The sequence below is a fragment of the Monodelphis domestica genome, chromosome X (assembly GCF_027887165.1).
Source record: "Monodelphis domestica isolate mMonDom1 chromosome X, mMonDom1.pri, whole genome shotgun sequence".
Lineage (NCBI taxonomy): Eukaryota > Metazoa > Chordata > Mammalia > Didelphimorphia > Didelphidae > Monodelphis > Monodelphis domestica.
This window is the reverse complement of record NC_077235.1, coordinates 73438656-73506208: the sequence shown is the minus strand read 5'-3', so window position 1 is coordinate 73506208 and position 67553 is coordinate 73438656. Positions and strand designations below refer to the sequence as shown.

The window sequence follows — 67553 nt, the reverse complement described above, 5'->3', positions numbered from 1 at the left end:
GTAGCAGACAGGGAAGAGCTGGCTGACAGGCTTTTTTCCCTTGGTGTTTTTAGGGTTAGAGTAGACTTCGAATTCAATATGTCTGCGATAATATGCTCCTGGGCTCCAGTGAGGTGCAGAAGGTCCAGAATGTGGCGGGCCTGGCCTGTTTGAATTATTTTTAGAATCGCATGCTCCCTTTTGGGTGCCGCCCATCTAATGGACATCAGTAAACTGAAAACTTCCCAAAAGAAGATAAGCCGAATAGTGCCGGGATTCCAAGGCTGAAATAGACAAGATGGACGGGAGGAGATGGCGAGCATGTGACAGACATCTCCTCATCCATTAGAGCTGTCATCTTGAAGAAAAATTCAACTGATTCTGTGTTGCTCCAGAGGGCAGAGCTAAGGCCAAGGGTATAAGTCAAAGGGAGGCAGATTTCAACCCATTATTAGAAAGAGGTAGCTAGTCATTAGAGCGAGCCAGCAATGGAGTAGATTACCCTGCCTGCCTATTGAGATAGTGAGCTCCTGGTTGCTAAGGGGCAGTGAAAAGAGCTCTGGCTTGGCTTTTGCTCCAAGAACCTGGGCTCTTTGGGCCTCTGGCCAAGGCATTTCATCTCTCCAGGCCCGAGTTTCCTTATTGGTAAAAAATAAGCCATAATTTGCCTCACTTCATTCACAGCATCATTGGGAGGAGAGCATTTTGTGAACTTTAAAGCGCTCCACACCTGTGTGAATAGCCATTATTCCAACACGGTTGCATGTCCATTTGTTGGACATTGTAAAGGGATCTCATGCTGGGTGAGCTGACTTCCAAAGCCCCCGAGGGAGATCCCAGGAGTCCAAAGCTTAGAAAGTGTTGATACCTTTTCCCCATGATCCTTCACATTGAGAACATCTCTAGTAGCTATCATTTGGACCAGAAAGCGCGCACCGCCACATACCCTCTTAATATCAGCCCCATTCAGGGCCCAACATTTCATCTGTACTGCTTTGGTCTGGGGCTCGCAGGAATTAATTTTCCTGCCATCTTCTTTGTCTAATGTTGTTGCTTTGATTTCAGAATGAAGTTGAAAGTGGCCAGTTTATGAAGGGAGTAATTCCCTGTCACTACCAGCCTATCTCTGTGTGACTTGCAGGCCCAGAACAGACACAGACTTGGTTTAGTCTTGGTGAATTCTCGCTGATATTTCTGTGGTTCATGTTCTCACCCATGTTTTCCTCTGGAAATATTAGAAGTTGGCTTCTTTTGCACCTTTGTTTGGGTTTTTTCCTAACCTGTTCCCTTCCGTCCTAGAATCAACACTAAGTGTTGGTTTTGAGGCACAAGAGTGGTAAGGGCTAGCCAATTGGAGTTAAGTGACTTGCCCAGGGTCACCCGGATAGAAAGTGCCCACCTAGTTGCCGCTGGGATTTTTCTCAAAGATAGTTTATTTTCCCAATACATGTAATAACAGCTTTCAACATACGTTTTTGGAAAGGATATGATCCACATTGTCTCCCTCCCTCCCTTCCTCACACTCTCTTGGGCTGGTAAGTAATTTGATGTGTATGATCATGCAAAACATACTTCCACACTGGTCACGGTTGTCAGACAGTCCTCCTAGAGAACCAAAAAGGGGGTTTTCTTGAGGCCGGTTTGGGGCTCCTGCCTAAAAGGGTTCTCAGTTCTCCGGCTAACACCAGGGCAGGGTGGGTTTCACCTCAGAAAACGCAAAACACTATTGTCTGAACTCACGTAGTCCAGGCACCGGCTGGGGGCAGTCGGGCAAGGGGAGAGCAGGATTGCCAGAGTAACTCCCCCCTGTCTAGTGGGCTTCTGCCTCTCAGGTGCCTAGAAAGTCTTCTAGTCTTCTAGCACTACTGTCTCTCCCCCGACCCCCAGGAGGGGCAAGTTCCTTGGGGTGCCACAGTACACCCCCCATGGGCCCCTGCCTCTCAGGTGCCTAGAAAGTCTTCTAGTCTTCTAGCACTACTGTCTCTCCCCCGACCCCCAGGAGGGGCAAGTTCCTTGGGGTGCCACAGTACACCCCCCATGGGCCCCTGCCTCTCAGGTGCCTAGAAAGTCTTCTAGTCTTCTAGCACTACTGTCTCTCCCCCGACCCCCAGGAGGGGCAAGTTCCTTGGGGTGCCACAGTACACCCCCCATGGGCCCCTGCCTCTCAGGTGCCTAGAAAGTCTTCTAGTCTTCTAGCACTACTGTCTTTCCCCCGACCCCCAGGAGGGGCAAGTTCCTTGGGGTGCCACAGTACGCCCCCCATGGGCCCCTGCCTCTCAGGGACCTCTATAGTCCTCCAGGCTTCGAATACTGCCCCTGCAAGGCGAAAGACATCTCTTGGGATCACTAGAAACTTCTTTTCCCGAGGCTGCAGAGTCCAGGTTTTCTCCTTCTCATCACGGCTCATGTACTGTGGCTTCTTGGGTTGATGGCTCAGTCCAAAACCTCTTCCACTTGATTAGGAATTCCTTTGTTGCCCCTCCACTGCTACTGTCTTTCCTCCAGGCTCCCCACCTCTAGTCTTCTTGAGTCAGTATGGTCAGCCCCTTTTTAAAGGCCCAGCCCAAAGATGTAGTCTTGTGTCAGCATCATAGATTTAGAGATAGAAAGGATCTTAGACACCATGAAGTCCAACATTTCCTCCCACTGCCAGTTCTACAGATAAATAAACTGAAGCATATAGAAATTACATGACTTGCCCAAGGTCACACAGCTAGTGTCTGAGGCAGAATTCAAACTCGAGTCCTCCTGTTCATGTCCAGTTCTAGCCATTGTACCATTTAGCTACTTAGGTACAGAAGTTGGAGTTAGTACCAGAACCAAGGCCTCCTGGGGGGGGGGGGGGAAGGAGGACTTTTACCTCTTCTTAGGAAGGGTCTCAGCCTGGGGGCTGCCAACTTGATTTTTAAAAAATGGATAACTATTTCAATATAATGGGTTTCCTTTATAATCTTGTATATTTTATTGACTTAAAACGAGGATTCTGAGAGGGGGTCCACGCGCTTCCCCAGGCTGACTGGCAAAGGGGTCTTGTACACAAAGAATGTTCCCAAGGAAGGAGGAGCTCCTTCTGGGGCTCATCTGGCCCTGATGGATCCATCTCTATTTGATGGCCCCCTGCCTTTCCTGTGGTCTCCAGCCCTGTCTTCTAGCCCAGAGGTTCTTAACTTCTTCTGTGGCATGGAGCCCTTTCCAAGGCAGTCTGGGGAAGCCTCAGAATGTGGCTTAGTGCCTCCATTTATACCAGAAGGAAATGCTCGTTTGCTATTATAAGATGTCCCTTTCTTCCCACCCAAGTTTAAGGACTCCTCCAATTGCCCCGTGGATCCTTGCAAATCCCAGAGAGGAGGAATATCCAAGTGTGTAAGAGGTGAGAAAAGGGGGAGCAGGTGTGTTTTATCATGGCGATGTGGTAGATGGATCTAACGGGATGAGACTATGGAGGGGTAAGTGAGAATTCTTAGGGCGCATTAATAACACGGGATTTGGCAGGAGAAAGAGAACCTCTGAGGACCCTTCCAACTCTCAGATTCGAAGGTCTGTGGTTTCTTTACTCTGCCCTAAATGCCTAAATATGCGCTTGGAGGGTAAAGCCTTCTATTTGGGGGAGCCTACAGATCATGGTCCCCCCCAGCCACACCCTCCACCCGAGGCCCATCTGGTCTTGACTGACACGCTTGCTGAGATCCCAAAGAACTTGGTTCTCATCTAGCCTTTGGAGACTACTCCAGCCACCTTCCAGGACGGGACTGTTGGTGCATTTGTGTTCCTGTGGGCTTGACAGGTGGTTCCCAGAGGCCAGTGAGACTTTTCCTTATCTCTTCTCCCTTCTCAAAGGCGGGCCCATTTCCATTTCTAGGAATGGAAAGATCAGACTAGTTGAGGCACTGTTTGACAAGGACTCTGACTTCTTTGGCTCCGCATCGTGAGCGGTTTTTGTTTTTTTAATGATTAATGTCGTTTGGTCCTTTCCGCATGTGTGCTGCCCTACATCCCCATGCCAACTGAATGAGCTTCCCTCCTGGAACAAAGGAAGTCAGTTAAGCAAAAGCAGCCAGTATAAATAATGTCCACTTCTGACATCATCTGCAGTATTTCAAGTCTGGAGGTACATTGTCTGGGCACTGGGCGATTTTCCAAATGAAATTTTATGTCTATTTTTTAAGCGAGGCTGCATTTCCCAATGTATTTCTCTCCTTCCCAGAGAGGCAAAGCCCTCCCTTATAATAAAGAATTAAACCCCAGTTCATCCCCCAAATCTGTCCCCCAGATGTCAGACACTCCAAGATAGAGGAGCACCCACTGGCACCTGCCATGCCATGCCTTGTGGCAAGATATGCCAGTACGTCACCCAAGTCATTTCTCTTAGAGGTGGGCATTTGTTTTTATTGGTGAGATTTTTCTTATTTAATTCTTTAGTTAAAAGCCTCAGAGTAGAAGGATTTGGGGGGGATTAATGAGTTGCTAGCTAAAAAGAATTCCCACTTGTGAATATGCCGAAGTCTGTATTGAAGGGCTTTCCATAGAGCCCTTTTTCTTTGGTTGCTGAGATCTAGAAGAGAGAATTCAGGTTAATCTTCCTTAATAAATGTCACTCATTTTCCTGTACTCCTTTGAAGCTTTCAAAGCATTTTCCTCACAATAAGCCTGTGAGGGAGATAGCGGATGGATTATGATTTCCATTTTCTGGATGAAGAGGGAGGTTGGAGCTTAGAGTTGCCAGAGTCACAGAGATAGCAAGTGGTGGATCTGAAATTAGAACCCAGGCCTTGTGACCCCAAGTCTAGTGTTCTTGGCACTATTACCCTGCACCATATGTAGCTCTCGTGCTCTTTGCCCCGGCTAGAGCAAGGGCTTTTGGGGGAGACACAGGAATATGTATGTGAGCGTTAGGGTGACAGATTTTTGTGAGTTCCTTACAGCTTACAGCAGCTGATGACATGATCAAATAATGCAGGCAGGTTTCACAGGAAGCCAGGAGGTGCCCGTCTCTGAAATTTAGGATTCCTGTTCCCTTGGACAAGAATCATTTTGATTAGACTTCCTCGAGAGAGCGAGCTTAGGCTCTCAGGAGAATTTGAGCAGAGTTGAGTTGCTCTTACAAAGCCTTTCAGGATTCTGAGAGAAGCAGAGGGTTAAAAACTGGGCGCCACAAAGCATGGGAAATCGTGAACGTGTGGAGTGCTTTGCAGGATTGGAATCATTTTTGCCTACATTCATCCTCACTTGATCGTCTCAACAGCTCCACAGTAGGTATAATGTCCAGACAGTACCATTGGCCCATTAGATAGGTGGGGAAACTGAGGCCCAAAGAAGGTCTAGGATTTGTTCAAGATCACATGACTAGTAAGTGGTAGAACTGGGTCCCAGTGACATTTGCGATGTGATGAACATCATCAGCTCAATGTCCAACATTAGACTCAGCCACTAATGTCTCAGGAGAGCAAACCATGGGGAAATGATTTCCCTCAAAGACCAGTAAGAAAGACATTCAGTTACAGAAATGAAGGTGTGTTCATACCTGCTGTGCATTTGCTGCACAGACGGGGAGAAATCTCGAGACCATGTGTAAATGGTAAAGGTTCAAAACCTCTCCGACCCCCCTCTGGCTTTCTGGGGAAGCAGCTAATAAGCCATCTTCCCTCTACTCCCAGAGCCTCCCTCCCCTGGATAATGCCTTTTGGTGCTTTAAGATGCTGCCATGGGGAGTGATGGGTAAAGAGGATCCTTATGTTTATCACAAGGAGTGGACGGTGCCATTAGCTCAGCTGGGTTAGCTCTGAGCTGGGTGAAAGGAAACATAGTTAATTAGTGGTAAATGGTACCAAGAAAATTGTGGGCATTAGATTGCTGATTGATGCTGGGGAGAAACAAAATGTATTCCTGAGATTTTCATGTGGCTTCTGTTTTGTTCCTCTGCATGTGACAGAATCACAGTTCTGCTCTTAAAGCAGAACTTCAAAGATGCCTCAGCAGCACTGCCAATCAGACTTTCCTCTTGCCCTTCCAGTTCTGGCAGATGTTGTCACAAATGGGGTTTCCAGTCTGAGAAAAAAAGCCTTCTCATTTTATAACAGAAGGGCCTGTGGATGGATCATGATTTCCATTTTACAGATGAAGACTTGGTTGAGACTTAGAGTTGCCAGACACAGAGATAGTGACTCTGCCATGATCTAAGTCAAGCAATAAGCTTGTTTCTTTCTTTCTTTCTTTCTTTCTTTCTTTCTTTCTTTCTTTCTTTCTTTCTTTCTTTCTTTCTTTCTTTCTTTCTTTCTTTCTTTCTTTCTTTCTTTCTTTCTTTCTTTCTTTCTTTCTTTCTTTCTTTCTTTCTTTCTTTCTTCTCTCTTTCTCTCTTTCTCTCTTTCTCTCTTTCTCTCTTTCTCTCTTTCTCTCTTTCTCTCTTTCTCTCTTTCTCCCTTTCTCCCTTTCTCCCTTTCTCCCTTTCTCCCTTTCTCCCTTTCTCCCTTCCTTCCTTCCTTCCTTCCTTCCTTCCTTCCTTCCTTCCTTCCTTCCTTTCTTTCTTTCTTTCTTTCTTTCTTTCTTTCTTTCTTTCTTTCTTTCTTTCTTTCTTTCTTTCTTTCTTTCTTTCTGTCTTTCTGTCTTTCTTTCTTTCTGTCTGTCTTTCTTTCTGTCTGTCTGTCTTTCTTTCTTTCTGTCTTTCTTTCTTTCTTTCTTTCTGCCTTCCTTTCTTTCTTTCTGTCTTCCTTCCTTTCTTTCTTTCTTTCTTTCTTTCTTTCTTTCTTTCTTTCTGTCTGTCTTTCTTTCTTTCTGTCTGTCTTTCTTTCTGTCTTTCTTTCTGTCTGTCTGTCTTTCTTTCTTTCTGTCTTTCTTTCTTTCTTTCTTTCTTTCTTTCTTTCTTTCTTTCTTTCTTTCTTTCTTTCTTTCTTTCTGCCTTCCTTTCTTTCTTTCTGTCTTCCTTCCTTCCTTTCTTTCTTTCTTTCTTTCTTTCTTTCTTTCTTTCTTTCTTTCTTTCTTTCTCTCTTTCTCTCTTTCTCCCTTTCTCCCTTTCTCCCTTCCTTCCTTCTTTCCTTCCTTCCTTCCTTCCTTCCTTCCTTCCTTCCTTCCTTCCTTCCTTCCTTCCTTCTTTCCTCTTTCTCTCTCTCCCTCTCCTTTTCTCTCTTACCTTGTGTCTTAGAATCAATACTTTAAGGCTGAAGAGCTGTAAAGGCTAGGTAATGTGGGTTAAGTGACTTGCCCAGGATCCCAGAGCTAGGAAGTGTTTGAGCCCAGGACCTCCCAGTCCCTAGGTGTGGCTCTCAATCCACTAAACCATATAGCTGACCCCAAGCCATAAGTTCTCTAAATACTGCCTCCTCCAGCCCATTGGCCCTCTGCTTTCCTTTCCTAATCCCCTTAAAGACTTATCACTAGAGATATGAGCTGATCTCACTTGGTAAACTCTCAACAAAGGGTGTTTGTGAGCATGGTGGAGAAACACTTGGCTAAAGATAAGGCTGTTAGTAAGGAGGCAGTCTCTAAAAGTAAAAGAATTCTCCCCTCTTTCACTTTTCCCTTTGGCTTTTGGTTGGCAGAGGTGATTGGCACAGAGTCATCCACATAGTGCAGCCTGCCAAGGTAGACTGGGTTGGAAGCTCAATGAGGGCCCATGGGTGCTGGGCCAAGTGGAAGTGGAGGGGGAATGGAATTGGGGGGCTGCCAAATCCATGACAAGGTGCTTAAAATGAATTAGGAGGTTATATGGTTTAATTGAATAAGTTGAGGGCATAGATTCAGCCCTCCTTAGATTAGGGCTTTCTGCCTCCTTCTGGGCCTCATCCTTCTCCTTTGAAGTTCATTTAGCCCAGTGGAAATAGCTCTTTCAGTAGCTTGGCTCAGTCGAGGAGGAGGCTGGGAATGCAGATGAGTAGGAGACTGGCCTCTTGGGTTGTGGCTGCTGGTTGTAATGTGGATCGTCCAGCAGCAGGCCAGTGTTCAAAGACAAGGCAAATGGGTTGGATCGTTGTCCCCTGCATTAGAACGTGAAACTAAGCACCATTCTTGGCCAGCTCGAGATGGCAGGCCCCTGGAGCCATCTGGTTGAATTTCTACATTTTATGGGTGGGTGCAGAGAAAGAGAATGAGTGGTGCCAGGCCACACCCTGACTTGGTAGCAGGAGCCCCAGAGCTCCTAGCTCCTTCTCTTGGGCCTGCCTCACCTGTCAGAATTTGCAAAGGAAATGAGATCCTTGGGGAGTGAAGAACAATATTTCTTAGGAAGAATGATGGGAATGAACTTGAAATGGGGCCTGGGGGAGGATTGGAGACCCTGGCATGAGGTCTGTGGCCTGCCCTCCCCACCTCCCTTCTTTTCCCTATTGCCCCAGCCGCTGGCTCAGGGGGAAGCAGCAGGCTCCTCCAGGCAGGTCAGCCCTGCTGGGCAGTTTGCCAGGATGGGCTTGGGCTATTGAGGCACAGGTAGCATCTTCCTGGTGGGGAGCTGGCCCAGGCCACTTCTCCCATAGGAGAGGACCCACAGGCCAGGCCCCAGAGCCCGAGTCTCTTCCTAGACTCCTGGGCTCTCCTCCCATCTCGCTGAGAGTGGGAATGGGGAAAGAACTGAAATGTAGCCCCACCAGCACAAGCCAACACCCCACCTGGGCAGGCCTGCACCCAAGCCCCCAGTCTCAGGTCCCAGGCTCTCTGTAGGCCCAGCAGACCTGCACAAAGGATGTGGGCATGCGCAGGCTGCAGTGGGACAGGGCTGTGCATTCTAAGCTGCGGAGGCTGCATCCTCCCGGCTGCTGCTGCTGCGGCTGCTGCGGCTGCTGCGGCGGCTTGGCGGCGGCTGCTGCTGCTCCCACGACGCCTCTTTGTCTGCCTGCTGTCTGCCCGCCCGCCCTCCCACAGCCTGCCAAGCCCTTTATCAAACCCTCTGCACCTGTCTCACTCATTCACTCCTCCCTCTGGGTCCAAGCGGCCACCTGTGTGCACCCTCACTGGGGCCTGCTCTGACCAGCCCGAGGGAACAGGAGTGCCCCGTCCCACCCCTCCCCTGCTCCCTGCCTGCCTGGGGGTGGGGGTGGGGGGACAGGTGCTGGCAGCCCCAGCTCTGGAGGGTGCCCAGCTTTCAGCGTCGGCCTCAGAGCGCCTGGCCTTCTCTGCCTCTGGCTTATTTCCTTTATTGCCGTCTTGCGAGCATTTCCAAGTACCCGGTGAGCGTGTCTACCCAGTAAGTGTTCCCTTGGATGGAAGGATCGTTCTCTAGCTGCGGTTGTGTCCCACATGGACCACACACAGGCTGCGTCGCATCCCTGCCACAGACTCCTCACTTCTCTGGTGAAAGACGAGGTCTTTTCCCGACTGCGCTGGCTCAGTTTCCTTCCTTGGCTAGCCGAAATCCGGGCCTGCTTTCTTTTTATTGTCATGTAGAACAAACCCCCATATTGGCCATTGTTCAAAGGCAAAGCCCTACAGAACCACTGAGGCCTTTCTCAGGGCATTCATTCCTGGCATAAGTCCTTCAGGATTGAGAGGAGCCAAGTTTTCACAGCCAATCATCACCCAGTATTGCTGTTCCTGTGTACAGTGTTCTTCGGGTTCTGCATCAGTTCTTTGCAGCTTTTCCTGGATTGATCTGGCTTACAGCACAAAAGTATTCCATCACCATCATTGCCACAATTTGTTCAGCCATTCCCCAAGCAAGGGGCACCCCCTCCGTTTCCAGTTCTTTGCCATAAGAAAGAACTACTCTGAATATTTTTGTTCAAGTGAGTCCTTTCGCCTTTTTAATTATCTCTTTGGAATACAGTAAATCTTTTTTTCTGATGAACAAAAAAAATCAATTTTCTCTTCCCTCACTCCACTTTTTTTAAACCCTTACCTTTTGTCTTAGAACCAATACTGTGTTTTAGTATTAAGGCAGAAGAGTGGTAAAGGCTAGGCAGTGGGGGTTAAGGGACTTGCCCATGGTCCCATAGCTAGGAGGTGTCTGAGGTCAAATTTGAACCCAGCACCTCCCATATCTAGGCCTGGCTCTCGATCTACTGAGCCACCCAGCTGCCGTCAAAGTTGTTCTTACAGTGTTGTCGTTGTAGTATAAATTGTTCTCCTGGTTCTTCATACTTTCTTTCAATCAGTTCATACAGGTCTTCCCAGATTTCTCTGGAACCATTCCCTTCATTTTTTATGGCACATCAGTATTCTGTCATGCCTTCATATTCCAACACTTGTTCAGTCATTGCTATGAGTGCTCCCTATTTGCCACCATAAGAAGAGTTCCTGGAAATAGGTTTGTACCCATGGGTTCTTTTCTTCTTTCTTGGATTTACTAGACAGGAAAGGGGAGGTGTAAGCCTGGTAGTTAAGCACTTGCCTGCCCATGGACTACATCACAGGAATATAGGGAGAATTTGTAATTTCATTAGTGCGGAGAACTCCGAGCATGGAAAATTCTTCTACCAGTATGCTTTGTAACTTCCCTCTGACTTAGGTAAGTGAATTCAATTCACAGAGCACTGGCAGAAACTAGACATAGACCAACATTTCACACCACATACGGAGATGAGCTCAAAATTAGTACGTATTTAGATAAAAAGGGCAATATAAGCAAATTAGTGGGACACAGAAGAAATGATCTGTCATATAAGTAGGAAGAGAACACAACCAGACAAGAGATAGAGAAATTCACAGGAGGTAAAATGGATAATTTTGATGACATAAAATTAGAAAGTTTTTGCACAAACAAACCAAAACATCTATAATTAGAAGAAAAGCAGGAAATTTGGGGAAAATCTTTGCAGCAGTTTTCTCTGATAGTCTCATTCCTGAGATATGTGTAAATTGAGCTGAATTTACAAGAATAAAAGCCATTCTCTAGCTGATAAATAGTCAAGAAACATGAACAGGCAGTTTTGGAGGAAGAAATCCAATTGATAGTCATATGATAAAATGCCTTAAACCACTAATAATTAGAGAAAGGCAAATTAAATCAACTCTGAAGTACCACCAGATTGACTTAAGATGACAGAAAAAGGAATGACAAATGCTGGAGGGGATGTGGGAAAATAGATACGCTAATAATGCACCACTGGTGGAGTTGTGAACAAGACCAACCATTCTGGAGAACAATTTGGTTAACTAGGCTCAGCAACACCACTACTAGGTCTAGTGGTAGATCCCAAAGAGATCAAAGAAAAAGGCAAAGGACTCATATGGACAGAAATATTTATAGCAGTTCTTTTTTCTTTTTTACTTCCATATTGTTCATTTTTGTAAATAATCTTATAAAACTAAAGCCCCCAAACATAAACCCAAATAAACAGGTGAAAAATTGCATGCTTTCATCTGCATTCTAACTCCAACAGTTTTTTCTCTGGAGGTGAAGAGCATTCTTCATCATAAGCCCCTCAGAATTATTCTGGATCATTGTGTTATATAGCAACTCTTTTTTTGTGGTAGAAAAGAATTCAAAACTCAGGAGATGGGGACAGCTAGGTGGCACAGTGAATAGAGGATCAGGCCTGGAGAGAGGAAGTCCTGGGTTCAAATGTAGCCTAAGACACTTCCTAGCTGGGTGACCCTGGGCTTAGCCTTTACAACTCTTCTGCCTTGGAACCAATACTCACTACTGAATCCAAGACAGAAGGCAAGGGATTTGAAAAAGAAAAGAAGGAAACTCAGGGAATGCTTATCAATGGGAGAATTGCTGCATAAGTTATGGTATATGAATGTGCTGGATTATTTTTGTGCAGGATGGTTTCAGAGAAACCTAGGAAGACTGGTATGGGTTGATGCCAAGTAAAGTGAGCAGAACTAGAAGAATATTGTTAGAATAATAAATGATGAAAGACTAAATCATTCTGATCAATACAGAACTCCAAAAGACCCATGATGTAAAATGATAACCCCTCCACATAGGCAGACGAATCAAAGGATATTGCTTCTCTTTTTTCTTGCCCCCTGCCCCTCCCCAAGCACGACTTAAGTGGAGTTTTATTTTGCATGACTTCATATTTGAAACGAGCTGTATATTTCTCACCTTCGCAATAGGTGAGAGAATTCCTAAAATGGAAAAGAGTAGGGAGTTCATTCACACGTGCTATAGTTCGGCAGTTAAGTAGAGACGGAGTTGGAGAGATTAGTTAGGGAGGCCACTTAGGAGCCCATTGCAGTAATCCAGGCATGGAGGCCTGTATGAGTGGAGGGAAGGGGATGGGGATGGGATACAGTGTGGAAATAGAATCATCAAGACTTAGGGACTGATTGATTGGTGAGAAAAATAAGGGCGAAGGAAGAATAGGAGTCTGAGATTGCAAATCTGAGTGACTAGAATGAATGAATGAAAGGAAGGAAAAAACATTTGTCAAATGTGTGCTTAGTGCTGGGGCTACAAATAGAAAAAAAGAAGGTCTATTCTAAAGTGGGGGTGATGGTCTCCATTTGACTTTCGAAGTCAGTTGGAGAGGTCCCATGGTCCTCAGGGGAAGCAGCAAAGTAGATGGTAATGCTCTTTCTTTACTGTCATTTCCACTGCTAAAATCATGCCCAGTTCCCATGGTGAGCCCTTTGACAGTGCTAAGGATTTAGGGGCCAAGAACTTTCTTTTCTGGGTTTTTAGCAGCGGTGACTGTACCCCTGATAGAAGCACTTGCCAGGTCCCATCTCCTGGGGTCGATGGCTGAAGGCACTGGGCTAGAAGCAGGATGGGTGGTCTAGGGGAACACTACTGCTCTCAGGATTCTCGGGACTACTTGCCATTCTGTGGCAGTTGATCAGCAGCAAGGAAAGTGGGACCCTTCCCGACAGTGATTTCTCTTCTCAGTGATGTTTGCAGAGCAGGACCAATGGACTGGAGGCCACTGCTATTCTCAAGAATTGGATTCAGGGTCTTGGGCTGTCTTCATCTGGGTCTCTGAAGAGGTAATTTGGCGGAAGTTGCCTTTTGTCTCTTGGGGTGCCTTGATGCTTTAGTGGGCCCAATAAGAGGCCAGCTCCATCTCCACAGAAGTTATTCCCTTGGAGGATGACTGCGAGACTGGTAGTCTGGGTCTGTTCTGGGGCTTCTTAAGTTTAGGGTCCTGGGGTGTCTTCATCAGGGTTTCAGGTGCTTGAGGTGGGTGTGGTTTCACTTACCGGGCATGTGTGGCCTCCTGTCTCTCAGGGTTTCTTGCTACTTCAACTAAGCTGACTTGCCTACCCCAGAGGAGGGATGGAGGAAGGTTGGAAAAGGGAGGGTTTGGGGGGAATATAATGAGTTTTGTTTTAGATGGTCGCCCAGTAAGACTGGAGTCATCTGCACAGGAGAGATAGTTGAACACATGGGAACTGCTGAGGTCAATAAAAGTGTACAGAAAGAGATAAAAAGGAGACCTAGGCAATATCATGGGAGGCATCCATGAGTAGAGAGTGAGGCAAGGATGATGACCTAGCCAAGGATACAGAATACCTGGAGTGATGGGAGAACCAGGAAGGAAGCATATAATTAAAACCCAAGGAAGAGGGAGCATCTGAGTGTGTCAGAGGCAGCAGAGAGGTCAAGAAGGGTAAGATGTTTTTAAAAGGTAATTGGAGGGGGCAGCAAGGGGCTTACTGGACAGAGAGCCAGACCTGAAGACATGAAGGTCCTGGGTTCAAATGTGGCCTCAAACACTTCCTAGCTGTGTTGGCTCTGGGCAAGTCACTTGACCCTCATTGCCTAGTCCTTGCCTCGGAACTCAGTGTTGATTCTGAGATGGAAGATGAGGGTTGTAATTTGTACTTGTTTTTAAAAAGATCATTGATGATGTCATTGCAGAAATCATTTGCTGAAGCCTGCAAGAGAGTGAGAAGTTACTGTGAGGCGAGAAAATGGAGGCGTTTTCTAGGAGTGTGCCTGTGAAAGGGAGGAAGAATATAGCTCCCGGGAATGGTAGGATTAAATGACAGCTTTCTTAAGGATGAAGGGGATCCGAAAGTGTTTGTAAGGAGGGAAGGAAGGAGTGGTCAGGACAGCTTGGACAGGAGATGACTGAAGAGCAGATGTCTAGCCAGGTCAGAGGGTATGGGCATTTTCATCACCAAATCGCTTTCCAGAATGGTTGCATCCGTCAAATCCGATTTGCACCCCAAATATTACAGGCCCAATTTATTGCAAGTGCCAGCTAGACCTTTGGGCTTTTTTGACTTTTTATCTACTTCTATGCCTACAGGAAGCCTTGAAGTTAGAGGAGAGACTAGTGCCCTTATCAGGCAGGCCTCCTGGTAGCAGTTGCTGCCTTCAACGGGATTGTAGTAACACTGGCCGTACAGGCGCCTGTATCTTCGTGTCATTTTGGAGATTGTATTAGGGGAGAAGTCTATAACAAGTCCAGTGGATGGATGGAGGGAGAGAAGAGGAAATTCTTGGTTAAAAAAAAAAAACACTTAGTAGGGCAGCTAACCATGGATAGAGCGCCAGATCTGGAGACATGAAGGTCCTAGATTCAAATCTGGCCTGTGACATTTCCTAGCTGTGTGATCCCAGGCGGGTCACTTAGCGCCTTTTGCCTAGCCTTTGCCGCTCTTCTGCCTTGGAACTGATATCTATTCTAAGACAGAAGGTGAAGGTTAAAAAAGGTTGTTAGCACAGTGCCTGGCGCACAGTTGAGAGTGTTATAGACATGCTTATTCAACCTTTTCCTTCTGGATAGGACCTAAAGGATCCAGAGTCGAAAGAAAGGAATGAAGAAGAAAAAGATGAAAACCAAGTGGGAAGAAATGGGGAGTCAAGGGCCCCGCCTGGCCAGGCTAACCAGGCCCGTTCAGAGCTCGGGCTGCCTGCTGGCACCAGTACTTCTCTGGGAGTCCCTGGCTCACTCGGTACAGAGCTTCTTCCTGGGCTTAGTATCAGTCCCTGGCACCCTGATTTCTTGCCCATCTCGATTCTGGGCTCTCAATGTCCAAGGCTCGAACTCCCTCCTCTGCTCACCTAGGAGAGTCCCCAAAGCTTGCCTTACAGGGTGGATATGGATTTAGCCACAGCAACAGTATTTCAGATTTGTCACACTTTACAAAGTATACATTATCTCATATGACTTCACAGGAACCTTATGAGGGAGACGCCCCATTTTCTAGCTGAGACTCAGAGAATCTCAGTGACTTGCCTAAAGTCACACAGCTTGGAAGTGACAAGGCTGGGTTTTTTTTAACTCCAAGTCCTCTCACTCAAGCCACAGAGCTGGGAGAAGGTGAAGAGCAGAGCTGAGCTAGCTGTGATGTGGGGAGGAGAGAGGAGTCAGCCTCAGCTTAGTTCTTCTCCGTGTGTGTATGCCCACACACGCGTGCGCACGTGTGGATGGGTGCCCAGATTTCTCACAACGTGTTCTTGTATTTATCTCATTTTGTGTTTTGTTTTTATGAGGACAGTCTCTCATTGGCTTGCTTCTGACTCTCATTCATTGTGTTGACACTCTCTTGTTCTGCTTGTATTCCTCTCTCCAAACTCCCTGGCTGGCTCTGTAAATGAAAAAAAAAAAGTTTTATTGATGCCTTTTGTTCTTACACCACAGTTGCTTCCTGATAGAGCCTCCCTCATAACAAAGAAAAACAGCCAAGCAAAACCAATGCCGGGGCCGCATGTATAGCATCCCATTCCCCAAAGTCCCTAACAGCTAGACCCAAAGGAAGGAAGTCTGGGTTCTCATCTGCTTCCCAGATCCCAGATTGGCCAACACAAGCAGTAATACCTTTTTCATAGTGTTGGTGTTTCACCCTTTCATGGCAGGTGCAGACTTGATCTGTTTCCAGGTAGTTGTCAATAAGACCTGTGTGTGAATGTGAGAGGATGGGAGCTAGGAATGGAGGGAAAGGAGAAATGGCCAGGCAGGAAGAAAAAGACCTAGGCCTGGCTCCTAGATTTGAAGAGGAATCATTGTGGAAGAAGGGGCTAGGGAAAGAATGAAGGAGACAGAGAGGGTCAGGGAGAAGAGAGAATGGAAGAGGGTGAAATAGGAGGGAGGTGAAGAGAATGAGGGACAGACCACCAAGGTGAGAGACATCGAGATGGCTAAAATGTACATAGAGAATAAGGCCAACAGAAGGGAAAGAGAAGTACTGTCAGCCGGAACAAGGAAAGCAAAGACCCATTGGCCCAAAGATCGGTCCCTCTTTTCTCCATATATTCCTGGAAAAAACTTGGGACTGAAGAAAACATGGTTCATAAAAGCTCTGTTGGGGAATGTGTAGAGTTTGGAGTCAACTGTCATAATTTCTTGGAAGCTCCTGGAACTTTGCCCATACTTTCCTAAGGAGAAGATGGATTGAGAAGAGAAGGGAAAATTCCCTTGTCCTTTGCAATCTCTCATCTTCAGCTCTTTTCCACCTGTTCCTGGATAACCAGATGTGCTGGCTTGGATTGAGGCCCAGATTATTCTCCTGCAAGCTTGGTGGCTAGAGGATAATATGGAGGGGATGGGGGTGGGGGCTCATGGGAGATAAAACCCGGACCTTTGAGACAAGATCGCTCACTATTGGGGCTTCAGTGATTGTGTCATCTCCTGGTTGGTCAAGGGCAGTGTCAAACCAGATTGGTCGTCACTCCCAACAGAAGGATGGTTCTCTTGTGCTGAGAAGGGGTTTGGGGTGACCCGATTGATGGTTATGACAACTAATGTTTATTGCTTCCCTCTCTGAGGGATCCCTCATTGCCTTTTTGGAAACCTACTCGGTCTAGTCAAACACTGTTCTTGGGGGGGGGGGTTGTGGCAGTAGGACAGACTGTATTCTTCTAGAAGGACCTGTGGGCATCCGGGACACTCTGGAGCATCAGGGTTGGGTGTTCATAGATGCAGAGAGGGAGGTGCCGAGTGAAGCAGAGGTAAGACAGTCTGGGGCATGTTTGGGGGGGGAGGGGGGCATAGAGGAGCCTAGGCTGCTAGAGAGGAGCAGTGGAGACTGGAAAGAAGAGGAATCCCGAGAGAGGGAAGAACAAGCTTTCATTTAGCTGAGACACACACACATATTCTATTTTATTGTTTTTTACCAATTACACGTAATGACAAGTTTTCCCAATGCAACTCTTCTCTCCTGCCCATCTGACTCGTGCCCTTAACTGGTGGCCAGGGTCTCCGGGCGGGTCTCCCTTCTGGAGCGAGTCCAGGAGCTAGTGGCTCCTCCTCCAGCCCCCTGAGGCCCTTAGGAGCGCTCTCTTGCCTAATGGGATTAATTCACCTCCAGCTTTTTACCCGGGGCCCACTCCCAACCTGCCTATGCCCAACGCCTAATCCTGGATTCCCCAGAAGCCATTGTTGTCCGGGCCCTCAAGCGGCTCTCCCCTTTTCCTTCATTGTGTTCATCCTTTTGCGTAGCCATGTCTTCTTCTCTTCTTCCCCCCATGCCGCGTTTGCTTCTTTGTCTTTGTAGAAAGACTCGTAAATGGATTTTTTTTGTTGTTTAAAAAAGCGGGGAGGGGAGGGCAGCGCTGGAGGCAGGGGAAAAGCAGCTTCAGGAGAGGATGGGTTGTTCTCCTTCCCATCCCCCAGCCTTTCCCATCATCTTGTGCCATCGTCAATCCTCATCACTTTGGGACTCGCTCCTGTGCTCTCCCACTCCCCCCGCCCCCCAGCATACTAATGAAGGAAGGCCGAGAGCTGCTAGCGGTGTTCAGCCATTCAGAAACAGTGAAAGCTATCATGGGACTCCCGTGCCGGGGGGCAGGAGGGCAGCTGGGGCGACGGGCGGGGTGCTAAAGGAATCTGAACTAGGAAGTGGGGACCGAGTCACCTGTCCCAGGCTCCAGCTTTGATCTCCGTGGCCGTCAGGCAGCCAGCCTGGGCAGCTTTGTATCTGCACACCCACACGCCCTACAGCAGCGCCTCTCTCCACCCCATCCCCCCACTCGCCGACATCCTGACATGGCGCCCCTTTACCAACCAGCCCGTGCTCCCTTTCCGCAGCCTGGGCTCAGTTTCCATAGCAACCCAGCTGCTGTGCAGCCGTATAGAGAACAGACAGTGGCGGTAGAGCATCCCCGTGTCACCCAGGATCCCTGCCCACAGGTCCCAACGGCGAAGGCATGGGAAGGGCGGGCGCGGGCAGGCGCGCACGCGCGCACACGTACGCACGTGACTTCCCAACGATTCACCGCGAGCCCAGCCCCAGCCCCAGCCCTGTTCCTTCCGTGCATGCACACCACAGGTGTGAGCACATCTCCCTCAGCAGCAGCCGCCCATGCATGCTGTGTGCGTGCTTTAGGAGCCATCACATGCTGCTCCCCTACCCGGAGCCACGTGACCTCTTCTTCATCCTACTGATTGGAAATGGTGGAAGATGCTCGGGAGACACTGGCACGTGATGGCTTTTTACCTAAGAGCAATTTCCGACCCCCAAACAGCCTATAAACATTTAGTGAGATGAAGTGACCTTTCATACAGACACTACCGAATGCCCCCACATAGTATTTATGGGAACTGGACATGGCAGAAGGCAGAGAAGCCTGCTCAGATCAAAGGCAACATGGGAGCCAAGCCTAGAGACAGGAGGTCCTGGGTTCCAGTCTGACCTCAGACACTTACTAGCTGGATGACCCTGGGCAAGTCACTTCACTCCCATTGCCTAGCCCTTACCACTCTTCTGCCTTGGCACCAGTACACAGTATTTGACTAAGATGGAAGAAGAGGGTTAAAAAAAAAAGACTATGGGATGGGGTAGCAGAGCCAGGCCCAGAGACAGGAGGCCTTGGGTTCAAACTTGACCTCAACCACTTCCTAGCTGTATGACCTTGGACAAGTCACTTAACTCCCTTTGCCTAGCCCTTACTGCTCTTCTGCCTTGGAACCAATACATAGTATTGAGTCTAAAACAGAAGGTGAGGGGTTAAAAATATAATCTTTATTTTATTCCAATGACACATTTCCACAAAAGTTTTCAAAAATGATATGATTCTTCTTGTCTCCCCACACTCTTCCCTCTCCCCTCCCAGACTTGACAAGCAATTCCACTGGGTTATGCATGTATCAGCACTCAAAACATATGTCCATATTATTCATTTAAAATGTTTTAGAAAGTCAACTGGCCTGGCCCGATGTACCTAGCTTCCCTCTGACACTGGCACCCTTACTAGTACAGCTGAGTAAGGAAGGGGCACATTGGACTCGAGGCCATATTAGCCTGTCACTATGGAGCCACCATGAAAGATGGAAGCCTTGGGATGGGAGGTTGAGCCAGCCAGTGTTCCACCCCCTGATTTCCTGATTAGAGGAACTGGTTTCCCGGCCTCCTCCCACCGGGATGGATTTCAGCACTGAAGAAACCTTAGTAGTGTCCCAGCCTGGGCTTTTGTTCCCATTCTCCCCCTTCTTACCCTCACTGGGAATCCAGTGGGCAGTCAGTCTTCGGACAAAGTGAGTCAGCACCGCAGTGAGGCTGGGAGGAGAGGGAAAGAGCTGTATGCCACAGGGTGATGAAGACCTTCCAGGCCTTGTTTGCTCCCAGGAAGCCAGCAGCTTCTGAACAAGAAAGGGACTTGGAAATACCGGGAGAAGCCATGTGAGACCAAACGCTGTCTCATTTGCCCACGGTACCCAGGTAGCAACACGAAGAACAAGTGCATTTCATCCACAACTTAAGGATGCTTCTTTATTTGCTGTGACTTGCCACAAACGGAAGGCTGAGTTAGTTCTACCTGCACTTCCCACTGTTCAAAGGCCAGAGGGGTGTCACTTGTACTTGAGAAGCCTGGAAATAGCCATGTTGTCAGTATGGCAACAAGGAGGGTGAGGGAGGTAGTGCTCATGTTCTTGGAGAGCCATCAAAGAAAATACATGGTAGACTCTTGTCTAAAATGATAAGTAGGGGAGCAACTGGGTGGCTCAGTGGAATGAGAGAGGGGAGGTCCTGGATTCCAATCTGACCTGACACTTCCTAGCTGGGTGACCCTGGGCAAGTCACTTCACCCCCACTGCCTAGCCCTTACCACTCTTCTGCCTTCGAGTCAATGCACATATTGATTCCAAAAGGGAAGGTGAGGGTTTAAAAAAAATAAAATGATAGGTAGGGGATGTCTGACTGCTGGCATCCTCCATGGAAAACTATTTCGAGACAACATTTTGCCACATTTCTCCATCCCTGGGGATTTCCGGATAACTGATTTTCACCTTTGCCCTTCTCAAATTCTGAGAATTATTTGTCTGGGTCCCAGTCCTCCATTGGAGGCAGTGTAGCTCAGGGGACAGAGCATTGGCTTTGGAGGCAGAGGCCCTGGCTTGAAACCCCACTTCTGCTGTGTGACCATGGACAAATCACCTTCTCTTCTTAAGTAGGAAGCTTTCCTTTGTCTCCTCTTAAAATCCTTGATTGGGCTAGATGGATGGCCTCTTTGGCCTCCTCCAGGTGGAAACCCGTGATGGTAAACTTGAGTGAAGAAATAACGATGTTTCCCCAGAACCATGCATTGTAGCCCCTTACTGATTGTATCAGCTGAGCATCTGTCCCTAGCGCAGCCTTACAGATAAGGTGGGCCTCGTTGCACCAAAAAGCAGGAGCCTTAAAATAGGATGTGAGCATCCCCAATGGAGGGGTTAGGTAGCATTCTGTTTCCCAGGATTCTTGGGGTCTCCTTTAGAGAGTAGAAGAGGCATCCGAGCAGCTAATTTAGGGTAGGAGAGTCAGAAGGAAGCTAGAGGCAGTAAGGCCTGGAAGGGGAAATGAACCCCTTGGCCTCGGAAGAGTTTTGGAAATATGGTGGAGAAGGTTCGGAGACAGACAGGAGCTGGCTGAAGAATGGCTTGGGTTCAATTGGCTTGGATGTGAAGACTAGAAATGGTAGATCTTCCCAATCTGACCTCTTCTCTTATTGGTCTTCCATGTGCCCCTGCTCTGCTCTGGTCAGGCTGGTCTCCTCTCCACTTACCCCAGCCCCAGTTCATTCCGATCTCCGGGACTTTGACTTGTGTCATATTTCATCCCCACAGAACACACTCCTCTCCACCAGGAGGGGGAGATTGCCCCATCTCGAGCTGCTCTGCTCTTCAAGGCCTAGAGCACAAGGCCCCCTCAACTCCTTCAGCATTAATTTGTCATAACCTAGCTTGTGTTGTTGACTCTCTTGGCTCTGTGTTCTTGTCCAACTAGATCGTGAGCTCTCTGAGGGCAGGGACTTATTCCCATTTTCCTGAAGTCCTTCCCCGTTGCCGCATCACTATGCATGGACTGGGGACCTAGCGGAAGCTTCATAAATGGTTGGGGCTCACACTTACCAACCCCCTTCCCTGCCCCCCCCCCCATCGAGCCTTGGTATTTTGACAAACCAGCTCAAGGTACCTCTCACATACTCTGGGTACTGATGATGCCGCTAGGCTCTTGCCCATGGATTCTAAAGCATTTCACAGATTCCAGATGACACCTGTCTTGGCCTTCCTACAAACCCTCCATGCTGGCTAAAGGTGAAGAAGGTGAAGGATGTTCTGGGGGCTACTGGTAGACAAGAAAGAAGGACTGCGGGCCTGTTGGCTTGGAGAGAAGTCTCTTGTGGCAGAATCTGGTGACCTGTCCCTCACACCCCAGGCCCCTCTCTGGCTCCTCGACTTGCCTGAGGTGGCTTGAAAATGAGGAGCAGGATAGTAGAATGGGCATGAGAATAAAAGTTATAGGATGGAGGATGGACACCCTTTCTATGGATCAATTTGGGGCTGCTGGTTGATAAGCTCAGGCAACGAGTGTCCTGCCAGGCTGAGCCTACCTCTGACTTCTGGGTTCCCCTCGCCCTGCTTTCCAAGGGGAGATGGTCTGGGGATGTTGATGTGGGCATGTCTCTGCCCACAGGTGAACGGGAAGGAGCTCTCCAAACTGTCTCAGGAGCAAACCCTGGAAGCACTGCGCTCTTCCAAGGAGCCCCTGGTAATCCAGGTGCTAAGACGAAGCCCCCGACTCCGGGGGGACAGCTCCTGTCACGACCTGCAGCTGGTGGACAGTGGCACTCAGACTGACATCACCTTCGAGCATATCATGGCGTTGGGCAAGTTGCGCCCTCCCACTCCACCCATGGTCATCCTGGAGCCGTATGTCCTTTCTGAGCTGTGAGTTGCCCCCAGGAGGGCTCCGGGCCCTGCCTCCAGAGCAGGCACAGCACCAGCACCTGGGGGCATCTGGGTCCTTTTGCCAAAGGCCACATCCAAGCCTGTCTGGGCTCTGGAGGCAGAATATCCAAGCTACCTTTTCTTATCCTCTTGTACCCCCAGGATCAGCTGCTTTCCTTCCTTGTGGAAATCTTCCTTAGGGGAAAGGGCTAGGCTGGGGCAGTCCTGGGGCTGCCCCCCAGGAGGTCTAGCTTGGATTCAGGATCAAGCCTCCGGGGCACTTGTCTCAGGCTTCTCACCAGATGGTGATGGGATTAGGAAGCTATAACTCAGACCTTCCTCCCTTCATCTCCTCGCAGAGCTCAAAGGGAGGCAAGCCCCCCTCTGCTGGCTTGGAACTGGCTGTAAATGATTCCTTGCTAATAGATGTGGTGAGGAGGGAATGAGTTGATCTTTCGTTCTTTTCTCTTCTTCTCCACATCCTTCTACTTCATACCTTTGAATTCTCTTGCCTTCTTCTTCTCTTCCCATCTCTTGCCTGCTTCCTCTCTTATTTCCCTCACCTCTCTGGATCTCTTCCCATCTCTTGCCTGCTTCCTCACCTCTCTGGATCTCTTCCCATCTCTTGCCTGCTTCCTCTCTTATTTCCCTCACCTCTCTGGATCTCTTCCCATCTCTTGCCTGCTTCCTCACCTCTCTGGATCTCTTCCCATCTCTTGCCTGCTTCCTCTCTTATTTCCCTCACCTCTCTGGATCTCTTCCCATCTCTTGCCTGCTTCCTCTCTTATTTCCCTCACCTCTCTGGATCTCTTCTCATATCTTGCCTGCTTCCTCACCTCTCTGGATCTCTTCCCATCTCTTGCCTGCTTCCTCTCTTATTTCCCTCACCTCTCTGGATCTCTTCTCATATCTTGCCTGCTTCCTCACCTCTCTGGATCTCTTCCCATCTCTTGCCTGCTTCCTCTCTTATTTCCCTCACCTCTCTGGATCTCTTCCCATCTCTTGCCTGCTTCCTCACCTCTCTGGATCTCTTCCCATCTCTTGCCTGCTTCCTCTCTTATTTCCCTCACCTCTCTGGATCTCTTCTCATATCTTGCCTGCTTCCTTTCATTTCTCTGCCTTACTCCCTGGAAGAAAGAGGCCTTCCAGTCAGGGGTGATGGGGAGAGAGAGAGAGAGAGAGAGGGTGAGAGAGTGTATGTGTGTGTACATTGACACCACTGATCTTCCAGCCAGATTGCAGGGGAGCTGCTTGCTACCAGGATCCCCTCTCTTCGATCAGAGAGGTAGGAGGCAGGGAGGAAGGGCTGCTGCTGACACTAATCATTTCCTGGGGATTGGAAAGCAATACCTGAGGGGACATCATCATCCCTGCTCTGGTCCTGGAGAATCTGCTTGGGCCTGGTTAACTCCTGGGGGCACTGCATGGGATGGTACCAGTGAATGGGGTGGGGGTGGTAATGAGGCACTGACTTATGCCTTGGTGGTGACAGCTTTGGTCTGAATGGCCAGATCAGTCTTCCTCTGGGCTGATGGTGCAGTTGTGTGGAATGGGGTGGGGTGGGGTGCTGGGCATCCTTAGTCTTCCTTCTGGACCCTTAGACACTCCATAAAGCATTTCTGGCCTCTGCATGAATGAGTTTGGCTTGAAAGGAATGGAATTCAGCAGGCTTACTCTCAAGGGTACCTCATGGTCCATTGGAGCCTAGGGCAACTAGCTTAGTCCATCCATACTTCAGATCCCTGGGTCACTCACTTGTAGGGAGATAGATATGCCTAGCTGTTGGGAGGGGGGAGAATAGTGGGGGGAAATAGATGGATGGTTGGTTGTCCTGACCCCTCCCACCTTCTCCTGGGCAGCCCCCCCATCGGCCATGAGTATTATGACCCAGCGGAGTTCATGGAGGGCAGCCAGCAGGAGGCAGACCGAGTGGATGAGCTGGAGTATGAGGTGAGCTTGAGGGAGACAGGTGAGGGGCTGCTAGGTGGATAGCAGCTATTCTCGGTGGTCACTTTTGGGGTGGTGCCTTTCCAACTGTCCCCCGTTTGGGGAGTGATGAGAGGTTTGATCGCTTCCTGGGAGGCAGAAGATACCCAGGGCAGAAGGTACAAAGAAGTGTCAGTTTGGTCTCTCCTGAGAGCAGGTGGGGCTTTCATCATGCTTCTCCTGTTCCTTGTGGCCATAGCTCATCTTGGGCATGAAGGAAGGAGGGTATGGGTTTGGTTCCCATGTTTGCTCTGTGTAGGTGAGTCCGTGTCTTCCTGTATGTCTGGTGTCTTGTGTGTCTCCTTGTGTGTCTCCTGGGGTTTCCGAGTAGGGGCTTTTGTTAAACAGATCACACTTTTTGAGGGGAAGTGAAAACAAATCTCAGCGCCTGAGAAACAGAGACACTGTCCCTAGCATCAGTGTAGATGATGTGAGAGGAGGTGAGGGGTTCCCCGGGTCCAGGGGATGGTTTTGGATGGCATAGCTTGGTGGGAGCACTGTTCTGCCCCCCGTGCATCATGCCGAATGACTCACAAGTTCCCCTGGGCTTTCTGTTCCATTCCCTGCTCCCCCTGCATGGCAGGAGGTGGAGTTGTACAAAGCCAGCCACCGGGACAAGCTCGGTTTGATGGTTTGCTACCGAACAGATGATGAAGAGGACCTGGGCATCTACGTCGGAGAGGTAGGACTTGATCTGGAGGGGGAGAGGCAGTGCCACTCTGTTGGTTCGCTACTGGCAGCATGGATGGCTGTGACCGCACTTAGGGCTGGCACTCTGAACTAGTCCCTTCTCTCTGGACTTTGATTTGCTCCTTTTTACAAGGAGGACATCATTGGACAAGATGCTTTCCAAGGATTCTTCTCCCTCTAAAGTTTGGTGTTTCTCTGAGGAAGCTGAAGAATGACGGAGATCGAAAGGGACCTTCAGAGCGAACATTCCCACAGCGGGTCATGGAAGCTTGAAGCCTCAGGGGAAATGGGTGGGAATTAACCCTGGGCTCCCACTCTCCTGTTTGTTTCTCCTCTTGCCCTATCTCTGGACCTTTCAGAGAGCAATCCCTCTAATGCCAAGAAGGGTTGATCCCTTTGCTCTGAATTATGGGAGCCTACATCTGACATCATAGGATGTTTTTAGAGATCATGGAGGCCAACCCTTAGAGAGGAGGACGAAGCTGAGGTCTGGAAGGGGGTGGGGAGAGAGAGACAGAGAGAGGCAGAGGCAGAGAGGAACAGAGAGAGACACACAGAGGGAGAGAGAGACAGAGAGAGAGAGGAAGGAAGGGGGAGAGGGAGAGAGAGAGAACAGAGGCTGAATTTGAAGCTTGTCTTTGCCCTCCCGCTGAGCCATCCTGCCCTACACCCTCCATCTCAGCATGTGATGTGCTCACATGAGAAAGGCTCTGTAGTTCACATCACTGAATAGGGTTTTCATTTGTCTGATGTGGGAAAGTGAGGCAAGGCCAGAGAAAGCAGCCTACAGCAAAGATTACCCCAGCCATGGCCAATCATGAAGGAGAGAATAAAAAGCTTCCCTCTTGGGGCAGCTGCCTCTTTCAGGTGGGTCATAGGTGCCAATTAGAGTGGTCTGGAAGGGGCAGAGGAAGTGTCTGTATGTTTGGAAGACACCATCTTCTTACCCTGCCAATTCTGATCATCTCCCAGTTTAGGGAACATCTCTGACAGCCACATCTTCCCCTGCTGCTTGCTAATGAACAAGGCTAGGGGCTTCCCAGAGACTATTCTTTACCTTATGGAGGGGTAGAAAAGGCCACCAAAATGCCTCGAGGGGTCCCGAGGGCCTCTCCATGCCCTTCCTCTGCAAAGTGGGCCTGAAACATTCTGTGATTCTTCGGCAGTACCCAGCACTATTCCCACTTTGCATGACTCCTATAGGTAAATCCCAACAGCATTGCAGCCAAAGATGGCCGGATCAGAGAAGGGGACCGAATCATCCAGGTGAGCATTGTGCCTATCTCTCCCCTGGGGCCGCTAACCCCTGGTCAGCCCCCCCTCTCCCAGCTAGCTCCCTTCTTATTTTGATGTGTGAAACAATCTTCCAGAAAAGGCTAAGGGTTGGGGGTGGGAAGCAGCCATGAGAATCCAGTTCTCCCTAGGGAGCTTCTGTGCAGGGGTATCTATGCTTGGAGTGGTTTTTTGAGCCAAAGGGAGTCAAGGTTAGTAGAGAGAGATGACTGTTTCTCTCCATCCTGGCCAGAGTCCTCCTTTAGGGACTTGAGTAGAATGGCTGCCCTGTCCTGACAACTGCCAAAGGGCGTCAGTTCCCCCTGCTGCCTTCCAAAGTGCCACTTTTCGTGTCTTGTGGAAGATGAGTATGGTGAAAAGGGCTCAGATGTCCTGGGGACTTTGCTAGGACTGTAGGCATCCATGATTTAAGGCTTCTGTCCCTACACTGATCAGAGAACTTCAGTGGTCCCATTATTATGAGAAGTAATGCAAACACCTTAAGCCAGTACTTCCAGCTCCATCTAGGCCTGGAAATGACTAGCCATGTGGAGCTCGTTCCATCCTCCCCTAGTCCCATGCCTCAAGAGACAGTTTTTGGCGGTCTGGCTCCCAAATCTCCCTTTTATAAGCCTTTTCTTATATGTCAGAGATGTGCCTCTCACCACCTCCTGAATGCACGGGAGTCCTCCAACTTCCAAGCAAAGGCTAGACTCTGGCTCCCTGAGGAACAGCCGAGGTTCCCCCTGCCCCCACCCCAGGAAGCCTTCCATGCCTGCCCTAGCCCCCAGAGTTCTCCCTCTCCTTTGGAGCACCATCCGCAAGCACATATGAACTGGCCTGGGACATCTTTGATATTAGCTTATACCTTATTAGTAGACCTGAACCGAGGCCAGGGTTTATCGACTAGGCAGGTTTGGACCAAGACAGGGAGAGGCCATCCCTCCTCGGACCTTCCTGACTCCCCTAAAAGTCCAGCTGAGCCCAGAGTTCGCTGGCTGTTGTCTCCAGCTAACTCTCTCCTTGCCCTGTCCAAGATAAATGGCATGGACGTCCAGAACCGAGAGGAGGCGGTAGCCATCCTGACCCAGGAGGAGAATACCAACATTTCCCTGCTCGTGGCTCGGCCTGAGACTGAGGTACTGCTACCCACCGGGCCTGACAGCCTTGGTGGAGGGGGCCAGGATCCATGCTAGGGCGACACACAACAGATAGCCGTAATCCTCCTCCGCTTCTCTCTCTAGCTGACCAAGCGATGGAAAGACAGCGACCGAGAGGACTTCCTAGACGACTTTGGCTCCGAGAACGAGGGAGAGCTGGCTGTCCAGAAGCTGAAATCCCCCTCTGGCCATCAGGTGAACGAATAGGAGGAGGGAAGGATAGGTACTGCCCCACCTTAAGGAAGGGCTGAGCGGGAGAGGAAGTGAAGGACGGGGAGGGGCCAGCAGCTGACATTTGAGCCCCTAGCTTAGCCCCAGCTGTGCCGTGTCTAGGCCTACCCGAACCCCAAACTTGTCTCTTTGTCCCCAGCTTGAAGCCGAAGATGGGAAGGGAGCAGCTAGCACAGGCCCAGGGCTGAACAACAGCCAGGAGCTGGACAGTGGGGTGGGCCGGACCGATGAGAGCACCCGGAACGAAGAGAGCTCGGAACATGACCTGCTGGGAGACGAGGCCCCGAGCACAACCAACACCCCAGGGAGTCTGCGCAAGTTTGGGCTCCAGGGTGATGCCCTGCAGAGCCGAGACTTCCACTTCAGCATGGACTCCCTTCTGGCCGAGGGAGCCGGGTTAGGCGGTGGGGACGTCCCGGGCCTCACGGATGAGGAGTATGAGCGCTACCGGGAGCTGCTGGAAATCAAATGCCACTTAGAGAACGGCAACCAGCTGGGGCTCTTCTTCCCCAGGGCGGGAGCAGGCAACAGCTCCCTGGATGTCAACCGCAACGAGAGCCTGGGGCACGAGATGGCCATGCTGGAAGAGGAGCTCCGGCACCTGGAGTTCAAGTGCCGGAACATCCTGCGGGCCCAGAAGATGCAGCAGCTGCGGGAGCGCTGCATGAAGGCCTGGCTGCTGGAGGAGGAGAGCCTCTATGACTTTGGGGCCAGCGAGCCCAAGAAGCACGAACTCTCCGACATCACCGAGCTGCCCGAGAAGTCGGACAAAGATAGCACCAGTGCCTACAACACGGGCGAGAGCTGCCGCAGCACCCCGCTGCTCATGGAGCCCCTGCTCGAGAGCCCCCTGCGGCGGGTCACCGACACCATCTTCAAGGCCGCCTGCTTAGGGGCCGAGAAGGCTGCCCCTGGGAACTCAAACCTCAACCAGAGCACGTGCGGCCCCCACAAGGCCGGCGGCCCCCCTGACGGGAGCCCGGCCAAGTTCCGCTCCCTCTCCCGCGACAGCGACGTGTGCCAGAGGCAGCACGCTGAGGACAGGCTCCGGCGCAGCCCCAAGACTGGCGCCGGGGTGCTGGAGCAGGCAGGAGCGGAAGGCAGCCCCTACCTCTCTCGGCGCCACCGGGTGCAGGGCCAAGCCAGCGAGCGCTACCACAGCTGTGTGCAGCTGAGCCCCGCCCGCGGCCTGGAGGAACTGGGCCACACACCCCTGAGTCTAGCCACCATGTGCAAGGACTCGCTGGCCAGCCCCAAGGTGGGAGGGGCCGAAGCGCCGCGGATGGAGTGGAAGGTGAAGGTGCGCAGCGACGGCACCCGCTACGTGGCCAAACGGCCCGTTCGGGACCGGCTCCTGAAGGCGCGGGCCCTGAAGATCCGCGAGGAGCGGAGCGGCATGACCACAGACGACGACGCTGTGAGTGAGATGAAGATGGGCCGCTACTGGAGCAAGGAAGAGCGGAAGCAGCACCTGATCCGGGCCCGGGAGCAGCGGAAACGGCGGGAATTCATGATGCAGAGCCGGCTCGAGTGCCTGAGGGAGCAGCAGAACAGCGAAAGCAAGCACGAGCTCAACATCATCGCGCTGAGCCACCGCAAAACCATGAAGAAGAGGAACAAGAAGATCCTCGACAACTGGATCACCATCCAGGAGATGCTGGCTCACGGAACCCGCTCGGCCGACGGCAAGAGGGTCTACAACCCTCTCCTGTCTGTCACCACTGTGTGAGGCGCCCTCCCTCCCGGCCAGGCCCTTCTCTCGCTGAGTCACTTTCCCTTTCCCCTGGAGACTCGGCTGGGGCGTGAGCGGGTGTGGGCTGTGGGCTGTGGTGTTTGGTGTTCGGTCGGTGAGAGAGAGCGCGCGCGCGCGCGCCTGTGTCTCTGTGTGCAGAAGAAGTCCAAGTTTTCCGCGCGCCCGCCCAAGGTTGACCTGAAAGAAAGTTTCAGGCCTGCTGCGCTCGCGCATGTGGCTTAGACACAGACGCGCGCGCGCGCGCGCGCGCGCCCCATCCAGTTGGGCGTGAGGAGACGGCGAAACTCGATGGGAAACGTTGGGGAGGGAGGGAGGGAGGAAGACTTTCCAGAGCACAAAGCATTTCCTTACCTTGGATTTCGAGCACAAAAGTCCCCGTGGAGGGTCGCGCCTCCCTCAGCTCACTGTCCACTGTGCTGGGTCTGCCGGGGCCCAGCGGGAGCCTCTCATTCCGGGACAAGAGCAACCCTGATTTTGTGGTCTTTCTCATTTTCTGTGCTTGCCAATATTTGTTTTTCTGTTTTGTGAACCTGCCCAGGGGCCAGCAGCTCCTTAAGGCCACCGGCCAGGAGCTGAGAGTGATGTCTGTCCGGGAAGAAGGTTGGGAGGGCAGGGAGGGAGGGAGGGGTCCGGGGAGGGGGGAAGCGGGAAAGGGGGGATGCTGAAGTATGGGGCCCAGGATAGGGTGGGGGGCATCACAGGAGGACCGGAAGGCGGTCCCGCGTGTGTAATATGGCTGCTGTCTCCCCTGTGAGGGGCGCTTCCTTCTCCACCAGCCAGTGGAGCTCCTAGGCTGCGTTAGTCTAAGGCCAGTGTCTAGGACTAGCTAGGGAAGTGAGAATCCCGCTGTACTCCTGCCTAGTCAGCCCCACGCAGAGTGCGGACACTACTGTTGGGGAGAGACACGGACAAGTGGGAAGTGTCCAGGGAAAGGGTGAGCAGGGTGGTAAGAGGAGTCGCTATCGGGTCATGTGGTAACCAGCTGAAGGAACTGGGGATGTTTAACCTGGAGAAGATTTGATGGAGGGAGGGGAGGAAGGAAGGGCTGGAAGATGGAAGAGGGATTCAACGGATTCTGCTTGTCCCCAGAGGGCCCAAGTGGGACTAGTGGGGGAAAGTTCTAGGAAGGCAGATTTCAGTTCAGCAGGAAGGGCTTCCTAACAATGATGCCCAACCTTGGACCGGGCAGTCTCATTCGGTCATTAGTTAAGCAGTCTGGATGACCACCAGTCAGGGATGCTTCCTGCAGCCGGTGGGATGTTAGACTAGCCGCCCTCTGAGGTCCCTTTCAATTCTGAGGCTCTACGATGGGTAGCATGAGGCTACCCCATCCTCTGTGGACACCCTCCAGCACCACCTGCATCTTAAGAATAAAGCAAGCTGTGTTTTGACTCGAGCTCCAGTCTGGTGATTTGTGTTTGGAGGGTATAAGGGCAGTGAGCAAGGAGGAGCTGCAGGGCGGGGCAAGGGGGGAATCGAAAGCCACACTTTCTGAACAAGATGCCCTGGCGGAAGCAGCGTTCCACACTGTTTTATTTTGGAGCGGCCAGAAATCACACCACTATAGAATGGAAACCACTAAGGGACCCCCCCCCCCCCCCCCCGGGAGTAGGAGAGGCCACTGGTGGAGGCACTAAGGCCATAGAGACAAAAATTGCTTTAAGTGAACAGTCGGGCAGTGTTCCTCCCACTCAGAAGCGTTGGTGTGACTTGCTTAGAATCCTCTGCCTTTGAGGAGTCACATGGCTTCACTTGACTGCCAAAGGGGTCCAGGGCCCACAAAAGGGTAAGAACCCCTGCCCTGAGCACTTCCCACAGTTGGGGACCTGGTACAAACTGCCTTTCTCTCCAGGCACCTCTTGGAAATGATGTGCCGAGGCACAAAGCTGACCTTTGCCAGGATTGGTGGGAAAAGTCCAAAGTCTTGATTCTCACCACACAAACAGTTCTGGCAATAAATAAGGCATGTGTGCCCCAGGGGCTGGAATCCTGTGGCTTTTGATTCAGGAGCCAGAATGGAGGGGCATTCTGCTGTCTGTCACCGCAAACTCTACCTGAAGTGCCTCCTTAACACAAGGGACAGAACCATCATTCACCACTCATCCTGGACCAGACATCCCCACACGTGGGGTACCAAAGCTCCTAGCCCAAAGATTCAAATTGGGCTCTAGGCAGGGTGCTCTTCTTTTTTTTAATTTTTGTTCTCCCCCCTCCCCGCCCCCCAGCCAACAAGCAATTCCACTGGGTTGTACAAATGTTGTCTGTCACTTGAAACCTATTTCCATAGTATTCCTTTTTGCTACAGAGTGAGTTTTAAAGCCCAAACCCCAAATCACATCCCATATATACAAGCGGTAAGTGATAAGCCATACATTTTTCTCTTGTGTTTCTTCTCCCATAGTTCTCTCTCTCAATGTGTTTAGCATTCTCTCCCAGGAAATTCTTCAGGAATGCCCTGGAGCATCATATCACTACTACTAGTAAAGTCCATTACCTTGGAGAGTTCCCCAAGGCTTCCCATCTATGTAGTGTTCTCCAGGTTCTGCTCCTCTCTATCTGCATCAGTCCCTGGAGGGAGGTCGTTCCAGTTCACATGGAATCCCTCCAGATTATCTTTCCTTACAGCACAATAGTATTCCATCCCCATCAGATACCACAATGTGTTCAGCCATTCCCCAACCAAGGGACACCCCCCATTTTCCAATTAGGGTATGGCTATGAATGGCAGTGCCATCTTCAGTAGTGGCTACTGGTGCACTGGCCTTTTGAAGACCTCCTAGGTCTGTAAGGCACTGTGCAAAACACATGAGATACAAGACAGAGCCTGCCCTTTAAGAGCTCAGTGTCAAGGGGGCAGCTAGGTGACTTGGTGCATAGAGAACCAGATCTGGAGGTGGGACTGCCTGGGTTCAACGGTCCCCAGATGCTTCCTAACTGTGTGACTGTAGATAAGTCACTTGACTCCCATTGCCTCACCCCTACCACTCTTCTGCCTTGGAATCCATACTCAGCATTGATTCTAAGACAAGGTAAGAGTTTAAAAAAAGAAAGCCTAGTTCCTGTGCCAACAAACATTAGCCATCACATATCACCTCCGCAACCAAATGACCAGGGGCCTGAGCAGAAAACTGCAGACCGGGATAGAGGGGAGGTAAAGGAGACCAGAAGGTGTTTGCAACAGAAGCTCCTTCTGTCCCAGTCCTGAACATCCAATCCATGAATTCGAAGTGAGGAGAGGCATTGAGCAGCCTGGAAGAGCACCTAGGGGGCTAGGCCTGGCCCTGGCCCACCCTAGTGCTTCCTTCTGATTCTTGCTCCCCAGGCCCTTGGAGCAGCGAGCAAACAGGAAGGCGGGCGAACCAAAGCTCCAAATCCCAGAGCGACTTGCTTTGTTCTTCTGCCTCCCAAGCTTGCTTCAACCCATCATCACTGGGGCTCCAAGGAACAGCAGAGCTTTCTCCAGTGCTGTTCTAATACTCAGGAGTGAGTCGAAGCCAGGCTTAAAAAAAGGAAAAAAGCCTAGTTTCTGGGTCAACGAACATTAGACACTCCATATATAGACAAAGTTGGCGTCATCAGCAAATGGAGAAATGGGCGGAAGCGGAGATCTGTTCTCCAATTACTAGTGGCGAGAAAGGCCCCATGATTGGCAAAGACTTCCCTAAAGCTTTTTTGTCTGGGTGCCTGCGGGCTCCTCCTGCCCTCGGGCCAGGAGAGCGAGGTCTGGAAAGAAGGGAACCCCAGGGGCTCAGTCTTGAGGGCATTACCCTGAGGCTCAGCATTGGCTCAAGGATCATTGGCAAGCTCATTCCTACAGAAGAAAACTCTCCTAGACGGGCCTGGCTTATTTGCTGCTAACGTCATGGAGCCCCAAAGGACCCGGCATCAGATCCCCTAGAGCACGAGGGGCCTCTCCCTGGAGAGGCTGCACACGAGCCTGCAAGGGACCTCGTGAGAGTTCTGCGGGAATGGATGGGAAGCATCTGGTGAGCCAGGACCCTTTTGTGCTCCACTCCCGAGATCCCTCAGGCTCCAGGTGAAGACAGCGCAGCCATGGGGCAATGGCTGCTGGTAATTTTTTTTTAACCCTTCACACCCAGCTGCCCCCTGGCTGGTAAACGTTTTCACCAGCAACAGAGGGGGACACACACTCGTAAATCCCATCCGTACTATGAACACATTCTTCAGCCTAGAAAACCAGACCAAACCAGAATGGGCAGGCGACGCCAACACACCCAGGTTTAAGGCTACCCTCTAAGATGCAAATGTCCATTCGAGGGAGCCAAAAGGGCTCTAAAAAACCAAGGGGCGGGGAAAGGGAGGGAAGGACGAAGGTCTCTAAGGGTAGGGTGCCCAGAGGAAGCCCAGGAGCGCCAGACTTGGGAGTAAGTGCCCTGTGCTCAGTGGATGGAGAGCCAGAGATCCTGGATTCAAATCTCTCTGCCTTGCTACTCAAAGCCCTATTCTTGGGGGTAGCTAGATAGCTCAGTAGATTGTGAACCAGGCTTAAGAGATGGGAGCTCCTGGGTTCCAATCTGGCCTCACACTTCCTGTGTGACCCTGAGCAAGTCACTTTCAGCCCCATGGCCGAGCCCTTACTGCTCTTACACTTGGTACTTCAGGGTTTAAAATAAAAGCAAATTGAAAGTGAAATGGTGGGTGGGACAGATGGGTGAAACCAGTTTGGGCCCTGGGGGGAAGAGAATTGGAGTGGGTATTTGCTTGGGAAAAGGAAGTCCCAGATGAAGCAAGGTCCTCAGTCGTAGGTCTAATTTAGGGAGGAGGCCCAGAGATCCGGGGCCCTTCTACTTCTGACACTGGCTGCAGAGGGCTCAAACAAGTTGAAGGTGTGTGTGGGTGCTGCAAGGCACCCCAGACTTTCCTGATGCCCTGCTAATTGTGGCCTCATGGTTTACCCAGATTTAAGTGGCTATTTGATACCCATTTTGTACCATTCTTTCTGGAGGGATTTGGAGCAAGTTCCTAGTGACTTCCTTGTGAAGCCCCACAAACCTGCCCTTGTCCCCACATCCACCATTTTCCTATCAATGACTTGGATAAGGGCCTAAATATTATTGGCTTCACTCCTAAGCCAGACAGGGGAGGGGTGGCCTGTTGGACAGGGTTCTGTGTGAATGACATCTGGGTGTTTGGTGCCAACTCAATGTATCAGTGGGCCAAGAGCAGGAGCCCAATCGGAGACAGAACTTCCCAGGCCCAGGAGCTCTCCACATGGCATGCCCTGCTTTGCTGTCAGACCAAACTGGCAACATTCTACTCAGCTGTGGGCAGCCTGGTAGTGCAAGCAAGGCTAATGAGAAGCCCAGGGCACCCAGAGAAGCCAGATCACAGGCCTTGAGTCCACGAGAGGTTTTGTTGAAGGAACTGCTGACATTTAGCCTAGGAGAGAAGATTGGGGAGTGGAACATGACAGCCCAGCTCTGGTGATGGTAGGGGCAAATTCAGCCTCCATGTCACAGGCATTGGAAAGTAGACTGCTCTCCCTTCTCAGTTACATTATATTGGAGATGACATATGGATTGAGGTTAGCCTAATGGCTAGTCCCTGTTAAGTATAAAATTTTGATATTTTTAAAAACTTACTATCCATCTTAGAATCAATGCTGTACATTGGTTCCCAGGCAGAAGAGTGGTAAGGGCTAGGCAATGGAGGTAAGTGACTTGACCAGGGTCACACAGCTAGGAAGGGTCCAAGGCCACATTTGAACCCAGGACCTCCCTTCTAAAATGTAATTGGGGGGAGCTGGTCAGTGGATAGAGCCAGACAGAGAGATGGCCCTGAATTCAAATGCTTGAAAGGAAGAGCCTCGGGGTCCCATAGGTGGTCATTAGTGGGACCACCATTTGAACCCAAGTCTTCAGATGTCAACTCAAGTAAAAAGCCAAACCTGACCCCCTCCCCATATTTTAAGGTTCACTGATAGCAAAACTATTGACTTCACTGTCGCTCGCTTTCCTACTCTGTAAAATGAAGTGACCAGGACAGCTAAAGTGTCCAGAGCCCTTCCACGCTATGGAACATCACTGTGGAGGCTGAAAAAGCTGCAGAAGTCCTTTTAAGTCTCAGTACTGACAGAATCACAGGGTGATGGCACAATTTAACCCCTGGTAGATATCTAGAGAACAAAAAGTATGCCAATCACAGGCTGCTTTAAGGAGACCAGGAAGACTAGTAGTGACTGTCATGAATGCCCACCCAAGGACAGCCAGCCACTTTCCCAAATGATGGCTTTGACCTTGGGCTCAGAGAAACTTCTATGGTCAGCTGCCAGGGTCTACTCAACTGCCTCAAAAGGTGGAAGGGGGAAAGTGGGCTTGGAGATCTTTGGGGTTAAAATGAAAGTTCAACCCAGGGACACCAAAAGACTTCAGCCATTCTTGTAGCAGACTCTATCCTGTCAAAGCCTGGCCAAGTCATTTTCTATGCAAAATGAAGTTTTCAACTAAAGAAATGCCAGTGAAACCTTTTTATTTTGCAGGAAGAAAAATCTGGAAGGAGATTGGTTCAGGACTGAATGTTGCTTTTGGCACTGAAGGCCATATAATAGATTGCCATACCAATCATTGCAGCCAACACCTCGGTGGAGACCCAAGGCCCATTCCAAGCACCCTGAAAGAGAAAAGGAAGCAGCCAGCTAGGAGTGGGTTGGTTGGGGATTCAGGGCTATGCAGTAAGAATCAGTCATCCCCCCCTTTGGGGTAGAAGTGAAAATGCCTTTTCATCTCACTAACTTGAGAGACAAATAATAGAATTCAACCCCACCCTGCTAAAGGAAAGCTTCTAATGAGGCCTGTCTTATCCCACTCACTCACCCGGTGGTCCACGCTGACTATAAACAAGGGGCTGATGGCTGACACATCCTCATTGCTTCTCTGGGCCTAGAGTATATAGAGAGACAGTATAGGGGCTGAGCACCTTATTCATCCCTGGAAAGGAGGCAAAATGGATTGGACAGGGTCTCTGGGAGAGACCTCAAACAGCTATTGGCATGCCCCAGGTCTAGAATGTGGAAGGAAAAAAAAAGACAGGTAATTGGCATTCTTTGAATGTCAGAGGTTGCCTCTCCCAACCAAGATGGCTTATTCCTACCCCCAATGCTTCCATCGTGTACTTGGATAATCCTTATCTTATTCCACGTGCAACTAGAGCCCCCTAGCGGCCATGCCACTCCACGAAGGGTGGGTATCTGCCCAAGCTTCCCCAAGCCTTCTTTCAAGGCTTTTCTTAAGACTCACCTTTCTTAGAAGACTGTAAGATTCTTCATCAAAAAACTTGACTTCATAGGTTCCAGAATAGGCATTCTTATGTTCCAGGCTCCAAGATACCTGATATCATGGGGAATGAGAACTCTAAATAGAAACATCCCAACCTTGTGCTGCCACTTCGAGCCCCTTTGTTGGCAGGCAGTTGAGAAGTTTGCAGCAGGATAGAACTTATCCAAAATCTTGCCTCCAATCCATTTGACACCCCCCCCCTCGCTTGCAGTCTTCTTTATCCTTCCTTATCAGTTTCTGAACTTCTTCCTCTAACAGCCCAAGCTTTGCAGGAAAAAAGACTCCCCTAATACCTGATATCGTCCAACATCCTGGCCTCGAGTCACCGGAAACTGCTTTCCATTAACATCAGCATAGAGGGCCACATTCTGGGGAGCAATTGGGATAGGCAAGATGAGAGGAAGCCAGAGATGTGTGTGTGTAGAGAAGAGACATTTATAGGACAGTCAAAAGTACACTGTACCACCCATGTCAGTGCTCAAGACTTATAAATAAAGGTCTGGCAATGGTTCAGGGTGGTCGATTTTTCTGGCATGGAATTCACTATGAAAAGTCCACGGAAAAAGGACATTCATAAATCCAAAACCATGCTAGGAAAGGAACCTTGGAAACATTTGCAGGACGGGGGAAGGCAACTCTCAAGTCATAATGCATTGCCCTGTCCCACTCAGCTCTACCTCAAATCTGGATTCTAACCATCAAGCTCATAGCCGACTCCTTTGGCAGTCTAGTAAAGCATCTGGTCTCTCTTAATGTTATCTAATATTCATGGTCGAAGGAAATGCTAAGTTTTGGGCAGAGAATGGTAAAAACGAGGAGTTATGTCAAAAAGCCACCTAAGTTTTCCCAGAATCCAGCTTAAGAATCCTGGCTTTCCAGGTTCTGACATAGAAAGAAGTACTTCTTTACCCCTGAAGAACCCTCACAGGACCTTAGCAGGAATACTACCTCTCTCTGGTTGAATTTAACCTCAATTACAGCTAGAATGACATTTTGCTTGGCTAAAAGATCCTTGATATTCTCCAAGGTATCCCATAGATTTGGGTGTGCTATCTGTGGGGGTTCACTAAATGCTAATTTTGCTAAGAGGATCTATCTGCCTTGAGTCCAGCAAGGGTTCAGGGATCCATGGGGAAAAAAAAAAGATTTTTTTTGGTAACTCAGGGGGGTTTTATGTATTTAAAAACATTTGAAGAAGAAATCCAACAGTTGTCAGAAGACTGCCCGACACTAGAGTCTGAGCCATTAAAAAAAAAAAGGTGGGGGGGAGGGGGAGAGGGAAGAAGAGAACAACAGTTAGGTAAAGATAGGAGGTTCTGTGTTCATATGGCCTTAGACCCTTTTTTCCCTTGTTTCATTTTATTTTTTTAAGAATATGGTTTCTAGGTTTACATGACTCATTTTCTTTCCCTCCCTGTTCCCAGAGCCAACAAGCGCTGGGTTGTACAAATGTTGTCACTTGATACCTATTTTCCATATTACTCATTTTTACTATAGAGCAGATTTTTAAAAATCCTAAATCTCCAAGCACATACCCATATATACATGTGATGCCCTATGTTTTGCTTTTGCATTTCTATCCCTGTAAATCCTTCAGGAGTGGGCCTCAGACACTTCTTAGCTGTGTGACCCTGGCTAAGTTACTTCATTGCCTAGCTTTCACTATTCTTCTGCCTTAGATCTAGATAGAAGGTAAGGGTAACAAAAAAAGGTACATGTGAAAGAAAGCTTCTTGTCAAAGTTAAGGGATCAAGGGCTCCTGCTGCCCCATTCCAGAAAAGTTTGCTAGAAGTTCCTTTCTCACCTGTGCCCCATTCTTGCACATCAAAGAGATTTCCACGATGAAAACAGTCTCGGTGGAAATGACTGCATCAGATGTGGTATAGTAGGAAGGTGTAATCATGGGTTCAGTGCAGGGCTCCGCTGTTTGAGGGGAATAGAGAAAAGTTATTGTCATTATTGAATGCACGCTGAAGCCCCATTTTCTATTCTATTCACAACCCTGTGGGAAGCCCACAAAAGTCCAAATGGGGAAGTGTTTCCTGAATCACTTAGGTTAGGCCTTGATTAGCAACCAGGTCTTGAACATCCTGTCCTACCCACTTCAGTGCCTAAAGCCTACAGATTCAGGCCCGGCAATGGTTGGGGGTAGTCAATTTCTTTGGCATGGAATACACTATGAGAAACCCAGTTTTGAATGGATTTTCCATAAATCCAAAGCCATGCACTTTACCAGAACATGAAACAAACAAGTCAAGACCAGATTATTGGGCCTTGGGGGCTAGGCTGAGTCCTGGCTCATAATACACTCTGGGAACAACTAGTATCTAGTGAAGCTTTCTGGGCAATCAGGTCTGGAGGGTGGATTTGGGGGAGAATGAATGATAACTGTTTTTTTTTTAAACCCTTACCTTCAGGCTTGGAGTCAATATGTATTGACTCCAAGGCAGAAGAGTGGTAAGGGCTAGGCAATAGGGGTCAAGGGACTTGCCCAGGGTTCACACAGCTGGGAAGTGTCTGAGGCCAGATTTGAACCTAGGACCTCCCATCTCTAGGCCTGGCTCTCAATCCACTGAACTACCCAGCTGCCCCCCTGAAGAAGCCTAGGTGACCTCGGAAGCTCTCATTTTAAGGGGAGGAGGGGAAAACACCTGGGCCCAGGGAGGATCTTCAGGAGGGAGAAGAGTCAGGTACTATGCTCAGAGTGGGGAGGTATAAAAGTTAAATAGAGGACCCCTGAGCCGATTTGATCGGAGAGGCACCTCAGAGGCCATTTAGGCTAACGTTCTCATTTTATAGGGAAATCTGAGGCCCAGAAAAGCAATGTATGGGTGGAGGCCGGGTACTCAGGCACAACACACGTGGGAACAATTCGTGAGGAGAGGGGTCTAAAAGTTCTCGAGACTACGGTCCACCGCCTCCCTCCAGTCCACATCCGTCGCTAACATGGGAGGTAGTAATTGCGGTCACGTGGCACTAAGAGGTTGTACAGTCCTTACTGAGGGGAGGCATATCTATGAAACATTGGAGCCTTGCAGGCCCGATTGCTCGCTCCCCCCGCCGTTTCTGACCCTTCAGGCACGCTCCCTTCCCCCCCCCCCCTGCCGATCCCGAGGAAAAGGGAGGTCGCACCTCTTTCTTCCCTGCCCAGCCCGCTACCTGAGCAACCCGAGATGCCAAGAAAAAGCAGCAGCAGAAGCAGGGTCCGGCGGCTGGCGGCCGGGGCCGAAGGTAGGATGGCCGCCATTACCTCCCCCCAGCGCCGGCGGGAGAGAGAGAAAGCGAAGAGCACTGCTGGCCAATTTAAGCGGGGGAAGTCTGACCGGATGTCGTACGTAATCAGCTCCCTCGAGCCAATCAGTTGCACGTCCGCCAGGCAGCCCATTAGGAGATCTCAGCTGCAGTGGCGCAGCTCTGACGTGGCCTCTTTCCTCTGGTCGAAACCGGAGCTTAGGCAAAATGGCCGCAGCTGCCCTCCTCCCTCTGAAAGCGGAAGGAAGTGGTCCGACCCGCGCGCATGCGCATTAACATGCCCCTCCCCCGCTTTTCGATCCCACGCTCGAAACCCATTCTTACTCCGCCCTTCTCCAAATCTCGCGATAGCGGCCCACGGCTCGCGAGAGTCGGCGCGCCGAGATTCACTTTCAACTATGGCGACTAAGGTGGTAACGGCTGCGAGCAGCACCGCGAAGGCCATCTTAAAGCTAGGGGCCATTAGTCGTCCTTGGGAGGTGAGAGCGGAGGCCAGCGGCGGGAGGGGGAAAATGCCGACTCAAGGAAAAGAAACATTGGCCGCCGCCTCCTCGCGACCCCCACGACCTTAAGAGAGGCGAACGCCTGGGGCGGGGGAAAGCAGAGGGGAGGGCGCCTCATTCGTCTAGAATCCGGAAATGGGGGCGGGAATTCTCCGGAGACCTCAGCTTTGATTGGCCAAGGTAGGACGAGGGAGTCGGCTGGCGCGCCTCATTGGCCGTGGCTGCATGTGAATGGCAGGTGCAAAGGATCCGTGAACTTCACCTTGATGATGGTGGGCGTACGCTAGGGGCTTGACCCCTAGCCTCCCGGGCTTTGGGCTTCAGAAGTAGACGGATTTGCCGTTCCGCCCAAGACCCGCGAGCTGCCACCGTGTAGCGTAGTCGTAGCTAGAGTGCGCCGGCCTTGGAGACAGTAAACAAAAGGAAACACTTAAGTGCCTCTAGGCTGAGAGCTAGAAATCCCGGACTCCTGGGTTCACAGCCTTCTCTTAGCCTCGGTAGGCCCATTATCCACACCCATGGCCAGGGGCAGCTAGGTGGATAGGGAGTCAGGGTTGTCTGACCCTGGGCAAGTCACTTCACTTTCATTGCCTAGCCTTTACAGCTCTTCTGCCTTGGAACCGATATTTAGCATCTATTCTAAGACAGAAAGTAAGGACTTTTGTTATTGTTTTTAATATGGGAATTTTCATGTTACCTACAAACAAATTAATTTCTTAAAAGATAAAAGAAAGAAGAAACAGTATCGGGTTGTAGAATGGGGAGAAGAAAGAACTAATAATGAATTCCACATTCATTGAAGAACATTACCATCCATGTTGGGCTTACAGGGTATAGCTAAGATTTGGTTCCTATGGTAACTAAGGTGGTGAGGGCTGCACCTCGATGGCCATCTTTAAAGCTAGGGGCCTTTGGGAGGTGAGAGCAGAGGCCATACCTCCTAGCTGTGTGACGCTGGGCAAGTCACTTAACTTCCATTGTCTGGCCCTTACTGCTCTTCTGCCTTAGAACAAATACAGTGTTGGTTGTAAGATAGAAGGGAAGGTTTTTTTTTTTTTTTAAAGATTACCAACAGAGGGAGACATTAGGAAAGACTTCAGAGAGAAGGGAATAAAAGCAGAGCATTTAATGAGCACCATAATGGTGTTTGAATTAGCTTTAGAGGAGGATTAAGGATTCCAGAGGAGGGTAGGGTGCCTAAGAAGAAGAAAGTGGAAGGTGCAGACTAAGAATCAGTTTAACTGCCATCTTTTTCTTGGTCAGAAAGGCTCAAGAAACCACTGGGTTCACAGAATGACTGAATGTCATACTATTTTAAAACAGCAAAAATGTCCCCATTAATCAGTCTCTTGCAAGAAGCAAGAGATAACAGAATGTTGGCTTTGGAGTCAGACAACCTGAGTGCCATTCCCCATTTTGCTGCTTGATTCTACCTGACCTTAGGACGTTACTGGTGACCTCTCTGGGCCTCAGTTCCCTCATCTGTACAGTGAGACACTTAGACTAGTTGCATTTCCTTCTCAGGATACTATGAAGCTGCATTTCACAGAAAGCGTCTTGTAAACTGTAGAGTGCTATAGAAATGTAAGTTCTCTTACTATTATTGTCCTTCTTATTATTACAAATCACTGCAACATTCATTTAAGAAGTATGAATAGAACAGCTGTTCTTCTCAGTACTGCCCTAGGTAGCAGAATAAAAGGCTCTGCCCTGAAGCAGCCCAGATAACTGGGGAGGCAGCATAAACCCATGAGACCTCAAAGGAAAATGAGCAAGATAGCATCTTCTGCACCTAGTACCAGGCAACACTGAGTATGGAATATCCTGGGATGGTGGTGGTGGGATATTAAGGGAATAGGGCTATGGAAGGGAGTCTTAGGGGAGACCAGGGCCAAGAAACTGAGGCAAAGCCAGGAAGGGGCAAGAGGATCCTATTGCAGATATAACTAGAAGCAAGAATGTGACTCACTCTCACTCCCAGCAAGCACTGCCTCAGTTTCTTCATTTCTAAAATGGCATAATGATGCCTGTGGTGCCTCATGCAGGAATAAGATCAGATTGGGACTTTGCAAACCTGAAAACCGTTTTGTGAATGTCAGCTCTAACTCATAGAGTTCTTGGAAGAATCAAATGAGATTGGGGGAAAAAAGGGAGAGATGGAGAACAATGGGGGAAAGGCCAGAAGGGCTACTGCCATCAAGGACTATAGTGAAGGAGAAACATTTATGTTATTTTTTAAAATTTTATTTAGTCAATTTAGAACATTATTCCTTGGTTACAAGAATCATATTCTTTCCCTCCCTCCCCTCCCACCACCCCTTCCCGTAGCTGGGAAGGACATGTGTCCTTGATCAGAACCTATTTCCATGTTGTTGATGTGTTTACTGGGATGATCATTTAGAGTCTACATCAAAATTTTATATTATATGGATGTATATAATGACATAGTTTTGAGATGAGCAGACTTTGACCCCTGGTCTTCTCAATAAAGGAGGAGGAAAAATATCCTTGGCTGAGAGGAAGAGAATGAGGACTGGCATAGGAGACAGGAAAAGCTGTTTGAGACAGCTGCTGTCTGGGAAAGGGACTCATTCAGGGAAAATGAAAGTATTCAATTTTACTAGGGTCTTCATAAGATCTGCAGGGGGTTGCGGTTGCAAGCTTTCCAAATAGAACCTGTTGACACACAGAGTTAATTTTTAGAACATGTCTGTAAGCAACATTTTGGGGCACAAATAGCACTGTGGCTGATTCAGATGCTGGAGAAGGCATGGAGGTGAAGGGGAGAGAGGAGTAGATGGGGAAGAGGCTTGAGATCTGAGGCCCAGCTCTGTGACTGCAACTTTCTTGATTTCAGTCTCTTTTGTAAAAAGGGGGCATTCATAATAAATGGTTTCTAAAATTCTAAAATAGCTTTGACATTCTGTGATTTTAGATGTCTGCTTTCAAAGCTTTGCACAAGCCTTTCCTGATCTCCTCTGCTGCTCCCCTCCTCCCAATCTTCACACAATCCCATTTTTCTTTTGTGCAGATTTATATGTATTATCTCCCATTGAAGACTGGGAGCTCACTGAAGGCAGAGCTGCTTTGGTTTTGTCTTTGTATCCCCAGCACCTACTATAATAAATGCTCATTAGACTGATTGCCATGGACTCCAGGGGAGGCAATGTTGATGAGTGAGCTGGGTTTCAAGTTGGAGGATGTGAGTTGAAATCTCAGTCCTGTTGATTTGGGGCAAGTCATTTTACCTGTATTGCCTCAGTTTCCTCATTTGTAAAATGAGGGTAATGGATTTGAAGAGTTTCTTTTTGAATATCCCATCACCTTGGGTTAATCCCTCATCTGGGATGATGATGTTAACAATAATAATAATAATAATAATCTGTGTGTGCTAGTGCACATACTACATTAGGGTTCACAAAGCACTTTTCTCCCATTGATTGTTCCTATGAGGAATGGTGAGCAAACTGACTTTCAGAGGGTGTCAGAGCCTTAATTCAAGGCTAGACTTCTCTATTCCATTCTTCCATTGGTCTCGCAGTACTAAATTTGCTCTGAGATGTTCTTTTCTGGGTGATTTACCTGTGTACTCAGGCTTTCTGAAGATCCAGCACCTCGGCTCCCCCATGGATTAAGGGTTAGAGGAGTGGGTGGGTGGAGGAGGTGGGCAGTTTCTGATCCAGAAACAATTTCTTTGTAGTTTTGGATTACTGTTTCTATGTTTCAGGGAGACAGATCAAGGTTTGGGGTTGGCCTAGGCTGTGTGCTATAGGGTTGTGGATTTCTGTTAATGTGAGAGAACTCCCATTCCTGGAGGTTGAGCCAGCCTTTCTGTAGAGCAGGCTAGCAGCTTCTTAGGAAGGCTTCAGAGTCTCCTGACTGGGCCATTTCCCTCTTTGGACATTGCATTATTTCCTCATTGGAAAGCTGATTTCACTAACCACTGGAATGCTCTCCAAAATGTTATTTTTTACATAAAGCCTTTGCTGGCTCTACTTAAAGGCCTTACCCAGAGAATCTCTCAGCTGGAGGCCATTCAAAGGACGCTCACCGTTTTGTTAGGGAAGTGAGACTAACACATTTCAGAAATGTTCCTTGGTTTGATGGACTTCAGCCATCAGTGAACAATACAGATCAGTATATGATTAAGTGCCCTGTCACCATTGAGCATTAAGTTCTACAAAGACAAGGACTGTTTTGTTTCTTTGGGAGCTTGGTGTCCCCAGCAAGGGGCCTTCCAGGGACTAGACATAAAAGAATTGTTTGAATCAAATAATACCTACTGATTTGCTTCTAGTATAGAGGTATGTATGTACACCCCAAGAAAGGCAGGTTGCAAGTGTTAAATGGCTTCTGAGTGCCACACCTAGTAAGATGTAGCAGAGGAAGGGGAGAACCTGGCCATTCTTACTCTCTTGAATAAATGGGTAAACTAAGGTAAGCCACAACCTCTAATTGAAGTCTGGCTGTTTCCCCTCATTGGTGAGTGTGTAAGATAGAGAATTGAGAACGAGTAGATCAGAACCAGACCCAAACTCTGAGGAGAACTTGCTGATTGTTTTTGGTGAGCCACTAGGCCTCAAGATCCTGAGGGAGTCATTCTCCAGGGGATACTGGACAACTGTAGGGCATGTGTTTACAGTTACCTTGAGCTTAGCTGATCTCAAATCCTTTCTCTTGGGTCTTAGCTTGTCATGTGATTTATTCTCCAATTAACTTCCTAATTGCTTCTAATTGGCTTTGCTTATCTTGGCCTGATTTTTTTGTTTGTTTCTTGAACTGGGCTTGGGGATCCAATAAACTCAAGGAGGATGGAGGTAAATGCTTACTTGGCTAACCCGGGCAGGAAAGAATTCATTGGCTTTGTTAGGGCCAGGCCAGCAAATTTTCCTTTGCAAAAACCAAGAGAGAACCTGACCTGATGGGTATTCTGGCCTTAGATCCTCTCCATCTCTGATTACAGGGATGGGAGGAGGGGATGAAGGGAAGACCAGGAGACAGGTGGTAGGTTGACCTGCCAGGGCAGAGGCATCTTCCCTGTTGTAGACTATTCTGATCTCAGAGAACTGGGCAGCCCTGCCCCCTACTCTGCCTTCCCAACATCCTTGAAATGAGCAGTTCCCTTTCATTCGCCACTGGTGGACCAATCCAGAACTGGTGTAGTTTGTGTCCAGCCTTTTGGGGTAGGTGGAGTAGGGGTGGGGAATAAAGCCTCAAGCAGTGGAGCCCTGGGGCTCTAAGGAGTTTATAATCTATGTGTGCTCCACCTTTTAAAGTTAACCCCAGATATGAAAAGGGGCTATTTATTTTATTTTTTATTAAGAGATTTTATTTTTACCAGTTACGTGTAATAACAAATTTCCACATATGTTTTCTGAAGTTATATGATCCAGACTGTCTCCCCCACTCATGGAGCTGGGTTATACATGTATTATCATAGGGCTATTTATTTTAGAAAAGAAAGGAAAGAAACGACCATAGTCCTGCCACCTGCTAGCTGGACAAGCCTCTGTGAGCTTTCCTTTTCTTACCCGTAAGATGGGGATGAATAAGTTGGACTGTTTATTTCTTGGTGTGCAAAGAAGGGGCTTTGTAACCCTCAAAATGCTGTGGAATCCAGAGTTGTTATTACTCTGTTATCCTAGGTCTGGGCCCCCAGTAGGGACTCCCTTTATAAAGCCTTGATGTTTTCCTTTCCAACAAAATTGGTCTTTGTACCCATCTAGGGCACAGCACACTTACACTACCTAAATATGTTTGGGTAACTGGGTCCAAAAAGGTGGGCAGCTAGGTGGCACCCCTGAGCCTCAATTCCTCTAATAGGGCATGGCATGGTGGGTAATGGAAGCTTGGGTCTGGTTTTTGTTTTCCAGGTTTTAGGTACCCGGGAGGCCAGCTGGAGGGGCTTCTCCTCAGTAAGTGCCTGTCTTGCGTGTGTGCAAATTCTCTTTGCCTCAGTCCTTCTGGGTGCCCGCTGAGCTGTCAACAGCCTCCAGGGGTCCTGCTCCCCCCCACTCCCTTTGCCCTCCCTTTTCTCCCCCGCAGCACGCTTGACAGGGGCTTCCAAGGAGGTGGCTCAAATCCTCCCAGGGTTTCCACTTAGAGTGGGGCTGGGCCCCCCTCCCGGGCCCACCTCTCATCTATCCCAGGCTGCCCCTCAAAGAGCCCTACCTCCCCTTGCCTTGCCCTGCCCCCTGCTGTGCAGGGCCAGCCAGTGTTGAATGGGGAGGGGAGGAGAGGAGGCCCTATGCCAGGGAGCAGCAGCCTTGATGAGCCCCATCCCCACCCCCCAGGTGGTCAGCAGCAGCAGCTAGGCCTTGCAGGGCAACCACTCTAACTTCTACCATTTTGTCTTTTCCCTTTTCACACCATCCATCTTTTGGCCTTGTTTTTCCTGTTCCGGGCACTAGCAGCAAACAATCGTGAGTATTGTTTTTCCTGCTTTTGGTTGGAGATGGGTTTTGAGGAGGCATAGGGTCATATCTGCCATTACCCACCCTAGTTCCCATCAGCTCCTTTCTCTGCCTTCCCCAGGTGCCCAGCCTGGCTTCTCTCCACACTCTCATTATTCCTCTTTAGTGATAGGGGAGGCCAGGCAGAACTTGGCTCAGAATTGTCCCCTATGGGGAGTGTGGTGGGCACTTCAATGGGCAGGGCACCGCCTTCTCCCATGGGAACAGAAGGGTGGTGGCAAAAACTGGTGTTCTGTTGCCAGCATATGCACAGATGGTCTAGGTGTGCCCTGATGATGGACTCTCAACCCTTGGGGTGGATGGGGTGGGAAACCTCGGCCTAAAAGCAAAGCCCAAGGCTAGAACCATTCTGGTGTCTCTACCCTAGCCTCTGTACCATCCATTCCCACGTATCTGCTAATGGATAGATTCTGCATTCTTCCAATCCAGGTCAGGGTCTGGTTCCTAATGATAGAGGGTAAGGGGTAATGGCTGCCAGACATCCCTAAGTATTCCCTTAACTCCTTGACTTCCTTTCCACAGCCTCCATCCGCCAAGTATGGAGGCCGACACACCGTGACCATGATTCCTGGCGATGGCATTGGGCCGGAGCTCATGCTACATGTCAAATCTGTGTTCAGGTATGGGATTGACCCTCTTCCCCTTCCCATCCCCATCCCTTTTCTCAGTGCTTTTACCTGCTGTCCTCTGCTCAGATTGAGCTTTGCTACTTTGCATAGTTTGGACTACAGTAGAGCTGGCAGGGCCCTCTGATCCAACGAAGTTGGTGGGGAGATGGCTAAGCCAAGGCCCAGGGAGTGGTTGAGACTAGAGCTCAATCTAGGGGCTTGAGATTCCCAGGGCTCTGAGAAGCTGGCTGTCCCGAAGATCTCCTGGCATCCAGTAGGGATGGTATTGAGTAGCAGTTCCATGTTTGGGGAGTGCTTTAGACCTTCCTCATTAAGGACATTGGGATATAAGGGAAAGGACATTGGTCTAACAAACCATACAAGGAGCTGGCTTCTCGGCCTGACCGTCTGTCATCTTGTGACATCATCTTGTCATCTTGGACATCACTTCTCCTTTAGGCTCATTTCCACTGTGTGTCAAATGTGTAGCTTAGACAGGATGAGTTCTCAGCCCCTATAATGAAGGTACATTTGACAGATGAGGGAATTGAGGCACAGAGGATTCTATTTTTTTAAACCCATACCTTCTGATTTAGATTCAACACTGAATTTTGGTTCCAAGGCAGAAGAACTGTAAAGACTAGACAGTGGGGGTTAAGTGACTCGCCCATAGTCCCACAGCTAGGAAGTGTCTGAGGCCAGGTTTTTACCCAGGACCTTCCATCTCCAGACCTGGCTCTCTATCCACTGAGCCACCTGGCTGTATGAAATCCTTTGGTGAAGATTGAACAATCTCTGTCCCTTCCTTCTCCCTGAGCCCCCTCAATTAACCTGCTTTTGAGTAAAATGGGATTTTTCATAATCAAGTATGGTTAGAGCAGGAGGCACCTGTTGGGGTGTCAGTTTGCTTTGTTTCCATATTTCTTAGCTCACTCTGCTTGACACATGGCTTCAAGGCAGGTACTGGGCAGTGGCATTTTGCAAAGCCTTCTGAGCACCTTCTCTATTGTTCAGGGTGTAGCCTCTGCTTTACCCTGATGGGAGCAGAAAGACCTTGATTTCAGAGGGCCCCAAACTACTTTAAAGCAGAGAAAGAGTGATCAGGGGGGAATTTGAAGAACCTTGAAGGTTAGAGAGGGCCAAACTGATGGCCCTGGACAGTGGGCTTCCTGGTTATCTGGTAATTCCTATGGGGGATTGGGTTGAGTCTCTGGGTTAGAGAAAGGGGAGTTTGTCGAGCTGGGGGAGTCAGCTAGTGTTGGCCACTCTTTCTTGACCTCAGACATGCCTGTGTGCCTGTGGATTTTGAAGAGGTCCAGGTGAACTCAAATGCTGATGAGGAAGACATCCGCAATGCCATCATGGCCATCCGACGAAATCGTGTAGCTTTGAAGGGTAAGCCTCATCCTTGAGTGTGAATATGCTTGGGGGGTAGAATGGGGAGGTGAACCCCACCCCTTTCCCTTGGGAGGGGGATAGCACAGTTAGGGGGGCGGGCAGCAGGACTCCTGGGTTCCGTTCCCAGGACTCTGATAAGGAGGCTGAGAATCTCAAGTTGGGAGGGAGCTTATTGGTTATCTGTTTGAGATAAGAAGTTCCTTAAGGTCGGGGATTGTTAGATTACATCCAGAGCCCAGGGCCCTGCATGTGGGAGATGCTTTCTTGAATCTCCCATTGAGTATAGGAATCACCTCTGTAGCATTTTTCTGAAGGTGGGGAACTCCCCACCTATTCCATCAGGGACACATCTGGATTGTGTCTATAGTCTGCCCACTGGGGCCAACCTTGTTCCCTTTTACATGTGACAACTCTTTGAACATATATACATTTTTAACCCTTAACTTCCATCTTAGAATCCATTCTAGTATTGGTTCCAAGGCAGAAAATCAGTAAAGGTTAGGCAATGGGGATTGAGTGACTAGGTCACCCACCTAGGAAGAGTGTGAGGTCAGATTGGAACCCAGGAGCTCCCATCTCTAGGCCTGGCTCTCAATCCACTGAGCCACCTCACTGTCCCAGTCCTTTGAATATTGAAAGACAGAGCTGGTATTTCTCCTAGGTCTTCCCTTCTATTGGCTGAATGTCCCCATATCTTCCAACTCCTCTTGGTGTAATCTCTGCTTCAGAGCCTGCCCTCCCCTGCTCTGCCTTCCTCTGAACTTTAAAGCAAGGGGACTCGTACCTTCCTTGTTTGAGCCGAGATGTTTCTATTAATAGAGCCTCGGATTTCCTTCATTTTCTTGGCAGTCAGGATGCATTGACTCATACTGAGCTTGTAGTCAGAGAAAGTCCCTAAGTCCTAGAACTGTTGTCAAGCCTAATCTGCCTCATCCTGTCTTCTATTCCTTTCCTTTTTTTACTCTAAGTGACAGGAATTTACATTGATCTGGGGAAACTCTACCTCATAATCCCTGCCTATAGGGAGTATAGGGATCCTGGTTCCCTAGGCCCCTGGAAGCAATACCCTAGCCCTCTTCAAAGCCAAACAGGACCTGGAGCTACCTGGGAAGAAAATGCCCTTAAAGAAAGCAGTCAGTGCCCAGATAGTTTAGAACTCACCCTTCTTCAGCAGTTACTTGGTGCAGGAGCATTTCTTTTCCCCCCACTTTGAGAAGAGAAAGAGAGAAATTTCAAAGCTAGACCTCTAACCTTCAGGAAGTAGTTTAGTAGAAGTAGCATTTGGTGAATCATGGAAACCGGAAAAATAAAAAAAAGTAGCATTTGGTTCCATTGGTGGCTTCTTGCTCTGGTGACCTTTACCCCAAGTCCACTCTCTTGCTTGTATTCCCCAGGAAATATTGAAACCAACCATAATCTGCCACCATCCTATAAATCCCGTAACAACATTCTTCGGTAAGAGCCACCACCGTCATGACAAAGGGCATGGGGGAAATGTTGGTGGCTTCCTGCCAGATATATGGACTCTCTCTTTCCTCTCCCTTTATCTCTAGCACCAGCTTAGACCTCTATGCCAATGTCATCCACTGTAAGAGTCTGCCAGGGGTGGTGACTCGCCACAAAGACATAGACATCCTCATCGTGAGGGAGAACACAGAGGGAGAGTATAGCAGCCTGGAACATGAGGTGAGACCTCTTCCCCCATCCCTTCCATTCCTAGCTAGTCCAGTTTGTCACTGGATCTAGCCTCAGCTGTACTGATGGAAACCTGGTTTCTGATCTTGGGAGCTCCTGCTAGGTTTTGGGAAATGACTCCTCCATTTAGAATCCAGCCAGGTGATAAGTGAAGTCTTTAATGAGTTCTCTACAGACAGTCATAGAATATTAGTGGACCTTAGTGATCATCTCAACCCCAACCCCAACCATCCCAGGAGGCATAACTAGTGAGAGTCTCCTTTCTTCTCCAGTTCTGTAAGTTCATCTTCTTTATCAGAACTGTAGAGAAAGAGATACACACAGAGAGACCCTCCTTCCATGGGTATGTACTGCTTTCACAGTATTCCCAAAGTCTGGTAAGCTTGGCATCTTTTAGGCTTGGCAGATTGAAACCAGAGACTCACAGATTCTTCTCTACAAAAGAAGTTAAACCTGCCAAACAAGCCGAAATATGATCAATTCATGTTTAAAGGAGAACTCAAACAACAACAACAACAAACAAACCCTGGAGCAGTTGGGTGGCTCGGTGGATTGAGAGCCAGGCCTAGAGATGGGAGATCCTAGGTTCAAATCTGGACTCAGAGACGTTCCAGCTGTGTGACCCTGGGCAAGTCACTTGACTTGCCTAACCCTTACCATTCTTCTGCCTTGGAACTAGTAAACAGTGTTGATTCTAAGATGGAAGGTAAGGCCTTACTTTCCATCTTGGAATCAACACTACATATTAGTTCTAAGGCAGAAGAGTAGTAAGGGCTGGACAATGGGGGTTATGACTTGTCCAGGGTCACACACACTAAGCTAAGCTAAGTCTGAGGTCATATTTGAACCCAGTGCCTTGCATCTCCAAACCTGGCTCTCTATCCACTGAGCCACCTAACTGCCCCCAAGAGAACTCATTTTTACTGTTTACCAAAAGGAGAAAGAGGTCTAGCAGATAATTATTGCCTGAGAAACTGGGCTTCCACAACTAAGTCACACTTAGCTCCATCATTGTTAAAAGCCAGTGGGCATGGAAGGGACAATAGTTTTCAAGGAAAGACCCTCCCAAACCTAGGTTAGAACACTGTATCCAAAGATACAAACTCCAGGGACCTTGCCCACGACACCACTGACCTCCAGCAGCGGTGTGGATTTAGGATTTAGGAGTGTGGGTTTAGATAGCAAAAAGATGACTTCTGAGTGGGAGCCCTGTGGAACATACCTCCAGGCTCGAGATTGGGTCTGAAGCTGCAAAGATAGGCTGAAGGGGGACCCTGGCTAGGACTTTTCAGCCTTATCTGGGGCTTTTGCAACTCAGAAGGAACCATCCTGATGTTTGGTGTAGTAGTGATGCACCCACTATCTTCTGTGTTCTTTTAGATGTCTTTCTGTCCCAGTTTGGCCTTGCCAACATTTTGTTTCTCTTTTAAGTCAGTCGCCTACACAAAAGAGCATGTGAACTAGTTAAATTTCCTCAAGGCCTGAAAGAAGAACATTCTGTATAAGGACAGCCTTATGGGGACACTTTGTAGACTTCGGCCAAATTCTGGGCTGGGCAGTGCACGTTGGACACGCTCTGCTCTGCTGATCCTGATTTTTTTTTCATCTTCTCTTGATTGTCCGTACAGTGTGGTCCCCAAATTGTCAATTAATGTAAATCTTGATGCTATCTCAAGAGTCTACATATAGGGAGGAAAACAATTCTGATCATACCACTTTTTATGAAACTGTGACATTAGGCCTTCCGACTGCCCCTAGATTCTCTATGTGAGCCTGATTCAGAGCCAGATAGGCCTTCAGTATGTCTCTTGTGAACGGCGGGATGGATCCTTATGAAAGCCACCTGTCTGGAGCTGCCCATTGAATTAGGAGCAGAGCCAGTAGCCATGTCTCTTGACCTTTCATTCTGGGCTGTTTTGGTAGGGCTCAGCTGGTGGGCGTGGGGCAGGTAGAGAGACAAGGAACCCACATGACCCAGCAGCCATTTTCTTTGTTGTGGTGGTGGTTTTTTCCCTTTTTTTCTTTTAACAGACCTACTAGAACTGCAATAGCCCCAATGATTGTTAGTTTTCAGAGCAGACCTTGGACATTGGGGATGCTCCTCTTTGAGGAGGGCTTTTAGAGTCTAATAGGTGATTATTAATGGCCTTGTTGGGGATAGATCTTAGTCCTTTGAGTGTGAGGAGATCGGGCTTGAAGAGTATGAACCTTTTGGAGGTATATGCAGGGTTCTCAGAAAGGAACTGACTGCTTCCTTCTTGAGTCCCTAAACCAGCTCTCTAAGGAAGATTCCAATGAGGCAGCCTCCAGGGATCAGTGTGCCGTGAGGCCACAGCTTGTAGGTATGGAGAAATCGATTCCAGTAAGTCAGTTTACAAAGCCAGTCTTACTCCAAGCAATGAGCTGAGACTCACTGAGCCTCTGATGCAGAAGTTTCATCTTCTCCATCTAGCATGGGAGTGAGTACCCAGGCTCTGTAGGCCCTTAAATCAGCTAAGAAGTAGATGAGGTTGATGCCCCCCACCCTCCCCACCCCCGTGTGGAGCAGAAGACTTCCTAAGGGAAAGATAATCACCCACCCCTACCCTTTTACCCCCACAGAGTGTTTCAGGTGTGGTGGAAAGCCTGAAGATCATTACTAAGGCCAAGTCCCTGCGCATTGCCGAGTATGCTTTCCGGCTGGCCCAGGAAACCGGGCGCAAGAAAGTGACCGCCGTGCACAAAGCCAATATCATGTAGGGATGTGGGACTGGGGTGGGGGTGGAGGTTGATGATAACTGATTCATTTATACCTCTCTCCCCTCTCCTCCATTACTCCTTTCATGCTATTTCTCCCCATCTCTCCATCTCCTTTCCCCTGATCATAGAACCCACTGAAAGATCTAGTCCAACATCCTCATTTTACAGATGGGGAAACTTGAGTCCCAGAGGGAAAGGGATTGCCCAAGGTCACACAGCAAGCTGGTTGCAGAACCAGGACTAGAATCCAGGTCTCCTGTTCCCATCCTGTGTGCTTTTATCACTCTATACCACTTCACCAAATGTTCTTGTTTTTGTGATCCACCAAGCTTTCTGCCTCTCTCATAGGAAATTGGGAGATGGCCTCTTCCTCCAGTGCTGTAAGGAGGTTGCTTCAGGTTATCCAAACATCACTTTTGAGAGTATGATTGTGGACAACACCACGATGCAGGTACCAGAGCCCAGCCCACCCAGCTAGCCTCAGCTTAACTGCTGCCTCCTTTCCCACCTCCGGATGTAGAGATATATAAACTTAATGCCTCAGCACTGTGCCGGGGGAAAAAGCCAGTAATTCTGCCAAAGCAGATAAATCCTGGCCCTTAGAAGGCAGAACTGGAAGAGACCATAGGGATGTTAGACCAACTCCTTGGTTCTGTAGGGGAGGCTGCTGGAGCCCAAAGCATGCTGGACGGCTGTTCAGGGTTAGGCCCAACTCTGCCACTTGCTACCTGGGTGGCTTTGAGGAAGCCCCTCAGCTGAGCTTAGATAAGTTTGAAGGGCAGTAGTCTGAACCTGCTTTTCCCAACTAAACCATGATTCATTTGGGTGGGGGCCCTTTGACATTTGGGTTTTGTTTTTTAGACTAGTGCTATATTTGAATTTATTTTTTAAACCCATACCTTGGTCTTAAAATTGAAACAAGTATTGGTTCCAAGTCAGAAGAGTGGTAAGGACTAAGTACTGGGGGTTAAATGACTTGCCCAGGATCACCCAGATAGGAGGTGCCTGAGGCCAGAACCCAGAACTTGCCATCTCCTCTTTAGGCCTGGCTCTCTATCCACTGAGGCACCAAGCCACCCTGCCAGTGCTATATTTTAGTCACCATGGTCCTGGGGGTGGGGAAGGGAGAATTGAGCTTTCTTGATTTCCATATGCCCCCACCTCTGCTTGCTGTTGTCCCTTGATGTTGTTTTCCCTGTGCAGTCCCTTAGGAAGTCCAGCAAGACTTGTGTGCTTGGCCCCAGGGTTCTTCTGTACATTGGGTACTGGGCATGTGTAGTCTCTCTGACCCAAGCTCTTTCCACAGCTGGTATCTCGGCCCCAGCAGTTTGATGTCATGGTGATGCCCAATCTTTATGGCAACATTGTCAACAATGTCTGTGCTGGCCTAGTCGGGGGCCCGGGCCTTGTGGCTGGGGCAAATTATGGGCATGTATATGCAGTCTTTGAGACGGTGAGTGGCTAGGATTGAATTGGGAAGGGGTGGAGAGAAGTAGCTGGAATTGTTCCCTTCACACCCCTGCCCCCCCCCTCCTCCCCCCATCTTCTTCCAGGCGACCCGGAACACAGGTAAAAGCATTGCCAATAAGAACATCGCTAACCCTACGGCCACCCTGCTGGCCAGCTGCATGATGCTGGACCATCTAAAGTAAGTGGGCCTCATTCTTGGACCTTCTTGTTTTGGGCAAAGGGTGGGACGGGGTGGGGCATTCAGGGTCTCTGTCTCCCCTCTATCCTGTGCCCGAGGACCTGCCAGAGACCTGAGCTCTCTCTGTCCCCCATCTCATTTGTCGCAGGCTCCACTCCTACGCCAGCTCAATCCGGAAGGCTGTCCTGGCATCAATGGACAATGAAAATGTGAGGCTCTCGAGACCTCTTGGTGGGGTGGGGGACCAATAAGGCTCTGGTTACAGAACAGAACTTTTGAAGCTACCTCTTGCCCTCCATGTTTTGTCTTCAACTTTAGTTAAAGTAGCAAATCTGTGGGTTTGAATCTGAGAACTGTAGCTCCAATCCCAACTCCGTCCTTGTGCCAGGTGTTGGTATGGTTTTCTTGGTGGTTTGGCACTCTGAAGCCCAGCTGTTTCCATGTTTTCTGTACAGACTGCCTTAGCTCTGAAGGCAACTCAGCGCTTTGGGCCTCTTGTCTCACTGGTGGCAGGGGAGGGACCGGGACCCTGTCAGTTGCCCATTTGGGGTTCTCTTCCTAGATGCACACCCCAGACATCGGGGGCCAAGGCACCACCTCAGAAGCTATCCAGGACATCATCCGCCACATCAGAGTCATCAATGGACAGGCCATGGACATCTAGCTCTTGGACACCTACCTGCCTGCAAGGAGAAGCTCCCCCTCCTCACCCCTCCAGTTGTGCTCCTATTTATTGGCCCCCCAATAACCGTTTGCCAGACAGGAAATTGAGTCTGGACATAGATTACCTCCTTCCTCATCCCAAATGTGCTTCCCATTCCCATTGCTTCATAGCATCTGAAATAAACAGCTGTATCCTCCTCCATCTTGCCTGGGTGTTTTCGTAAATGGCCAGTGAGTGTGAGATGACAGGTCTCTGCCTCCCCACGAGGTAGCCAGCTTCTCTCCTTCCTTCTCCGCCCTTCCCTGGACCCCGGCAGACTCTAGGCAAACCCAGTGATAGGACACCAAGCACGATACTCAATAAGAAAAATGATTTTATTGTTTTTTTGTTTTTTTTGTTTGTTTTTAACCTGAGCAAAAAGTTGGGATCAGAACAGAGGGAAAGACTGCAAAACAGGTTGGAAAACAACTAAATCCTTCTCCAGAAACGCTGCTGGCTAAACAGCCCAGCACAACCTTGCACACTAGTTATGGGCCTGAAGGGAGGATGCACCAAGGTTCTGGGAGACGAGGGGGGGGCGGGGCAGGTTAGCTTTGGAAGCCTTCCCCAGCAGCACAGGCTCCAACTGTGCAGGCCTGGTGCTTCAGGATGGGCCAAAGACACTTAAGAGCCAGCCTCCTCCCCTGTCTGGCACAGTACCAAGGCACATTAAAAAAGCAGGCCACCCTCTACCACAGCAAACTAGAGCAGGGAGAACAGGAGAGCCTGGAGCTTAGGAATTAAGCCAGGGGTGCTGGAGGCATTGAGCAGCGGTGGCCCGCCTCTCGGGGATGTACTCCATCATGGGCAGCAGGAAGTCTGTGAATTGGGTTGCCTGTTCCAGGGACCACTCGTACTTCTCCATGAGTACTTCATACAGCCCCCAGTGCTTGAGATTCTTAATGTGACGAAGCTCCCCTAGGAGACAGAAATCACTTAGCCTCTTTCTACTCCCAGGCCAACGGAGACCCCTCGGCTTTGGCTCTGACTTCTCTGACAGGGCTCCCTCACTCCTTGACCCGACAGCCGACTCCTCCCTGCCTTCCTTTACGTCCCACTGGTCCTTCCAGATGTGGTGTCTCTGGCAAAGCCAGCCCAGGGAACGGTGCTCAGCATTTGAGTCCAGACATCCTTGGTGCAGTTAGTGCACAGCCCAGTACTACCTCTGAGCAGAAAGGAGTCACCCACGGGGAAATGGGAGCTCCCAGAAGGGAACCGGCCTTTCTGGGCTAAAAGGGAAAAACCTGGCCTTGCGCCCTGGGCACTACCTGGCTAGAAGGTGGACCTTGGATTCCACCCACTTTCTCATTCCCTCTGGCTTCCCAGAGGCCCTTGTGGTCTGGTCAGTACCTCGTCTAGTGAAGTATTCTCGTGAATAGCGGCCAGAGAGGGCAAAAGCTGGTGGGATGTCTCCGAGGAGTTCCACGATGTGGGCAATGTGATCTGTGAGGGAGGCCCAAGCTGCAATAAGTGCTCTCTCCTTCCCACTTGTCTTCTGTCTTAGAATGAATACCATCAGTTCCAAGGCAGAAGAGCAGGAAGGGCTAGGCAACTGGGACTGAGTGACTTGGCCAGGGGCACCCGGCCTGGGAGTGTCTGAGGTGTCTGGAGCCCAGTTTGAGCCACTGAGCTGCCTAGGCCCCTCCCCACTTAAAAAACAAACAAAAAAAAAACCAACCCTTACCTTCTGCCTTAGTATCAATTCTTTTTTTTTTTTTAATTACAAAAATGAATTACCTTTTTGGAAATAACTTGGTGTCAATTCTTAGAACTTAAAAATATTTGAAAGCCTTTCTGTCTTGGTAAAAACTAGGCAATTGGGGTGGTCCCACAGCTAGGACCTGCCTGTTGGAGGCAGATTTGAACCCAGGACCCTCCATCTCAGGCCTGGCTCTCAGTCCACAGAGCCACCTAGCTGCCCCTCTCCCTCCCATAGTCCCAAATCCTTTTTGTTGTCCCCCAGGTGGTAGGTGAGTCCCGCATCCCTGTCTGTGCACCTCACCCACCTTCATCTCGAGTATAGGATTCCCCGGAGTGGGGCTCAAACAGATAGTCCCCTGTGGCCAGCTCAAAAGCCTGGGATGGGATAAAAGGAACAGCAGCTGAGCTGGCACTCCAGGCCTAAGAGGTGGGCAGCCGTCCACCCGGACACGTGGGGGTGGGTCCTACCATGCAGGCCGTGCTCCAGATGTCTGCCGACGGGCCGTATTCAGCCCCGATGAGCACCTCGATTGCCCGGTACTGTCGGGTCTGAATGTCCTCAGTAAAGTGCTTGTGCTGTGGGAAAGGAAGGGAAGGAGGTTTCCAGAGCTGGCTGGCCGAGACAGAAGACTTGGGCTACTGGCACTGACCTTTCTGGCCCACCCCCAGCCGAGCAGGCCTGCAAGGCCTCAGGATTTCGGCCCCTGAGAAGATGTTCTATAGGGTGTGTGTGTGTGGGGGGGGAATCTAGCCGCCCCCTCCCCTTGAGAATGCTCCATCCACACTGGGAGTCTTTGACCCCCTTTGGGGCCACAGACCCTTCCTAGAATAAGACTTTCAAGTGCATCGATAGCATTGCAAAGGAAACTAGTCCTGTTGAACTCGTTACCAAAATACTTAAAAGAGAAAGCGAAGAGACCTGAGCATCCCAGACTGGCCCATCCACAGCCTGCAATCTAAGGAGCCTGGCGTTCTGGACTTTGGTGTTTGACCCCACCTTTGTTGGTCTTCTAAACCCTTACCTTCTCAGTGTCAGCCCTAAGACAGAGAGTAGCAAGGGCAAGGCAGTTGGAGTTGAGCTAGGAAGTGTCTGAGGTCACATTTGAACCCAGGATCTCCTGTCTCCAGGCCTGGCTCTAATCCACTGAGCCACCTACATACCCCTTGGCCTCGCTATTTTTTATTTTATTTTTAACCCCTTCCTTTCCATCTTAGAATCAATTCTATGTGTATTGGTTCCAGGACAGAAGAATGGTAAAAGCTGGGCAATGGGGGTGAAATGACTTGCCCAGGGTCACTCAGCTAGGAAGTGTCTGAGGTCAGATTTGAACCAAGGACCTCCTGTCTCTGGGCTGACTCTATCCACTAAGATACCCAGCTGCCTCTGTGACCTAGGTTTAGGGGAGCCCTTGGTTGGGATCATACAGCAAAGCCCCAAGATCACATTCCTGTCAGGACTCATAACTTCCAGGCCAAGGCTAAGAAAAGTTAGGAGGCCAAGACTCCCCCAGGAGCACATGCATGATCCATTTCCCATGTGACCTAGGGGACAGCATAGCTGTGACTGCCTAACCACAACTCTGTAGGTCAGAGGGAAGTGCAGTGGGGCCATCCCCTGCCTCCCCAACACTGTACATACCACCCAGCAGGCGTTGCCGAGATCAGCAATTTTAATCTTGATTTTGTCTGCGTTCTGGGGTTCCAGGGGGTTCACCAGGAAGTCTGTGGCATTTAATGTTCCTGAGGGGGGGAGGCAGGAGAGGGAGCTGAAGGGTCTCCACACTGGTGGTGCCTCCTTGGCCAATGCAGCCAGGGCCCCTTACTTACTGTTGCTGAGGGAGAAAAGTCCCCCCTTCTCTTGACGGTTGGAGAAGCCCGACAGGGTGGAGCCTGAGGTCGGCGAGAAGAGGGACCCCGAAAATCCAGAGGTCTGGGAGTCTGGGCTGAAGCCTCTGTTGCCTGTGCGCTGTCCCCGAGGCGGTGAGGAGGAGGCTGGGGAGACCCCTCCGCCTCCCCAGGGGTGACAGCCTGAAGAGGAGGTCAGGCTCTGGGGGCTGCACGCCAGGCTGCCCCCCGAGGCCTCAGCCAGGGTGGTCCCATTGCTGTCGCCCAGCTGTGAGTTGGCATCTGTGAGAGACAGGATGAGCCTTCGTACTTCCCAGCAGATCTCCCCTAGAGATGCTGGATAAAGGCTAGGTGTGATTCGGGACAGGAGCTAGGGGAGGCAGGCCCCTCTCCCTCCCTCCCTGAAGCAGAGGAAGCCCCACTCACATGTGGCCCCCAAAGCTTCATCTGAGTCAGTGTCAGGGGGCTGGGGCAGTGGAGCCAGCAGGCCCTCCAGACCCCTCTCCCCCTCCAGGTCCTCCAGGCGCTGAAGGTCCCGAAGGCGCTCCTCCAGGAGCTGTTTCTGCCGTTTCTGCTTGCGCCTCATCTTCTTCCTCTTGTTCTTAGAGAGTTTCCCATTCTAATAAGAAGAGATGTGCCAAGGTGTGGGAAGGGTAGGGCCTAGAGAGGACAAGAACCCCCTCTGCCTCCCTCCATTGATGGCTCCTACTCAGGGAGCCCCAGATTAGCCCTCTGGGTCCCAACAGAGTTCAGGGTACCTAATCACCCTGCCCCTAATCACATATGTCAATAATAAGAAGTAAGCCAACATCTATATAAGGCTTGCCATGTGTCAGGCACTGTGTTATGGGCTTTACAATGAATGATTAGCTTAGCTTTTCCTCACAACAGCCCTGGAGATAGGTGCTATTATCATTATTCCCCATGTACAATGGAGAAAACTGAGGCAGAGAGGCAGTGAGTTGCCCAGGGTCACATGGCTAATAAACATCCACCGTTGGATTTGAACTGGGCTCCAGGCCCAGCTCTCTGTGTACTGTGGTGTCACCTAGCCACCCATTATGGGGGAATAAGGGGGTTGGATCAGATCACCTCTTTCAAGGGCTAACTCTGCATTGGTGAACCTTTTTGAGATTGTGTGCCTAAACGGCACCTTCAAGATGCCTGTGAGCCCAGAGAGCGGAGGGAGGAAGTGCTTGCACTGGGCTGCTGGACAAAGGGTCGAGGCATGTGAACAATGTCCCCAGGTGCAGTGGAGCAGTCCGGGGCATGCATGCCATACCTTTGCCAACATGGAACTAACTCTATGACCCTGTGAATTGGTAAATTCCCAAGCTCCTCCTCCTCTGTGTCCAGCTCTAGCACTTGGACCAACCACCTCCCCTGCTTTCTGGCCTCAGTTTCCTAGGGGTGGGGAGGTAGTTTCTAGCACTGATGTCCTACAGATTTAGAACATGCCTGCCTAGCCTGGTATGGACTCTGCCTATGTCACACATATCCACCCATCTGCATCTCCCAACAGTAGGCCAGATGGACAGTATCCTGGGACAGCAAGGCTCGTTCCCCCAATGTAACGCTTCTTTAAGGGCTAGATATTATCTTCATTCAAAGATCACTACCAGCTGGATGGAACTGGCCTGGGAAACTGAGTCCAAACAACTGATTCACAAACAAGTTTGTAAACTGGGGGCTGGCTTTAGACTGTACTCCTCGGCTCCCTGAGACTCTGCTCTCCAACCCAGAAGTGTCTTCCAGGAGAGGCCCCTCAGGGGAGAGAAGAGGGCTCAGTAAAGACTGGCTGAATGAATGATGCTCCAAGGCCATTCCTTTTTTTTTTAACCCTCACCTTCCATCTTGGAATCAGTACTGTGTATTAGTTTCAAGGCAGAAGAGCAGTAAGGGCTAGGCAATGGGGTTCAAGTGACTTGGTCAGGGTCACACAGCTAGGAAGTATCTGTCAGATTTGAACCCAGGACCTCCTGTTTCTAGGCCTGGCTCTCAATTCACTGAGCCACTCAGATGCCCCCAAAGGCACTCCTTTTTATCGAGTTCTCAAAAGAGTCAGAGAACTGATTAACAGGACTCAATGGATAAGGCTTTAACCAGTGCTGCCCTCACTCTAGGTTCCTCCCAGGGCCAAGTGGTGGAAAGAAGGGGGACACTGCCCCCAAATCTGGCTTCCCTCATCCCTGCACCTTTAGTACATTCCATGGGAGGAGGACACATGCTCATAAACTCAAAGGCACAGGACAGGTGCCAGGGCGCCAACTTACCATGATCTGCTGGGGTGCAGAGCTCACTAGAGCAGGCCAGGACGACAGGCCAGAGAGAGGTTTGGGGGTGGGGGGAGAGATAGAGAGAGACAGATAGAAAGTTAAGGGAGTCAGATAGATGGGAGAGGGAATTCTTAGACCCCAGGGCCAGGGGCTGGGGGGAAGAGGGATAGGGGTAAGGAAATGTGCCTCCTCCACTCCCCTATCCCCAGCTTAAGTGATACCAGTGTTGCCAGAGATAGGTGGGGCCCCCGACTGCTGCCACAGTGTGGCCTCGGCTGCCAGCCTTCGGATGTAGACCTCACCCACACACAGAAGAATGTTCTCCGGCTTAATGTCGGTATGGATGATCTTACATTTAGTGTGGAGGTAATCCAGGCCCTGCAGCACCTAGTAGTAGAACCAGAAGTGAGAAACCCCATTTTCCCAAGCTTCTCCTCACCCCCTGCAGTGCAGAATCCCAGGCCCACAGATTTAGGGGATGAGGGAAGGAGGGACCACAGGAGGTCATTTGGCCCCAACTCTTCATCTTGTTATCTTGTTAAGGAGTGGAAGACAAGCACAGAACTTGGCCCAGAGTCCTGAGGTCGAGACTCATGGGAAATTTGAGAGAGAGAGAAGACAGATAATCTAGAGCTAATGACAGAGAGATCAGATTACAGAGATCAATAGATGATGTAAATGGTGGATCAATTGATAGACAGACGGACAGAGAGATGGATGAATGGATGGATGGATGGATAGAGACAGAGAGAGAGATAGAAGAATAGAGTGATAGACAGATAAGGCGGTAAAGAGAGGACAGAAATAGATAGACGATAGACGAATAGATGGCTAGACAGACAGATGAAGAGATGGCTAGAAAGATAGATGAACAGGTGATAGACAGGTAGACAGACAGATAAATAAATGATGAGGGCCTAGCTCAACCAGATCCCAGACTATACCACAAATCCAACACTATCAAAACAATTTGATACTAATCTAAAAAATAGGAGAGTTGGTCAAAGGAATAGAGCAGGTGATGGGTATGTTGCAGAAGGCTCCAACAAGAATAACCATAATCCCAACATAATTCCATAACCCAAGAATACAGGATGGGAAACAGGTCTGTCTAAGGGAATGAAGCTGACTCGCCCAAGGTGACATGGAATTAGGGCTCCTGCTCCCCCCTTTGGACTCCAAAGTCATGCCCTAGAGGCCTGGGAGTTTGTGAAGGAGTTGGAGGTGACTGGCCAGGCTAACCAAGAGGCTGATTATGCCCTTGATTTCAGCACACTGAAAGCACGTACCCATTGTGTACAACATAATGCTGTGCATTGTGGAGACTAGAAGAGGTAAGTGAGCAATTACCCTGCCCTGTCGGGCCCTAGTAGAAGTCGGCTCCTAGAGGGCAATAATGGGCTCTTTCTTGGGTCAATGGTACTTTGCGCTTTCCAAAGCCAGTCCTACCTGTCGCATGATGTTCTTCACACAGGGGAGGGGCAGGCCTTGGTAGTTGGATTTGATGATCCATTTGAGAAGCTGGTGGCCCAGCACCTCCAACACCATGCACACATCTGACCAGACAGAGGAGTGAAGGGGCATCGAACTGACCAGCAGCTGAATGGGCCTTCTCAGCTGCACTGTGCCCACCCCTACTGGGAGGGGCTGGATCCCTTCGCGCCCAGGACAGCTTTCCCAAAGGGGCCTCTTAGTGTTTTCCAAACCCAAGGGAATCCTTGGCCACTGATGCCTTCTTAGTACTGCCCCCCTTTTTCTAAACAGGGCATCGATTCAGAAGACATGCCCTCTCCTGTGTGCCTTCTCTAGCTCCCCCTACCCCTGTACCCACACCTCCAAGGATACGGACGCCATTGATTCCTGAAATTCTGAAGTCATCGATGAGCTGCACCACGGTCTCTCTCTTGGGGTCACTGGGATCACTGTCCCGGACCTGGGGGCATTCAGGTACTGATCAAGTCCATGATAGGGGCCGGGGGGCAGGACAGGTCTGAGTTCTCCCTTCCCCCTCTTTGTTCCTCTGGTCTGTATCTCCCCCCCACCCTCTCCACTCCGGCATCCCAGGGCACATGGGGCTCACAAATTCAGACCCTAGTTCAGAGAGAGTCACTAGACATCTGATTGCCTTCTTGGGGTCTAGCAACAGGGCCTAGTTGGGATGGGGGGGACCAGGGCCCCCAAAGCAGTGAGGCCTTACACATTTCAGCAGTTTAATCTCATCCAAAGCAGTCTCAGTGTAATGCACGGCACTCTTCACTACCTTCAGGGCCACAAACCGTTTTCGCCTACAACAGAGACCCTCAGTTAAAGACCAACTTTAGCTTCTCGACCCCCAGATCCAAGGGGGAGGGAGGAGATCCCTCAGGTAGAATCTCTCTATCGGGGATTGGCCAGGAGGGTGTGGTAGAGGGGCCACTCACTGGATATCCCAGCAGAGCCAGACAGTAGAGAAGTGGCCCCATCCCAGCTTTCGCACCACGTGATATCGCCCATTGAACAGGTCTCCAATCTTCACTGGGTAGTAACCACCTGGGGGGAGGGGAAGGAAGCCCAAGGCTCAGAGACAGTCTAGGTGGCCCCCCCCCCCAGCCACCCCTATCCCCCAGGGGCTCTGTGTCTGTCCCAATCTTGGGGACCCTAGTCCAATGGCCTCGAAAGGCTTGCTGATCACCAGAAGGATGGAGCCTCTGTCTCTCCTCTTCTCCCACCCCCCTTAAACAGATGAAGGGCCAGGGACCCTGGGAAGGGGCTTGGGGTGTCAGCTGTGCCCTCCCACCTCCACCCTGCCTCCATCCCTTCCCAGTCTGCAGCTGCCTTTGCCTCTCTCTCTTCATCTGGGCTGCCTGCCTGGGGCTGGGCCCTTCACCCCCACCTCCCCTCCACAGGGAGGAGGCCAAGTTGGCTTTCACCCTCTCCATTACCCCTGCAGTAATCAGTGGGGTCTTCCTGCTCCTCGTCATCAGATCCCAAAAGGCCCTCCAGCACCACCGGGGGTAGCACCCGACCAGCTCTTACCTCCAGATCAGTGAACTCGTGGCCACATACAAGATGTGAGCTTGTTGGTAGGGGCGAGAGGAAAGGCCTCAGCTTACCCTGCTGCCTTCTTGGCCTCCCCCCATGCCTCCCATCAGTGACCAGGGCCATCTCAGCGGGCTCTCTCCTCCCCCGCCCCAGCCCACCCCCTGCCCCCATTCTCCAGGGCTGCCGGCGCACTCGGCTCCGCTCCGCTCCGCCCCCCCTCCCCCAGCCCCCCGAATCCCAGAAGGACGGCTCATTTCAGGATCTGGCCCCGCACGCACGCTGGAGGCTGGAGGCACTCCCCTACCTGTCGCTGCTGCTGCTGCTTGAGCTCATCTCGCCCTCTCCACCACCACACTACACTCTACCTACTCAACCCCGGGGCGGGGGTTACCGGGCAAATCTATTAAGTGATCCCCGTTCCCAGCCTGTGTCTGCACAGCTCGGGTGCTCTGCCCTCAGTCACTTGGCCTAGTCCGTTGGAGGTAGGGGGTGGGGATGGAGTTGACGTCAATTTCTCCTTTTGGAATTTTTTTGGGAGGAGGGAGACCTTATCTCTACTGTGAGGAGAGTGGATTGAGGGGCATTTATAGCTGGGGTGATTTCACTCGGCCGGCCAGGGAAAGGGTTATAAATAGATTCTCAGCTGCTTTTAGGGAAGGGAAAGGTATGTCAGTGGAAAGGTCCCCTCCCCCTACCACCCAAAAAAGTCCACTCTACCAAGTCGCTGAGGGTCCTGGTCCTTTAACTCTTAAAGGTACATACTCCCCGAACGGAGTCTTCCCTAGGCCTAGGCTGGCCGAGCCACCTGAGGTTCTAAAGCCGATCCCCCTGCAGGGGGCCAGGCAGATCGGGCCTCTGGCTGCCTAGCTCCACTCCCTTCCTCCCTCCTTCGCGACCCCTCCCCTCTGACGGAAAGGGGCTCATCAGTTTCTCGGTGTTTCAAGTTCAAGTCTAGGGGGAAAGCGGGGCCAGGCCAGGAGCTGTCACGCCCCCCCTCCCGCCCCTCTCCAGTCCCCTTCGCAATGGCTCTGAACTCCCAGAATCCTCCAGGCCGACGCCGGGGGTCCATCCTGACAGGCCTTGTAGGCCCGGCCGCCGAGCCCCAGGCCCCGACCCCGGTCGGAGGGCTGCGGTTTCCGCGTGGCACCTGCCGCGCCATCACCCGCTCCATCCCCCCCATTCCTCCTCACCCAATCCCACACACCCCCCAGCCCGGGCGATGGAGGATTCCCTCCACAGGCTCCGCCCCCCAGCGGCCCGGCACCGCACTTACTAGAAATTCCCGCGGCGATCCCGCGGTGGAGGCGGGGGCGGCGGCGGGGGCGGCGGCGGCGGGGGCGGCAGGGGGGGCAGCGGCGGTGGGAAGGGTGGAGGGGGCATCGGGAATGGGGAGTTTTGTTGTCGCCGCCGCCGCCGCCGCCGCCGCCTCCCGCGGCGCCTCTCGGCCTGAGCCGAGAGGCCCCCGGAAGGCTTCAGGGCGCTGCACCCCCAGGCGCCGCCGCCCCCAGTCTTCTCCAGTGGCTCCTCTTGGTTCTTCGGCCCCGAGCTTGGGGGCTCGTTTTCTAGGGGAGGCGGGGAAGTGCCGGCCCAGGCCCGGCCTGGCCAGGGAGGGCGGCCGGGGAGTACGTGGGAGCTAGAGCCTCGGCCGCGGCCCCGGAGCCGGCCGGCTCGGCCGGCGGCCGCAACTCGCCGCCCGCGGCCCCGCTCCCAGTTTCCCGCTATGCCCCGGCCGATCTGGCCACGGCCTGTCCAGTCTCGATCCCGGGTCGCTCGGGCCTGGCGCCTGCCTCTGTCGCTGCTCATCTCCTCCGCGGCCTCGACGTCCGTCTGGGCTGGCCCGAGCACACGTGCGCGAGCGCGCCGGCACGCGGACACCCTCTCCCTCGTCGGCCCGGGACACTGGGGCTGGCCCAGGCCGAGGTCCCCGTCAGGGGTGGGAGACGAGGGAACTGAAAGTAGGCCAGAGGGGGGTAACTGCCGGTGCTGGTGGCCAAGCCAGGAACTCCACAGGTCGACCACGTCCCCGAGCCTCTGCTCCGGAGGACTAAAATGGCCCCTCCGGGTACGTCCTCTTGTACTCTCGGCCCCCACACGCCCATCCACCTCCTCGCGCCCATCGGCTCATTGGTTGGCTGTTCGAAACGCCCCGATGGCACTCCCTCATTTTTCGCCCGGAGACCAAATCATTTCCCCGCCCCTTTTTCCGAAGCCTCAGTTTCCCTGTCCGAAAAATGAGTAGGATGGCTCAAATGACCTCATCGGTGCTCCTTCCTGCCCTCCCCCCTCGCCTCGCAGCCCTTTGAATCCCATTACTCCCCCTCAGGCATGTTTTGTTCTAGACTGACTGGATGGCTAGCCACCATTCCTCCCGCGCTCTCTGCGGGGGATGGGCTCCTGGCTGGGGGTGGAGAGGGGGACGTGGCACCTCCAAGCATCCCACTGGCCACGACGGCACCTCCGGACCCCTTTTCTGAGATCTCTGCCGCCCCCTCCCCAGCCCCCGGCTTTCACTCGATCACAAATGTTTTTGGAGTGTATTCGATTTTATCAGGCCTCGCTCCGATTCCCGCTAGACCTCCGCGTCCCCAATCCATCCTCCACCCCGCCGCACTCCCCACTCCCCTCACATTGGACTGACCCAGCAGTGATTGCGCAGAAAAGTCGGTCAATAAACCTTTATTAAGCTCCTATTAAGTGCCTGGAGATAAAAAAAAAGAGACCAAAAATAAAGAGTTCACAATCGGGGTTGGGGGGTGGGGGGTGGAGGGTGGAGGGTGGAGTGGGGGCGGCGACTGGAGGGGGGGCCTAGTACAATGAAACGAGCTGTATAGAGGATAAATAGGAGGTCATCAACGGAAAGGAGGCACCAGAATTCGGGGAGGTCTGCGAAGCTTTCTATAGGCGCTGGGATTTGAGTTGGGACTTAAAGGAAGCCGGGGAAGGCTGTAGTCGGAGCGAAGGAGAGAGAGCATTCCAGGCAAGGAGGACAGAGCGGCGGAGCTGAGAGGGCGTGGCTTGTTGCGGAGCATCAGGGGGCTGATGTCTTCGGTTCGAAGACTAGGTGTTGGGCCGGGCGGGGGGCGGGGGGCGGGGGGGGGGCGCAGTTTAAGAAGACTGGGAAGGTGGGAGGTTGGCCTATGCGCAAGGCTTTGGGTGCCAAACTGAGCACTGGTATTTGATCTTGGTGGCAATAGGGAGTCCGTGGAGCTTTATGGCGGGGAGGAGGCAGGACGGGGACTACTTCAGGAAAATCACTTTGCTGGCATAGACAGAAGAGAGAAAGGGGCGAATTCGAAATGTTGCCAGGGGAAAATCGTCTGGCCTTGGCAAGCTTGGATGCGGGGGTGTGAGCCGAAG

General features: G+C 50.6%; 4 protein-coding genes and 2 non-coding genes across 16 annotated transcripts in view; 2 read left to right on the top strand and 4 right to left on the bottom strand.

Moving 5' to 3' along the window:
- Nucleotides 1-30435, top strand: part of PDZD4 (PDZ domain containing 4) — a 34926-nt gene extending 4491 nt beyond the window's left edge. Inside the window, exons 2-8 of one of the 4 annotated variants that reach the window (XM_007506988.2) lie at nucleotides 21694-21947; nucleotides 23807-23897; nucleotides 24517-24615; nucleotides 25827-25889; nucleotides 26933-27034; nucleotides 27140-27250; nucleotides 27426-30435. In XM_007506988.2, the coding sequence (XP_007507050.1) occupies nucleotides 21694-21947; nucleotides 23807-23897; nucleotides 24517-24615; nucleotides 25827-25889; nucleotides 26933-27034; nucleotides 27140-27250; nucleotides 27426-29015 (2310 nt within the window). In that variant the 3' untranslated portion in view covers nucleotides 29016-30435. The remainder of the gene's footprint in view (nucleotides 1-21693; nucleotides 21948-23806; nucleotides 23898-24516; nucleotides 24616-25826; nucleotides 25890-26932; nucleotides 27035-27139; nucleotides 27251-27425) is intronic. The other 3 variants (XM_007506989.2, XM_007506991.3, XM_007506990.2) reach the window with 3 other exon arrangements.
- A 5076-nt stretch (nucleotides 30436-35511) lies between these two features.
- SSR4 (signal sequence receptor subunit 4) lies at nucleotides 35512-39830 on the bottom strand. Of its 3 annotated transcripts, none has more exons than XM_001378112.5 (6): nucleotides 39494-39830; nucleotides 38139-38257; nucleotides 36628-36702; nucleotides 36296-36385; nucleotides 35873-35938; nucleotides 35512-35669 (listed from the first exon to the last, which is right to left on the bottom strand). In XM_001378112.5, the coding sequence occupies exons 1-6, from the start codon at nucleotides 39717-39719 to the stop codon at nucleotides 35565-35567; spliced, it is 681 nt and encodes a 226-aa protein (XP_001378149.3). In that variant the 5' UTR covers nucleotides 39720-39830; the 3' UTR covers nucleotides 35512-35564. The 3 variants fall into 3 exon arrangements, with proteins under 3 accessions (XP_001378149.3, XP_007507045.2, XP_056665274.1); XM_007506983.3 differs by having other exon boundaries at nucleotides 39467-39825; XM_056809296.1 differs by lacking the exon at nucleotides 35512-35669 and having other exon boundaries at nucleotides 35923-36059; nucleotides 39467-39814.
- On the bottom strand, nucleotides 36790-36925 carry LOC130456210 (small nucleolar RNA SNORA42/SNORA80 family). The gene has a single exon (XR_008914804.1). It is a non-coding gene; the product is annotated as a small nucleolar RNA SNORA42/SNORA80 family (small nucleolar RNA).
- Nucleotides 38423-38560, bottom strand: LOC130456209 (small nucleolar RNA SNORA42/SNORA80 family). Its single transcript, XR_008914803.1, has one exon. It is a non-coding gene; the product is annotated as a small nucleolar RNA SNORA42/SNORA80 family (small nucleolar RNA).
- Nucleotides 39831-46492: 6662 nt separating the features above from the next.
- IDH3G (isocitrate dehydrogenase (NAD(+)) 3 non-catalytic subunit gamma) lies at nucleotides 46493-55515 on the top strand. The gene is made up of 11 exons (XM_007506986.3): nucleotides 46493-46511; nucleotides 47085-47182; nucleotides 48453-48565; nucleotides 49963-50023; nucleotides 50122-50254; nucleotides 52865-52998; nucleotides 53351-53453; nucleotides 54309-54455; nucleotides 54556-54650; nucleotides 54799-54859; nucleotides 55213-55515. Exons 2-11 carry the CDS (start codon nucleotides 47124-47126, stop codon nucleotides 55312-55314), a joined length of 1008 nt encoding a protein of 335 aa, XP_007507048.3. The 5' UTR covers nucleotides 46493-46511; nucleotides 47085-47123; the 3' UTR covers nucleotides 55315-55515.
- Nucleotides 55516-55669: 154 nt separating this feature from the next.
- SRPK3 (SRSF protein kinase 3) lies at nucleotides 55670-66255 on the bottom strand. 6 transcript variants are annotated; one of them, XM_056809292.1, is made up of 15 exons: nucleotides 65470-66255; nucleotides 64097-64230; nucleotides 63596-63704; nucleotides 63373-63460; nucleotides 63021-63108; nucleotides 62625-62731; nucleotides 61529-61562; nucleotides 61173-61198; nucleotides 59326-59518; nucleotides 58882-59235; nucleotides 58694-58794; nucleotides 57523-57630; nucleotides 57360-57429; nucleotides 56704-56796; nucleotides 55670-56271 (listed from the first exon to the last, which is right to left on the bottom strand). In XM_056809292.1, exons 1-15 carry the CDS (start codon nucleotides 65997-65999, stop codon nucleotides 56087-56089), a joined length of 2220 nt encoding a protein of 739 aa, XP_056665270.1. In that variant the 5' UTR covers nucleotides 66000-66255; the 3' UTR covers nucleotides 55670-56086. The 6 variants fall into 6 exon arrangements, with proteins under 6 accessions (XP_056665270.1, XP_056665268.1, XP_056665269.1 ...); XM_056809290.1 differs by having other exon boundaries at nucleotides 61397-61562; nucleotides 65470-66253; XM_056809291.1 differs by having other exon boundaries at nucleotides 58882-59181; nucleotides 61397-61562; nucleotides 65470-66251.
- Nucleotides 66256-67553: the final 1298 nt, after the last annotated feature.

Coding starts and splice junctions, on each gene's coding strand:
- SSR4 (XM_007506983.3), bottom strand. CDS start 39,719: ATGGGCTGCCTGGCGGACGTGCAACTGATTGGCTCGAGGGAGCTGATT. Junction 36,703..38,138: donor TGTGCAAGAATGGGGCACAG/GTGAGAAAGGAA, acceptor ATTGCTCCCCAG/AATGTGGCCCTCTATGCTGA. Junction 36,386..36,627: donor AGGATGTTGGACGATATCAG/GTATTAGGGGAG, acceptor CCATGATATCAG/GTATCTTGGAGCCTGGAACA.
- SRPK3 (XM_056809290.1), bottom strand. CDS start 65,999: ATGAGCAGCGACAGAGGCAGGCGCCAGGCCCGAGCGACCCGGGATCGA. Junction 64,231..65,469: donor GATCGCCGCGGGAATTTCTA/GTAAGTGCGGTG, acceptor CCTACCAACAAG/CTCACATCTTGTATGTGGCC. Junction 59,519..61,172: donor CTGCACCCCAGCAGATCATG/GTAAGTTGGCGC, acceptor TCTTCTTATTAG/AATGGGAAACTCTCTAAGAA.
- IDH3G (XM_007506986.3), top strand. CDS start 47,124: ATGATTCCTGGCGATGGCATTGGGCCGGAGCTCATGCTACATGTCAAA. Junction 52,999..53,350: donor GTGCACAAAGCCAATATCAT/GTAGGGATGTGG, acceptor CCTCTCTCATAG/GAAATTGGGAGATGGCCTCT. Junction 54,860..55,212: donor CATCAATGGACAATGAAAAT/GTGAGGCTCTCG, acceptor TTCTCTTCCTAG/ATGCACACCCCAGACATCGG.